Source organism: Leucopleurus acutus (genome assembly GCF_964270905.1).
Source record: "Leucopleurus acutus genome assembly, chromosome: 13".
Lineage (NCBI taxonomy): Eukaryota > Metazoa > Chordata > Mammalia > Artiodactyla > Delphinidae > Leucopleurus > Leucopleurus acutus.
Genome location: NC_139155.1, coordinates 90,100,419 through 90,172,507, shown reverse-complemented (window position 1 = coordinate 90,172,507; position 72,089 = coordinate 90,100,419). Strand labels below are relative to the sequence as shown.

Sequence of the window (72,089 nt, the reverse complement as noted above, 5' to 3'; positions counted from 1 at the left end):
GAGTAGTAGTCTACAGGAGAAGCCAGTATGAATAACCAAGATAACAGTAGAGGGCCAAGGATGACTATATTGCATGTCAGTACAAATCCCAATAAATATTTTAAGCAGGTGAGACCTTGCTGGAAGGTAAAAGAGAGGGTCTACAATTTTTTTTAACCTTGCCTCCAATGGGGCCCTATTTTCACCTTTCTTTTTTTTACCTGAACCTGCCTCTTTGGCTACAGGAAGGACACCCAGTGAAATGCATCCCTGACTTGATTGGATCAGAAAAACAAGAAAAGAAGTATCCAGCTCTCTCAGGCCTATTGTGCAGGCGGATGTCACATTCAGGCTCTCAAGATGGCAGCCATTGACCTATGCCCGATATGGGCTCTGCCTACACAGGACTCTGCCTGTTTCTATGTGAGAAGTACTGAGGGGGAAAGGATAGTGCCTGGATTCCCAGCAACCTGGTTACAGGGACCAGTGTCCTTTGAGGATGTGACTGTGGAGTTCACCCAGGAGGAGTGGGTGATGCTGGACTCTGCTCAGAGAAGTATGTACAGAGATGTAATGTTGGAAAACTATATGAATCTCACCTTAGTGGAATATCAGTTATGCAAGCCTGTGATCTCCCTGTCGGGTCAAGAAGACATAAGAACTGTGAAAAGGAGAATTCCCCAAGGCACATGTCTAGACTGGGAGATTCAACTGAAAACCAAAGAATCAACTTCTAACCAGAATATTTTTGGGGGAAAATCATCTAGTGGCAAGAAAATGATAAGATTCACAACGGATGATTGGTCTCCCACATTAAGAGCAGACTGGGAATGCCGTAAAATCAGAAAACAGCACAAGATCCCAGAGGGGATTTTGAGGCAAGTGACATTTACTCAAAAGAAGGAAGCATCTCAGGAGGGATTGTATGACTATCATGAATTAAAGAAGGACTCTAAACTCAGATCAAAACTTGTTTTTTCAAAGAGAGTTTCCATCAGTAAACATTGCCATAAGTGTTACTTAGATATTGAGTGTTGGAAGCATAATTCAATCCTAAACAGTTATGAACAAAACTCTGTAAGTGAGAGGGTCTGTGAAAGTCATGACTATGACAGAGCTCTGTGGCATCTTGAAAGAACTCAAACAGCACAAAAAGAGTACACATGCTCCGAACATGGCATACACTTTAAACATAATAATATGCTTCCTATATGCAACAATTGTCATATGGGGGAGAATTCCTATGAGTGTAATAAAAACAAAACCTTTTGTCATCATTCATCCCATAAGCAACAGGAGCAAACTCCTACTGAAGAGAATCATGAACATAATCAGCATGGGAAAGCCTTCAAAAGGATTTCTAATCTTATTTTGCACAAGAGAAGTCACATGGGTGAGAAACAATATGAATGTAAAGAATGTAGGAAAGTCTTCAATGATTCCTCAACCCTAAGAAGACATATAAGAACTCACACTGGTGAGAAACCCTATGAATGTAATCAATGTGGAAAAGCTTTCAGTCAAAAAACATCTCTTAAGGTTCATGTGAGAACTCACACTGGAGAGAAACCTTATGAGTGTAATCATTGTGGAAAATCCTTTGGCACAAGTTCTTACCTTATAGTGCACAAGAGAATACACAGTGGGGAGAAACTCTATGAATGCAATGACTGTGGAAAAGCCTTCAACACAAGCTCTCACCTTAAAGTTCACAAGAAAACACACACTGGAGAGAACCTTTATGAATGCACTGACTGTGGGAAGGTTTTTAGTGGTCTCTCATCTCTTAGAATGCATGTGAGAACTCATACTGGGGAGAAACCCTATGAATGTAAGGAATGCAGGAAAACCTTCAGTGTTTCCTCTTCCCTTAGGAGACATGTGAGAACTCACACTGGAGAGAAACCCTATGGCTGTATTCAATGTGGAAAAACCTTCAGTCAGAATTCTTCACTTAATATACACAAGAGAATTCATACTGGGAGAGAAACCTTGTAACTATTAAGAACATGGAGTTGCATTTTTCAGTGTCTTAAGGTGGATTCCAAGCTCATTATTTCAGTCTTTGTTCTCTAAAATAAGCATTTAAGGCTATAAATAGTCCTATAAACACCCTTTAGTTATATAACACATTTGGTGTATGATAATTTATTTTGTTTTAACTCTGTTGTCTAATATTTATTATGACTTTATGACTTCCAGATCCATAGCTGTTTAGAGTTATTTTAAATATGTTTTCAGTTACCTTATGGATTTCTAAGTTAATTGCATTATCTTCAAGGTATCTGGACAATATGATACTACTTTATTGTTATTTTCTTGAGAGTTGCTTTCTGGTCTGGTGTGACAAGTATTGTTAGTAGCCAATCGAACATCCAGTTCATCCCTCCCTGTAGGGAGTGGATGGTATCACTGGGGACAGACCTATCTAGTGTTTTCTCTTTGCCTTTTGCACTTTGTCTTTCTGCCTTCCCCAGTCTTCTCCCTTTGGATTTTGCATTCATGGAGCTGAATGAGCCATCTTGTGACCATGAGGATGACAAGGATGGTGTCAAAGAGATCCTGGTTTCCCAAAGATATCTTCAAATAACTGTACCAGCACTGCGCTGCTTATATCTGTGCATCTTTTTATGTGAGAAAAATAACCTTATTGATTTTTTTAAAACAGTATGTAAATACAGTCAATACAGTAACCTCGTTTTAAAAAAGAAAAAGATCACAAGATATGTAGACTTAAATATTTTACGTTGGGTGTACAAATTTGGATAAGAACATAGAAAAGAGAGGAATGGAAGAGGAATATTGATAGAACTTTTGTGCTTAGGCTAGAGAGGATGGAGCTGAGGTCATTGAAAGCAGGTGTCAGAGAAGCAGGAGGAAAATCCCAACATTTCAGCATGAGAAAACCAAAGAGTCTTCAAGTAGAGGGGAATTACCAATTTTAAATGCTGAATGAAGCCCTTGAGATTTTGCTACTTGGTTTTACAGATACTGATGAGATTAGCTCTAATTTATTAAGAAACAAAATATGGAAGGAAGAAACTATGATGGAAGAAAAAGGCAATAGTCACCGTTTTAGTCCTGTTTATAGAGTTGTGAGATATCTAGATGAACGGGCTGATGTGTAGTTCTGAACCTGAAGAGGTGTCTAGGACAGAGATATAATTTTAGCAACATCAGGAGATAGACTGTACTGGGTTGTGTGGAGGTGAGTAAGATTGTATAGGGAAAATGGATGGTGTGAAAAGAGAATGTCTACCACTGACCATGGAGGCCTCCTATATTTAAAGTAAGTAAAAATGGAGTTTTACTAAACCAAGACAAACTAGTGTTTGAAGAAGGAAGGTAAAACCGGTTGTTTTAAATGCTACTATGAGGTCAAATTAGATGAAGTCTTCAAAAGCAAACGTATGGCAACGTGAAGGTTATTGTTGAACTTAGGTGGAGATAATGGTATGTTGAGGATTGGTGGTAGGTTAGGATGAGTTTCATAATAAAGGACGAGGAAGTAAAGAGTAAATATAGACAAGCTTGAATAGTAGGAGAAAGATGGGGAAGTAGCTGGAGAGAGATTTGGTCAAGGGAAAATATGTTTTAAATAATGAAAAACTAGAAAATGTTTAAATCCTAATGTGATGTATCCAGTATGGAGAGATTAAATGTGCAGGCATAAGAAGAGGGACAGTCAGTACCATAAAGTTCCTGAGAAGGGGATGGAGGTATCTGGAGCACAAATAGAAGGACTGATGTTTGCTGCAAGAAGGAATACTTCCACCATTCTCTCAGAAGGAAAGGAGGACTGTGTGGGTTGGTTTTAATTACCTCTTTATTTACTTATATCTAAGTTACTTGAGCTAAGAGTATCTGAGCTATACAATACTGCTTGTTTGGTATCTCTCTTTTTTTTTAATATAAATTATTTATTTATTTATTTTTGGCTGCGTTGGGTCTTTTGTTGCTGCGCGCGGGCTTTCTCTAGTTGCGGCAAGCAGGGGACACTCTTTGTTGTAGTGTGTGGTCTTCTCATTGCAGTGGCTTCTCTTGTTGCGGAGCACAGGCTCTAGGTGTGCAGGCTTCAGTAGTTGTGGCTCACAGGCTCTAGAGTGCAGGCTCAGTAGTTGTGGTGCACGGGCTTAGCTGCTCCATGGCATGTGGGATCTTCCTGGACCAGGGTTCGAACCCATGTCCCCTGCATTGGCAGGCGGATTCTTAACCACTGCGCCACTAGGGAAGTCCCTGTTTGGTTTCTTAAGAGCAACTTTCTGGCCCAGTGTGGCAGATACTGCTAGTTGCTAACCTAATACATGTTTCCTACTTCTCCTTTACTAATAGTACCTCAGTTTTGCTTAGAGTAGCAGTGTGTCCAGTTACAAAACTCTTTATCCCAGGCAGCCTCCATGGCCAAGATTAGTCATCCCCCCTCTTCTTGGCCAACAGAATATAGACATGAGACTGTAGGTTTCATGCTAAGATTATCTGCCAAGAGTAAGATGGATAAAAGACTGGTCAGAGGTTTTACTGGAGAAGACTCTATGCATGTGAAAGTCCCCCCAGGTTACCGGTAGGGCCTCCTGTGAAGACAGCAAAGCAAATAGCAAAGTCTAAGTGAATAAGAAGGAGAGTCCAGTTGAATATAAGATAGCAACGAAGAAGAGAGTTGGAAAGTCGAAACTAGCTGGTATGAGCCTCAAAGAAAGTCTCTGTTTCTTTTTACAAGGGGCTGCAATTGGTTAGAAATAATATTGGTGAGCAAGGGGGAACTGATCCTACACGCCAACCTATAGATATGGAGTGCATGCGAATAGACAGCCCTTTGATGTGACTGTTGTCGAGTAGGTTTTTTTCCCAGGGGTAGCCAAGTTTAAGTTAGTGCAAAGAAATGATGGGAATTTTTAGGGAAGTTGTTGAAGACATAAAGGAGTTTGTCACTCAGGGAAATCTCAGAGGGCACCATGGAAACAGTTTCCACAAGGGTAGGAATTTGGGGTTTGTGGCTGGGATATGAGGAATACAGAACATTTTTATGATGGCAGTACTGACAGAGAACGTAAGATCAGAGCTGAGGGTGGGCTGACACTAGGCTGTGACCAGTGAAAACAAAATTTAGAGGGAGCCTAGATTAAATCCCAGCAGGTTCTAAGATGATAGATTCCTAGTCTAGTAAGATTCACACGTAGCTTGGAAAGGAGCACCTGCAGTCATGCTATGGCACCAAATATTCCCATTGTTCATTAGGTGTTTGCGGCCCTCCAGGGTACAGCAGTAGCAGGCAGCAGTTAGAGAAGAATCCCAAATGCGTGTGGCGTTTGCGCGAGGAGATCATCTTGAGTGGCATTCAGGAAGGGGGCGTGCTCTGCTTGGTGGGGCGCTGGCATTTATGCACTAGTTTTGGCTCACCAGTGACTTGGCACACCAGCAGCTGTGGGCTCAAGCAGTCTCACCCGGTGTCTCACCTGGATTTTACTGCAGCAGCCTTGTGATGGGTTTCTCTGACCCAGACCTTACTTTCTTCCAGTATGTTTCCTGTGCAGCTAGCCCAGTATCCTTCTATTACTTTTTATTATTTATTACTCTTGGTGTTTTTTTATTATAAAAGTAATACATGCATATGAGAAAAAATGTTAACAACATCAGCCCTACACAAGAGAAAGTCCTCCTTCTTCACAGATCCTCCTGCCTTAGAAATTTAATATTGTGGATGAGTGCACTTTCTGTACATTCCATGTACATACAAATATAGATTTCTTTGTACAGAAATTGAGTCATAACTTTCATTCCATCTTTTTTTTTTTTTTTTTTTTTTTTTTTTTTGCGGTACGCAGGCCTCTTATTGTTGTGTCCTCTCCTGTTGCGGAGCACAGGCTCCAGACGCGCAGGCTCAGCGGCCATGGCCTACGGGCTCAGCCGCTCCACGGCATGTGGGATCTTCCCGGACCGGGGCACGAACCCGTGTCCCCTGCATCGGCAGGCGGACTCCCCACCACTGCCCCACCAGGGAAGCCCTCCATCTTTTTTTAATCATATCTTTCTATGTCAGTATATGTCGTTCTGTTTCATTCTTTCATTGAAATAGTTTAGTATTTGATTATGTGGATGGACTATAATGTACATTTAATCCATTTTCCCCTCCAGATGTTTCATAATAACAACGAACACTGCATGAGCAATATTGTTAATATAGTTTGCTTTCCTTTCATCTGTTCTCCATACTGCTCCCAGGGTGATTCGTCTCAAGTACTAATCAGGTTATATTACATCTCACCTTTAAATCCTCAAGCGGACTTCCCTCCTTTTACCTTAAATGTTCTACAAGACCCTTCATGCTAAACTCTTACCTGTCTTTTCAGGCCACAGCCCTTGCTGCTCCATCTCTTCACTCTCTCTGGACCTTAACCTGGCCTGTTCATCCTTTAGGTATTGTATCCTACATCTGCTTTAACATGCTTTTCACACCTTCACAGTATTGCCTGGTTAATTATGTGTCTTGCCCTCTAAACTTTAAGCTTTGGTAAGGTAGGAACTCTAAATTGTTCATTATCTTATTCCTAGTACTTGTCCCATAATAGGTACTTATTTAAACATGTATGGTTTTTCCCAAACTTTTGTGCCTTTTATTTGTTTACTTAGTATTTCAGTGGAGGCTGAACTTAAAATAAGAATTGGGTTTCAAGTGATTGTATAAGGCAAAAATTGCATAAAATCAAAAATTTTTTCCAAGCACTGGAGTCACACTCAGCATAGCAAGATATTCTAACAATTGACAGGCATGCAGAAACTAAGACTGTTAAGAGAAGTGAGGTTTAATTATTCATATACCCTGCCCTGCCTCTACCACCCTCAAGTTCATATACCTTGTTTGGCCACTGTTCATATGCTGCTACAGTGTGTATTACATTAAAAGGAGTGAAATGACCCAGTACTGGTGAGGGTGCCATGTTCTTTAGGCTACTGATGGAAACATAAATTCACACAATCTTTCTGGGGGACAGGTAAGCAGTATGTGTCCAAAGCGAGACTATGCTAAACCTTTAACCTAGCAATTTTTTCTTAGCTTTTATAAAAGAACCCTTCATTCAAACATGTATAAGTAACAATAGTCATCTGAGTTTCATACTCTAGTGAAGAACTAAAATTCCTAAATTCCCAATAATAGCTAATTGGTTTTTAAAAATTATGTATGACCATAAAATGGAATGTAATGTGGTCATTAAAATGTTATTATGTATTTATTGACAAATGGGGATGTATCTAATATACAGTAAGTCCCCTACATACGAACCTTCAAAGATACGAACCTATGTTCGCATATCCAATCACGTTAGTTCATGTATCTAGTGTACATTGTCACGTGCATGCATCCTCTACAAGTGGTTGTGCTTTTGTTTACTTTACAGTACTGTATAGAATACAGTAACAGTGTCTTTACTTCAAGCCCAGGATGTCCGGAAGCAAGCATAAAAGCAGCGGTGATGTAGCTTGTACTACTGTATTTTTCAAGGTACTGTACTATAATATTAAAAACTTCTACTTTTTTGTGTTTGTTTTTTACGTATTTGTGTGAAAAGTATTACAGTACAGTACTATATAGACAATTTTGTTAGTTGGGTACCGAGGCTAACTTTGTTGGACTTAACGAACAAATTGGACTCAGAATGGAACTCATTTGTATGTAGGGGACTTACTGTACTGTGATTTTTAAATACAATTATAAAATATCAGAGTATAACCATGTTTTTATTAAAATATATATTGTAAATATGTGTGTATGTGTGTGCACTGAAATATCCTGGAAGATTATATACCAAAACGTTATCAGTGGTCATTTCTGAGTCGTAATTTTTTTACTTGTTGCTAAATTTTCTAGTTTACATAGTAAACAGAGCTAAGTTGTCTATTTTTTTAAATAGTAAACAATTCCATCGTGAACTACTTAAATAATTTTCAAAAGCATGATTTTAATATCTTCAAAGTTGTATATAGATTTGCTCAGGCTATTGTTAGATATATAAATTCTAGCCATTTTTAAAACTCAGATAATTTTTTTTTACACTTTTTAAGCCAACTTTTCTATCTACAGCTTTTTAAAGGCACTTTTTGAAAATGTTGCTAAAGGGCCTGGGCTCTTTTTAGACTTCATCTAAATTGACCTCTAGGCAAAATTCAAAATATGAGGGAAACAAATAAGGTGCTATGATTAGAGGAACATATGTTCGATAAGGCAGTCAGGGAGGGCCTCCATGAGAAGGTGACATACAAGCTGAAATCTGAAGGAAAGGAGTCATCCACAGAGGATTGGAGAGGTGGAGGGACACAGAGCTTTGTAAGTACAACAGCAAGAACAAAAGTCCTCATTGAGATCTTGACATGTTTGTTTAAAAAAAAAGTCCTAGGCCAGTGGCTGGAACGTGGGCAGGCAAGGTGGTAAAGAGAAGCATATATGAAACCAGGCTGGAGAGTAGGCCGGATTTAGAAAACACCTTACCAGCTCCAGCACGAGTTTATATTTTATTTGAAGAGCGATCAGAAGCTCTTTAAGAATCTTTCATAAGAGATTATTTTTTGAAAATTACACTGACTATTGTATAGAAAAATCTTGGGAGACCAGTTTAGGAGGCTACTGTAGCAGTTCATATATGAAATTTGGATTACAGAAAACTGTCATTTCCTTAGCATACAGAGTTCTTTTAAGACAACAAATAAAATGAGATATTTACTTAACATGAACAGGAAATTCACAGATTAATAAATGTCACGACATAAACTCACCTGTAATTTAAGGCATAGCAAACAGATAAAATTATATTTTTCACCCATCAGCAAAGTTTCACATTGAATCTGAAATTTCTATTTTCTGATCAATTTCCATTTTTCTACATAATATTGTTCTCTGTGATATTGAGAGTATTGGTGATGCAGAATTTCTTAAAACTTAAAAAAAATACTTTTCTTAAAATTCATTTCTTAAAATTTTTTTTAAAATATCAGATAACTAATTTGTTTACCCTTTTCTTTACTACCTTTTCTCTCTCCCAGGCTTTAAAGGCAGACTTTTTGAAAGTGTTACCTCTTTCTTCCAAGTCATTCACACCCAATCTGCAAGGTTTGCTGCCTCTCTGCTTTGAAATTTCTTCCATCTCTTCAGAAGGATTTAACAGTTTCCTGTCCTGAGACGCATTGTATAATATTCAATAGAAAATTCTTTGGGGTCATTTCTCAGTAACAAAACTTGACCCAGCCTGAACTCTATGTGGGTATCTTATTTTAAGTCCCCTGAAGCACCAGTTGTTGCTTTCTAAGAAAATATAGAATTCTGATTGGTCTTGCAACAACTAATATTTACATCACTAGTACTGAATGTACCTGTTGCTCCATCTCCTTATCCTTCTGCATTTATAGTAACTTCTTGTTTTAATGTTGAAGTGTAATAATCTTTTGGGAAACTTGTAAAAATTTTATTGAAGCATAATACATAGAGAAATGTGTACAGCTTAATGAATTTCCCCAAATAGAATACACCTATTTAGTCGGCCCCTAGATCGAGAAAACGAAATGAGTACTTTCACTGATGCTACTAGAATCTTACACTCAACTCCAATCATCCCCTCCTATCAAGTGTTACTGTCATGCTTCTTTAGTTTCATGTATATTTTAAACTCCAGCTGATATTATAATTGTTGTGTTGACAATATTCATTTGTATTTCTTGCGGAGTCATCTTTTTAACAGCCATTTAAAATGTGAAAACCTTTCTTAGCTTACAGGCCCTGATATAGCCCATGGGCCTTAGTTTCACAATACTTGACTTATATTTACCCCTTGTGTTCTTTACTGCCTGCACTGCAAGGTTTCCATCTAGGACCAGTTCATACTGTCTGAAGAACTCATCTTTAATGTTTCTTTTAGCACAGGCATGCTACACAAGTTCCCTCCATTTTTGTTTATCTGAAACATCTTTATTTCTGCTTTATCTCTAAAGGACTTTTAGCTTGGTATAGACATCTAGATTGGTCGAATATTTTTTTTCCTTGTCAGCACTTTAAAGGTGTTGTTTCATTATCTTCTTCCATCGTTTCATTTAAGATGGAAACTTGCAGTCTTCCTGTTGCTGCTATGAAAGTAGTCTCTCCCCTACTCTGTACCAGCTTCTGATAACCAGGCTTTATCTTTTGTTACAATGTGCATAGTTGTGGTGATGTCCCACTTTAGCCTGCTTGGAACTTGCTGAGCTTCCTGAACCTGAGGGCTGATATCTTGCATCTCTTTGCAAGGTTCTTCACTAACTCCTCAAATATTTCTTCTGTCATCCTCTTCTTAAAAGACTAACAACACACATTAGAACTTTTGAGTTTGTCCTAAATGTCTATGTCTTACACTCATCTTTTTTCCCTTCTCCCTTCTGTTTAGTATGGATAATTAGATAATCATGACAACAGAGTAATAAAAATATTATAACTGTTTCAGAGCTATCATGGTTTCCTTCCTATGTTTCACACAAAGTTTTCACAACTTGAATATGCAAACCTAAGACATTTGTGTGTCTGTAATACAAACTCCTCATAAGTTTGTTATAAGTTTATATTATAAACTCCTAGATCAAAATGTTCAAATTGGATGTTTAGCCCTTCACATGTATTGAGATGGTCACACTATGTATCACCATTATCTCTTTGTCAAACCAATTGGAACTGAAATAATGTATTATACAAGTAATTTAAAGCACATCATATGCTTTATTCTGTTTGCTTTTATACCTTAATGTGTCTGGCTGGCTATTGCTACTGAATTTCATCTTGAAAAACAGGAAGCTTTACTTTTGGTCTTCTGCTACCTCTGAAAAGTGCCACAGCTTATATATGTTAAATACGGAAAGATATAACACAGACTTGTGTGCTGAAATTGACTGAAAGCAACTATGAATCTTGCCAGCACTGACTTGCTATGACAAAGAAAGCATACTGTATAAATGAAAATATCCACAAACTATTCACTTTGTTTTTTCAGTGGCAACAGTGTTTTGACATATCTTTTACTGTATAGCCTAGGAATTAACTGTATTTTGATTTAGTGTATTTAATACATTATCTGTATTTTAATTAAATTAAAAATAATAGCATAGTTATTTTGTGAAATATTTTACCACAAATGAACAAGAGGACTTTTTTGGTGAGTTACATAGTTCAGAATGATGTTGCATGAAGTAAATTTTAGGGGAAATTTCTTATTTTTGATAAAAATGATTCAAGCAACATATTTGGTGAGCCACCTGCAAAGGCACGCCCTTTCCTGAGTGCCCCTCGCTCACCTGATCATAGGCCTCTTCCCACTTTTTTCTCCAGCATACTTCACTCTCCCCTGCTCCATTAAGGAGGTCACATTTGCTTTCAAAATAAAAGTCCTGCTTACTAGGAGAAAATAGATAATTCAAAATATTATGGTTTTCCTAGACCCTAGGGAAGAGACGCTATTACACGAAGAACAAAAACAGAAGAATGCATGCCATTTCCTACTTGGGCGAATTTTAAAACATTCCCTCAAGAACATGGAGTACAAATTCAGCCAGGCAACTTACAGCCCACCCCCTGATACTTCCTATGGAGAAGGCAGATACCTAAATTCAGATTCTGAATTTGGAGGATTGGTAAACTCCTTAGGCCAGAGTCCCATAGTTCTCCATCATTACATTCCTATATAAAAAACTGGGGGCAGGGTCTAATCAGTCCCATTCCTCCTGGGAGAAGTCTATGGCCACACCTTTGAATGTTACACACCTCTGAGATGACAAATACATTCTTGTTCACCAAAGACTGCCACAGGGTGTGAGGGAAATTATTAATACTGGCCACCACTATAGGAAAGAGGGGATTTATACAGTGGAGTTGTTCTGATAGTTTGAGGCTTTGAATGGCTCTAGAAAAGTAAATATTAGGCAACAGCTGTGTGTTTTGTTGTTACATTGAATGGAAAAGAAATATGCCAGCCTCTCACTTTGTAAAAGAACAATTATATATGTGTGAAAAAATATGCTTAAATAAGGCACTCATTCAAGTTCTAAATTACATATTTCATGTACTAAACGCAAGAGAAGTTCTTGAAAGGAGGCAATCAGATGCTTTAAAGGTAAGATAACCTTTACAATGGGAAAATAAAGTTTGGGCAGGTGTATGTGGAGATGAAAACAATCTGATTTATTTGGACAAATATGTGCTTACAGAAGAAATGTTCTTACTGAAAATGGAACAAAAGAGATAAACAACCTTGACATTTTCCTGTGATGTACCTTATTTACATTTATTTCAGACTAAGACATCTAGTCAGATTCAAGGGTAAACATGAGTTAGCATAACCTTAAGTCCAAACTCTGTCTCAAAATTAAAACCATAATATATCTAAAGATGTTTCTATAATGTCTGTATGTTTTTAAAAAAGCATGCTACTCCTCATTGTTGATGTCAATATTGTGATAGTTGCATATTCAGAATCACATATGCTGTAGGAAAAAAATTCAGCCAATACTACATTAATTTACCATGAATCAAGATTTATTCGTAGCTTTTCTGAATTTGCTTTGAAACAAAAAAACAAAACCCAAACAAACATCCCCCTGTAAAAAATCCTCCCACACCGATTCTCTCCAGTATAACTTCTCAGAACTCTTATGACTTTGCCACGCTCATTACAATGGTAGTTTTTCCCCAGGATAATTCTGTTGGTTTGAAATACTGCAGAAAGTCACTCTATGTTAAGTTCATTTATAGCGTTGCTTTTTCTCCTTAGAAGAGTATTTAAGAATTTAATAAATATTGCATGGTACATGAAGGCATTCCCAAATCATTGTTTGTATGATTTTCCTTCATTATGAATTTTCTGATGTCCAGGAAAAAGTATACCCTTACCCATATGTTCTGTCCTGTCCTGAGCTGACAGATGCAGAATGAGACCTAATCTCTAAAAGTTTTCTCACATTTATTGGACATGTATCCTTTCCTGATAGGAATTTACAAATGTAGATTAAGGGAATCCTACCAGATGAAGAGTCTTCTTAGTATTGTTTGATTTCATCTTCTGGTATTACAAAAAGAATGAGCAGCTATTAATGGCTTTCCCATACATTCCTTGGGTTTTTCTCCAGAATACTGAATAAAGCAGAGACCACATTTCATCACAATAAGCACATTCACATAAGGCTTCTTTCCAAGAGTTCTCTGAAGTCAGAGTAAGGCATTAGCTGCTTTTTTTTTTAATCCATACATTCTTAGGTTTTCTCTACAGTGTGAATTCCCTGGTGTTCAGCAAGGAATGAGTGGTAGTTAAATGAATTTTCATATTCATAGGGGTTCGCTAGTGTGTGTGTTCTCTGATGTTTAGTAAGGTTTGAGCTCCAGCTGAAGGATTTATTGCATACCTTACATACATAGGGCTTCTCCCCAGTATGAGTTATCTGATGTAGAATGAGGGAAAAGCTCCGACTGAAGGTTTTGTCACATTCAGTACATGCATAGGGCTTTTCTCCAGTATGAATTCTCATATGTTGTACAAGGGATGCATGCCACGTGAAAACTTTACCACATTCATCACATTCATAGAGCTTTTCTCCAGCATGAATTCTCTGATGTTTAATAAGGAATGAGTGGCAACGGAAGGCTTTACTGCATTCGTTACATTCATAGGGGGTTTTGGAGGTATGGACACTCTGATGCCGGGAAAGGTGTGAAGAACGGCGAAATGCCTTCCCACACTCAATGCATTCATAAGGTTTCTCTCCAGTGTGTGTAATCTGATGGCGAATGAGTTCAGAGCCACTGCTAAAGGCCTTCCCACATCTCCTACATACATACTGTTTCTTTCCTATGTGAATTCTCTGATGTCGAGTGAGGTTTGAGGCACGGCTAAAGGCCTTTCCACATTCGGTACATTCATAGGGTTTCTCCCCAGTATGTGTTCTCTGATGTTCAATGAGGAATGATAGGTAACTGAATGTTTTATTACAGTCTTTACACTCATGGGGTTTCTTTCCCGTATGTATCATCTGATGTTTTACGAGGTTTGAGATCTGGCTAAAGGTTTTCCCACATTCCTTACATACATATGGTTTCTCTCCAGTATGAGTTCTCTGATGTAACACAAGGGAAAAGCGCCGACTGAAAGTTTTTCCACATTCATGGCATCCATAGGGTCTCTCCACAGTACTAACATTCATATGTTGAGACAGGGCTTCTTGATGGGAAACTGTCACTTGCCTGATATATCCCTGATTTCCCTGCAGCATCTCAGTATCACCCTCACATTTCCAGCCTTCTTTAAAATTGGAATACTCAAGGCCTTGGCTTAGAAATCTTTCAAATGAAAGATCTGAAGATCTTATCAAATACTGGGATGAATCATCTTCGTATATGACATTTTTTGGAGAAAACTCTTTGATCTCACCATTTGACTCTGAAGCTGAAAAAAACAAAGCAAATGTTTCTTATTTTCTGTGTTGAGTAAAATAAAAGCCACTCCTCCATTTTTTAATGAGAATTACATTGAAAAAAAAAATCTTAGCACTGCATTGCTTTTACAGTTATCATATATGACTCTGAAATCTGAGCAGTAGATCCAGAAATTCAGAAGACATCAGAGGAGAGCTGTAGGTGAATAAGGAGAAGATTAAAAGTAAGAAACTGAAGGTGAGGGAAAAACAGAACTATCAGGAAGATAAGTAATTGTAAAGGATAGGTGGTTAATCTTCCTCACCTCCAGGTAAACTTTATTTGCTGCCAGAATGACTTGAAAATGACAATTTCATAATGATGCTAATAGACTACAAGCGTTCCTCAGGTCCCACAAAGAAATGAGATTGTGTTCACTTAGTGCCTTTGGAACATCTTACAGTAACTTATTCTGAATGAATGAATAAAAAGGTTTCTCTGAATATCTTCTAGCATCCTCATTCTACCTCTAACTTCTAAACAGACATGTGAAGCTCAATTTAGGGATAACAGTGTCTTTCCATCAGATGCTTTTGACAGATAAACACAGGATTTTCTCCAGGCTAAATTTTAGTAAAGGATTTTATCATTTTGGGAGAACAGAGTTTTATAATATACAAAAGTTTAAAAAACATATCTTTATTCTTAGGAAATATGTGGAGTTAACGGCTATGATGTATACAATTTATTCCCAAATGTTTCAGGAAAAAAAAATCATATACCAAATGACAAAACAAACAGGGCAAAATATTAGCCATGGGTGAATGTGAGTAAAGGGCATATGGGTATTTTTGCACTATTCTTGCAACTTTTCTGGAAGTTTAAAATTATTTCCAACTTGGTATATAAATTCAACAAAATCCCAATCAAAATCCCGGCAAGTTATTTCACAGTTCTCCAACAAACTGATTCTAAAATTTATACAAAACAGCAAATGACCTAGAATACCTAACACAGCACTGAAGGAGAAGAACAGTCAGAGGACTGACACTTGACTTCAAGACTTCTGTAGCACTACAGTAATCAAGACAGTGCAGCACTGGTGAAAGACTAGACAAGTAGATCAGTGGAACAGAGTACAGAGCTCAGAACAGACCTGCATAATTATGGTCAACTCATCTTTGACAAAGGAGCAAGGACATCACAAGGGAGCAAATACAGTCTTCTCAACAAATGGTACTGGAACAACTAGATATCCACGTGCATAAAAGTGAATCTAGATACAGATTTACACTCTTAACAAAAATTAACTCAAAATGGATCACAGACAAAAATGTAAAACACAAAACTATAAAACTCCTAAAAGTTAACAAAGGAGAGAACCTAGATGATGTTAGAGAGTGATGACTTTTTGGGATAACACCAAAGGCACAATCCATGAAAGAGATAATTGATAAGCTGGACTTCATTAAAATTAAAAACCTCTGCTCTGCAAAAGCCAAGGTCAAGGGCTTCCCTGGTGGCACAGTAGTTGAGAATCCGCCTGCCAATGCAGGGCACACAGGTTCAAGCCCTGGTCAGGGAAGATCCCACATGCTGTGGAGCAACTAAGCCTGTGTGCCACAACTACTGAAGCCTGAGTGCCTGGAGCCCATGCTCCGCAACAGGAGAGGCCGCTGCGGCGAGAGGCCCACATACCGCAACGAAGAGTAGCCCCTGCTCGCCACAACTAGAGAAAGCCCACGTGCAGCAACAAAGACCCAACACAACCAAAAATAAATAAAATTCATTCATTAATTAAGTTTTTTTTAAAAAAGCCAATGTCAAGAGAATGAGAAGACAGGATGAGAAGACTGAGAAAAAATAGTTGCAAAATACACATCTGACAAGTTATTACCCAAAATACACAAAGAACTGTTAAAACTCAACAATAAGAAAATGAACAATTCAATTTAAAAACAGGCAAAAGACATGAACAGAAACCTCACCAAAGAAGATTTACAGATCCAAGTAAGAATATGAAAAGACATTCAACATCACGTCATTAGGGAACCGTAAATTAAAATAAGACACCACTTCACACCTATCAAAATGGCCAAACTCCAATTCACCGACAACAACACATGCTGGTGAGGATGTGGAGCAACAGGAACTCTCATCACTGCTGGTGGAGACACAGAATGGTGCAGCCACTTTGGAAGACAGTGTGTCAGTTTCTTATAAAACTGAACATCCTCTTACCATACAATTCAGCAATCACATTCCTTGATATTTACCCAAGTGAATTAAAACTTACATCCACACAAAAACCTGAATGTGGAAGTTTATAGCAGCTTTATTTATAACTGCCAAAACTTAGAAGCAACAAGATGTCCTTCAGTAGGAGAATGGAAAAGTAAACTGTGGTACATCCAGACCATCATGGGCTATTACTCAGCACTAAAAAAAAAAAAAAAGAGTTATCAAGCCATGAAAAGATATAAAGGAGTGATCCTCAAATGCATAATATGAAGTGAAAGAAGCCAATCTGAAAAAGGCAAATATCCTATGAATTCAACTATATGACATTCTGGAAAAGGAAAAACTATGGAAACAGTAAAAAGATCAGTGGTTACCAGGGGTTAGTGGGGAGAGGGGGATGAATAGGCAGAGCACAGAGAATTTTTAGGGCAGTAAAACTATCCTGTATCATACTAACATATGGATACATGTCATTGCACATTTGTCAAAACCCATAGAATGTACGACACTAAGAATGAAACTTAAGGTCAACTATGGACTTTGGGTGATAATGATATGTCAAGGCAGGTTCATCAATTGTGAAAAATGTACCACTGTGGTGTGGGATGTTGACAGTGGGGAAGACTGGGCAGGGGGATATATAGGAACCCTCTGTACTTTCCATTCAATTTTGCTGTGAACCCAAAACTGCTTGAAAGAAAATAAAGTTTATTAATTTAAAAAAATCATTACAGTATTTTCAGGGAAGGTTTAGAGTATTTTAATTGCTACAGTAAAGACTGAGAGATATAAATATACAAATTCACTAGCACCCCTATAGAAAAACAATATAACTTCTTAGAAAAGAAACTGAAGAAAGTTGCTTAAGAATTAATTCAACAACAGGTGTACAGGGATTTTACAAAAAAAATTCAAAGTCTTAAGAAGCTGTGCAGATAACTCCTAAATCCTACTTTAGCTCAGCATCACCTGGGAGCTTGTTAAAATGTAAATTCTTGAGTTCCACCCCAAACCTAATAACTTAGAATTTCTGGAGTGGGGCCTGGGGATATGTATTTTAAAATGATCCAAAGGACTAAACTTTGAGAAGAACTGTGATATCTCTCTTAAGCACCAGAATATGATACTCAATTGCTACTCGACTATCCCAGAGACCCAAAACTCAGTAAGTCACAAATTGATATAATCTTTCCCTCCCCTTCAAACTTGTTCATCTTTCTTTTTTTTTTTAAGGAGCTAATAATACCAGCAAAAAGAGTGGTGTCAACCACAATTCCTCAATCTTCTTAATGTCTTTTATCTAGTCAATCACCAGGTCTTTCTGAGTCCACTTCCTTACGTTGTTACCGTCTGTATACCTTCTTCCATTCCCTGGACACCTCCAAGGTTCAGGTGATGATTACATCTAGCCTAGGTTATGGCAACAACTCTTAAATGGCTGTGCTGTTTCCTAGTCTCACTTCCAATAAATCTGTTTTCCAAACTGCAGCTAGAATGACCTTACTAAAATGCTCGCCTGCCTGCGTAAAATCTTTTGATGACTCCTTATTAGCCTACGGATGAACTCTAAGTTCATTAATAGGACCTATAAAACACCTGCATTATCTGACCAGTGCTTTCCCTAACCATCCTTAATTCCCACCATTTTCCTCCTTACACTTTATACTTTTGCTCAATCTAGACTGAACCTCATACTCTCATTTTATTAGTATGATCTTTATACATGCTGTAACTTTGCGGTTTTGTTTCAGTTATAAAATATGAATGGCTCCAGTCCTGTAAAGATGGAGTAAGTACACTCCAACCTGGCTCTCCCACTGAATACAAGTGAAAACCATGAACAGAATGCATAAAGCAGCTAGCTGAGAACTCTAAAAAGTAAACGGGGAACTTCCCTGGTGGCGCAGTGGTTAAGAATCTGCCTGCCAATGCAGGGACACAAGTTTGAGCCCTGGTCCGGGAAGATCCCACATGCCGCGGAGCAACTAAGCCCATGCACCACAACTACTGAGCCCGCGCACTGCAACTACTGAAGCCAGCGCACTCTAGGGCCCATCTGCCACAACTACTGAGCCCGGGTGCCAAAACTACTGAGCCTGCATGCCTAGAGCCCGTGCTCCGCAACAAAAGCCATTGCAATGAGAAGCCCGCGAACCACTTTGAAGAGTAGCCCCCTCTCGCCACAACTAGAGAAAGCCCATGCACAGCAGTGAAGACTCAATACAGCCAACAATAAATAAATAAAATTTAAAAATTTTAAAAATCTATTTTAAAAAAAGTAAATGGTAGCAAGCTGCTTGCAGAAGGAAGCCAGAACACAAAGTAACACTGAAATGGTGATGAGTTTCTTGGGTTTTTTTCCCCCCCTCCAGTCTCTCCAGGCCTAAACTCAAATGCAGCCTGAAAGCAGGAACTGGGCAGCAGGTGTGAGGAGAAAGAGCTCCATGAGAAGCCTCTATTTCTGTTCTTAGGAATGGGAAAGGGGAGTCCATACTGGTTAGAGAAATCTTATTGTTTGTTCATTTCCGATTCTCTTCTGCCCAAACCTAAAGCATGTTGCAGCAGCTGTGGCCATACAGGCAATTAAACCTCTAAGGCAGGGTAACCGTCCTCCCTCAGCAGAAAGATCAATGGTCCCAAGAGCAGAGAGGTAATACCCCCTCTTTTTTCTTTTTCTCTCCATCCCCTCGCTGCATGGCTGCAGAGGCAGACAAACTTGCAGGAAGTGCAGAGGGGAACCTACAGGCCTGCCTTTCTATCCAGAAGGCCTGAAAGAGGGGGCCCTGGGAGCCAAAAAGGAAAGGGGACATGGTGAAAAAGGGAGTGCAAGAAGATGATCCCATAAAGTTGTGTATGAAATTCTGGGCTCCTCCCTGAGCTGTGCATGCATGGATCTGACCCTAAACAGCACACCTAAATCTGTGAGAACTGAAACAAAGGGGAACCCGCTGCCTAAGGGGAACCCAGTGCCCAACACCACTAGGAGGTGCATATGGGGACAAATAAGAGAGACCTGAGAAGGCTTTGAAATCTGGACTGTCATTGGAACCACATGCACAGAAGACAGGTTAGAACTGTGGCTTCAACTTACGCATATCGACAGCCTGCTTAAAGTTAACATCTCAACAGGATTTAAATAAGACCCAAAGTCTTCATACTTAAAAAAAAAAGTTACAAGTCAAAGTTATAGGACATACAGAGAAACAAGAATTTCATCATCCCACAGGGGAAAGACAATCCAATTATAAAACAAATTTATGGAGTATTTATATATGGACAGTGCATTAAAACGAAATTAAGCAAAACTTATTTTGATGTGAAAATATTTCAGTGATGTAGAAAACATCCCTATACTTTATACATGATAGTGAAGTACTGTGTAGTGAAATATCAAGGTATCTGTAAATTACATTATTCAGCAAAAAAAGGGATGAGGGGAGGCAAATACAGTAAAATGTTATCCATTATTAAACCCATAACTAAGCCTATATAGATTTATGCAAAAATAGAAAAATAGAAAAACAAAAACTAGAGAACCCAGAAACATGCGCAAAAACTGACACTTAACTTATGACAAACCAGTGAAGGAAAGGACAGACATGTCAATAAATGGTGCCTCGAGAACTGGATGTCCATGCAGAAGAGACCAAAACTGACCACTAAGTCACATGACACACAAAAATAAATCCAAAGTTGACCATGGATCTAAATGTGAATGCAAAATGACGTTTTAAAGAGAAAATCTAGGAAAATGTCATCATGACCTCATGGTAGGGAAAGATTTCTTAAACAGATCAAAAAAATATATATATATATTGGGACTTCCCTGGCGGTCCAGTGGTTAAGACTCCGCACTTCCACTGCAGTGGGCAAGGGTCTGATTCCCTGATCAGAGAACCAAGATACCGCATGCTGCACGGCACAGCACAGCCAAAAAAAAAGAATACTAATCATAAAGGAAAAGACTGACAAATCTGACTATACTAGAATTAAGAGTCTCTGTTCATTAAAAGAGGTTTTAAGGAGAAAAGCCAGCCACAGGTAAGAGGAGGTATTTGTAGTGAATATAATTACAATGATTTGTATCCAAAATATACAACTCCTACAAAACAAGAAAAAGATGGAGAATCCAATAGATAAATGAGCAAAAACCTTCAAGAAGCACTTCATAAATGAGGGTATCCAAATACTCAATAAACATATGAAAAAGTGCTCAACCTCATTAGTAACTGGAGAAATGCACGTTTAAACCAGAATAAGCTACCACTGCACACTCTCCTGATGGGTGAAGAGCATGATGCCTGGCAGTACAGGGCATTTGGTAAACATGGGGAGCAGCAAGAGGAACCCCCTTACTGTGTCTGTGGAAGTGTAAGTCAGTAAAAGCACTTTGGAAAACATTCTGTCATCATCTAATGTGTGAAAGAGATACATTATCCTCTGACTCAGCAATTCCAGTTCTAGACATAAACCACAGGAACCCTGTGCCAGGAGGTACCAGGACCCAAGGACAAGAGCAACATTGCTTACAATAGCCCTAAACTGCAAACAACCCAAGAAGCCATCAATAACAGCATGGATACAAACTACTAGATGAGTATACAAAATGCATGAATATTAAAAATAATTTTGAGAGAAGCAAATTACAATATAATATATACATTATGATCTCCTCTATATAATGTTCATAAACATACAAACCTAAACTAGTGACTAGAGACACCAACAGTTGATAAAGCTATAAAGAAAACCAAGGAAGCTACTACCATTAAAGATTACCTTTGCAGGGGGCGAGGTGGGGGCGTGGGTGACTGGGACAAGCACCCGAAGAGCTCTCAGGGACCTGGCAGTGCTGTGTCGACTGACCTGCGTGGTGGTTACATGGGTGCCTTATAATAATTTAAGCTGCACATTTATGTTTTATGCATTGTCTGTGAGCTATTTCCCTTTTCCAAAAAGGTACTGGAAGAAACACACAAAAATTCTAAGAGCTATATTAAAGTAGTAGAATTAGAGGCAATTTTTCCATGTTTCCCCTTTACCTCACTTCCCTTGTACATAGTTTTATGGGTTTTATTACTTTCAAAACATTTAGAAAAGAACATTTTTCTTCAACTCATCCTTTCACGAGGAAGTCTCTGGGCACTTGTCCCACCTCGTGACTTCAGCTCACACAGGGCTCTTTCCACATCCTTCCTCCTGAAGGTCTCGCTCTCACAGCCAGAGCTTGGTTTTCAAGGCATCCTCTGTTCCCTCACTAGTCCTACCATTAGTTGCTTCTCCATAAACATAAGTATTCCCCTGTTATCTCGAGAGGACCACTCCCTAAAGGCCAGTATACTTCCATTAGAGGTTTGCTTCAGAATCAATTATAGAACTTATGGAAATTGTCATAAACACATATAATTTAGGCACCAAAGATCTTCTATGTCAGAATCTTCAAGCACGGTGCATGGCCGTCTTTATTTTTAAAGAGCTTCACCAGCAATTTTATTTCAACCTAAGGTGAAGAAGGCTTTCAGAGCCCTTCTCAATCAACCTCATTGCTTCTGTTTTTCTTTCTTAATATAAGATTCCCACATCTACATCCCTACTTGGAATTTTTTTCTAAGATATATTCCAATGGTTTGTTGCACCTCTTCACTTGGAAATACCATCCTCTATTCACACCATGCATATCTCAAACTAATTCACCACGTTTTGTTTTAAACTGACCCTTTTCCTGTCTTTTATATTTCTATTACTACTATCCCTATCCAAATTACCCAGGTCTATAACACCAACTGGAAATTCCTTTCTTCTCATCGTTGAACTGCAAACTTGAGGACCTCTAACAAAGTTATTTACAGACCCAATTTATCTCACTATGCCATGCCTTCTACTCTCTGAGACATACCACCTAAGAGAAAGTCTTAACAATATTAAAACTTCAATAAATATCATTAAAATAGGGACCTCCCTGGTGATCCAGTGGTAAAGAATCCGCCTTACAATGCAGGGGACGTGAGGTCCGATCCCTGGTCAGGGAACGTGAGGTTCGATCCCTGGTCAGGGAACTAAGATCCCACATGCCGCGGGGCAACTAAGCCTGCGCGCCACAGCTACTGAGCTCACGTGCCTCAACTAGAGCCCACCTGCTGCAAACTACAGAGCCCACGCACTCTGGAACCCGCGCACCACAATGATGAGCCCAGGTGCTGCAACGAAAGATCCCACATGCCTCAACGAAGATCCCGCATGCCGAAACTAAGACCCAACACAGCCAAAAATAAATATATCTTTTTAAAAAATTGTTAAAATAACACATGACTGAAAGAATAAGCCCATCAATTAACCAAAGTGTCATGAATCACTTTTTCAAGAGGGTTAGAACAGCAGTATAAAGAAAAATATATATACCTTTTAACTTAGACAATGGAAACATATAAGTCAATTTTTAAAAAGAAAGGGAAGAGAAACCAAAGAGAAATAAAATTCAGAGTCCAGACAGAGCTAATAATGAAAAGAAGGGACACATCTATCTGTGAGAAAGTGAGGAAAGGATGAGAACTGAAGGCAGACAGGTAAGTGGGTGTGAGTGGTCCCCTTGCTGTGGGCAAGACTTTACAGTCCCTGTATCTCCGGTACCTTTAAAGGAAAACTTTCCATCCAGCATATAACAAAGTACTGCTTTCTCATTGACTGGGTGGGTTGTTATTTTAAAAACTTCCCCACCAGCTTCTAACTCACTCACCTGAAAACAGACCTCTGCTCGCATCTTTCCCCAGCCACGGCTCTTTCCCTTGCTCCAGTAAGGAAACCACATGTGGCTTAGAAATGTTAAGACCTGCTTGCGGAAATGAAATAAATTCACAATTAGTCCCTGAATCCTTACGGAAGAGGGGCTGTTATTAGAAATGCCAGATGTAAGTATGAAAGATTTCTAAAGATTAGGTGAAGTTCTAATTCCCCTCTTAAAAGCTAATAAAGGACTTCCCTGGCTGTCCAGTGGTTAAGACTCTACACTTCCACTGCAGGGGGCTCAGGTTCGATCCCCTTGTCAGGGAAGTTCCCATGCCATGCAGTGCAGCCAAAAAAAAAAAGAAAAGCTAAAACAAACAAACAAACAAAACTTACCTCCCTTGGGAATGTTCAGCCAGGTAATCAAGATTCGCAACAGCCATCCTAAAGGTCAAATTCTGACTGAGGGGAGATGAGAAGAAATACCTACCCAGTGAGACCAGGTGGCCATAGTTCTCCAACATTACATGTCTGTACAAATCTCTTTGAGCAGGCTGGAGCCATTCCCACTCCTCCCGGGAGAAGTCTACGGCCACATCTCTGAATGTCACTGACCCCTGAAATGACACACAGACATCTGCACAACCAGCACCCATGCTCCCAAAGGCTCTGATCAAGGAGTGAAATGAGTCCCACTGTGTATGGTGGACAGTGTATACAAGTAGCGCAATGACAGTTTTCAGGATTCTGACTAATTATTAAGAGTATAAGGAAGAGACTAGCTGTTTTGTTTTACTGTATAATTCGAGAAAAAACGAAAAAATATACATGCTTTGTCCTGAGATAATTTACAATTTTGTGGAAGATAAAGGACTATACATGTGAACAACATGAATTTCTGGCTTTGGTTGCAAAAATTCTTAAGATCTCACCACGCTTTATGAATAATGAAGACAATCCCTTTACGTGTAATAGGGACAGTATATTTTCCTTAATACCAGCCTATTTTAATATGATCTGGCAAGAATTTCTTCGTAGGCACAACTGGCTGTAGCAGAGAGCAGCAGCTCCCGATTAAGGGGTACACATTCAAGTTTACCACAGCTAACCCCGTTTCTGAAGAAATAGCTGTGATACTTAGCAATGTCGCCGAACAAGACGCTGAAGGCTACAGTACAAGGGCCTCCCAGGGTGGAACCTGCAGCTTCTTCCCTTGGGTTCAGGATGAGTAATAAGCCCCTGTTTGCAGCCTGGTTTTGCAGCACCTGAGTGACCCACATAGCTGTTAGGCATGAACAGGGATTTTTAAAAGTCCCAAACTAGTAACAGCCCCAGAGATATGACAGAGTTATATTTTACAGTTTAAAAAAATTTTTAAGTGCCTATAATCTGTTATAGATTACTGACTAATAAAAGAAGCTGTTTCCTAATGTAAACAGTAGGCTCTCCAGAACGGAAGGAAACTGGACTTCCAGCAAAAGTTGAAGAGCCTCTGGCTTTGGAGACAAGTATGACAGAAAGTAGGACAGAGAAGTGACACTAAAACCAGATGGACTAATTTGGAAGGGCTGGTCTTCTTATCCCCGACCTCTGTGAAGCACAATTGCCAGCCACGCATTTAGCCTCCACCAAAACAACAATAATCAGGGTTCCTTGCTAGAGAAACTTCACGTCTTGCCTAAAAAATGAGCTCGGTGAGTTCGGAGATTTTGTTTTGCTCCCCGCTGATCCCCAGGACCTAGGAAGCGCCGTGCAGGAGAATCACGTGGAGGGACTGTTAACGTGCAGACTGCCAACCCGCACACGCACAGGTTCGGGTTCACAAGGCTGGGGTGGGGCTCGAGAATACCCAAGTCCAGCAAGTTACCAGGTGATGCCGACAGAGCTGATCCAGGATCACGCACTGAGACCGCTGATGCAGGCGTGAAAGGAGACGCCCAACGGAAGCAGGAGTCAGCGAATGAACGGCAGCGGGGGCGAGGGGCAGAGAGTGAAGCTCTCCACGTTCCAATTCCGGGGAAAGGAGGCGCAGGACAGCCCGCTCTAAGACCCGGCCGCCCGGTCAGCGCCCGCCCCGCGACCGGCCCCGCCTGCCCTCCCACGTCCTCTTAGGCGCCAGAAGGGCGGCAGGGGGAGGAAAGCCTGTGTTCCCTGTCCGGAAAACACAGTCGCGCTGAGGAAGAAAGGAAACACCAGCTCACCTGAGACATGGCTCACGGCAGGGCCCGCGGAGAACCGAGCGTGGAAGGCGGAGCTGGCGGGGAGAGCGACAAGCTGACGCGCGGGCCGGCGCCCGGGCTCCGCATCCACCGCCCTCGTCACGAGGGTCAGGGACGCCCGCGACAGCTCCCTCCCCGCCGCGGCGGGGGCTCCGAGCCTGGGCCCGACCCGCGCCCCCAGCGCCGCTGCCTTTAACGGAGCCGCAGCTGGGGCGTCTCCTCCGCGCTGCTGGCCGGGCAACCAAGGCTGCCCAAGCTCGGGGCAGGACCACCGCCCCCGGCCCCCCGGGCCCGGCGGGGACAGGCTCGGGCAGGGCGGGCCCTTCCCCTACCTCGGCCCGCGCAAGCAAGGCTCTGCGACGGGGACCCCGAACCAGCGTCCCGCAAACTGCGCCTTCCGGAGCCTCAGAGACCGACCGCGACCAGGCCGCGGGCCTCAGCCAGCTCTCCTTCCCAGGACCCACCGCGGCCTCGGCGCGTCGCGGGCAGAGTGCCCGCCCCACCCCCTACAACTCCCAGGACACCCCGCGCCCGTGACAGGGAGAACGGGGGGTCTCAGACAACTACACTTCCCAGGGTCCACTGCGGCCTCAGCCTGAGGCCTAGCCGTCCACGCTCGGACTACAACTCCCAGAACCGACTGCGGCCCCAGCCGTTCCATTCAGGACCTCCAGCCCTGGCCACGGCAGTAGCAGCCCCCGCAGCCCCGAGGAGTCACTACCCTCAGAACCTGGAGCCCCGCGGGGCGGCCCAGCCATGGCGCCCTGGACGGCGACCGCCCGCACGCTGAGGCCAGACTGGCGACCTGTCCGCATGAGCAGAGGAGGCAGCCGGGCTCCCCTTGCAGCCCTGCCGTGGGAGTCCGCGATTCCTGGGGGCTTCCTTCTCCCTGCGCTGGTGGCTCGGTCCCGAGCACGGGGGAGGTCTGGGGACTAAGCACCTACAGAGCTCCAAGCCCAGGGGATGGGAGGCCGGGTGCAAGCTTTGTATTGAAATGGAAGGGTTAGGAGAGAGACTGGGCCCGCTGAATCATGGAATATTGTTCTAAGTGGAGCCAACAGTTTATGAGTTTATGAAAAAAAGATTAGAGACAACAAAGGAAAATGTGTTATCAAACAAACCTTGTGTCCACTCACCTGTCCGCAGTAAAGCCCATCTACTGACACTGGGTTGTGATGAAGGAAAGTGCAGCGTTTATTGCAGGCGCCAAGAAGGAGTCCAGGGAACTAGTGCTTAAAAGGCCTGAACTCCCAGAAGGCTTTCAGGGAAAGGTTTTTAAAGACGGGATGAGGGAGGGGGGGTTGTGGGGTGTGTGATCGGCTCTTGGACCTTCTGATTGGTTGGTGGGGAGGTCATCAGGAGTCAACATCATTGACCTTCTGGTTCCATCTGTTCTTCGGTCTACGGTGGGCAGCCTACAGTTTACTTCTCCCAGCTGGTAGGGGTTTCAGAGCTGCAAAACAGCTCAAAGGACACGGCTCAGAATAGTATCTACAGCCCTTGAGGAGGAACTAAAGTTCCTTGACTTTGTTGAATAGCTAAACTATTATTATTTTGTCTTGCTTGACTATTTTCCTTTCTTTCTGCATTTTCTCACTTCTCTGATTAAATTTGTTCTTTGGAACTTGGGGAAGGCCTAGGAGGCTAAAGTTTTTCTACAAATAAGAGGCAGGTGGAGAATGAGGCGGGGCGGGGAGAGTCTGTCCTGGGAAGGCCCCATGGGGTCCTGCTTGGTTACAGTCCAGTATAAAAGCTGGAAGAGAAAAAAGGAAGAAAGAAATTCACTGGCCTGGTGAAAAGAGGTCAAAGGAGAGGTGGCTTGAAAAGAAGAGACTGAAAAAGGAAGCATCCTTGTGAAGGAATGTTCATGCTGTGAAGTGACAAGACAATGAAGAGTTTTAAAGAGGCTGTGACGTCTCATGTGCAGTGTGGTGCAGAGTGGTAAGGGTGAACCAACAGGAAGAAGGACTTGAGCCATGAAGGCCACTGAAGGCAGTGCTTCTGTATCCTGGGGCCCGGGAACTGGGGCTACGGAAGACTGATTCAGGAAACAATTTAAAAGAAGAATGTAAAGGACCTGGTAATGAATTGGATACATGGAGGAACTACGTTTCTTGCTTGGGTGAAATGCTTCCAGAAGTACATTCTTTAAAACCGCTTCTACCACTGTTATCCACTCTCATGACTTCAACTTCCACTTATACAACTTGCCCAGATATTTTGGTTAATCATCGTATTTCACTATGACGATAAAGCACAGGATAAGACAAGTTTAGGATAGAAGAAATGGATTCATTCGGGACATGTTGAGATCAGCGTGTCTGTGTTTAATCTTAACTACTAATCTTGTCCAAAATATTATTTCTCACCTGCAATCTTGCTATAACTTCACATCAAATTCCTCCAAATCTTTTCTTTATACAGAAGTCAGCCTCATGTTTATAAAAGCAATTCCAAATATATTCCTCTGCTTAATATAATACGATGGCTTTTGCTTGGTCTGAAGTAAAGGCAAAAGTCCCTAACATGGTCCTCAGTACTCAGTATGATCTTACTCCTGTCTTGTCAAGCTCTTCTTATGGTATTTCCCTCCTCTCTGTGCTAACCTTCTTTCCCTATATACCATACATCGCAGGACCTTTGAGCATGTTAATTTTCTCTAACCCTGAAAAGGTTATCTATCCCTTCATACAATAACATAATTAGTACATTTCAGTTTATCCTTCATATTTCAGCTCAAGCAACTCTTACTCAGAGAAGTGTTCTCTGATCCCAGTGTGATCTCCGAATAAGGTTCCTTTGACTGTAAACTCTCCTTGAATCCTATACTTATTCTCTTTATCATTTACAATAATTTGCAATTGTATTTGTAATTATTTATGTGTATTTATGATTATTTGTTAGTAATTATCTTCCTCACTAGCTTATAAGCACTATGAGATACACCCATAGCTAGCACATTGCTTGCCACAGAGGGCTCAATGAATGACAAATGGACAGCACCAAAATTTAATATTGTTGCATGGTGAGTGAAAATATCTTGCTTTAATGTACTTTTTGCGATAGTAAACAATTCTGTTTATTGACTAGGTCTTATTTATCTTGTGTGAAATACCTGTTCATGTCCTTTGCCTATTTTTCCATTAGGATCCCTGTGTTTTTATTATTGATTTGTAGGAGTTCTTAGTGTGGTGGGATTTTATAACTTTCATATGTATGTTTCAGATACAGCATATTCTCAAAAGTCATTACTTGTATATTCCCTTTGGGGTTGTGTGTGTGTGTGTTTGTGTGTACATGCAGTAATTTGAAATTTTTATGCAGTCAAATCTATCAGTCTTTTCCCTTCTGACTTTTGAATTTCTCTCATTTAGAAAGGGTATCCACATATCAAATTTTAAAATACACCCTATACTCTTCTAATACTAAATCCCCTTATATCTGGGTCTCTTTCCTCTGTTTTGTTCCACTGATCTGTTCTTCTATTCCTGTACATATCATATGGTTTTAATTACTATAGCTTTCTGGGAGGGCATGTACCCTCTTTTTCTCTTTTCTAATTTTTCTAGGTTAGTGTTACGAGTTTGCCTCTCTGGGTAAATTTTAGAATCATCTTGCCTAATTCCCTATGCAAATTCACTAGAAATTCAGTTGTGACTATTCAATCTGAAGACAGAAACAATGCATTCCATATAAGGGGACAACTGAATGACGGTGGATTTCTCATCTGAAACCATGGTGGCCAGAAAGAGATGGCACAACATTTTTCAAATGCTGAAGAAAAAAACAAAACTGTAAACCCCTAATTCTCTATCTAGCAAAAATGCTCTTCAGAAATGAAGGGAAAATATAGACGTCCAGATGATGAAGACTTTCAGATGAAGGAAAGCTAGGAATTTGTCACCAGAAGGCCTAACTGTAAAAGACTGGCTAAAGAGGTTCTACAATTATAAAGGAACTGGTAACAAAAGAAAAAACAACAGTGGAAATAAGGGTAAACATAATGGACTGTCCTTCTCATGAGTTTTCAAAATCACATTTGATGGTTGAAACAAAAAATTATAATACCATCTGATGTGGAACTTAAGACAGTTATATTAATGCATGGGGAGGGTAAAGGGACTTAAATGGAGGTAAGGTTTCTGCACGTCAGTCAAAATGGTAAAATGTCAATACCCGTAGACTGTGTTAAGTAGGGTGTGTATATTGTAATACCTAGTGAAACCACACACACACACACACACACACACACACACTACATAGAGACACACTCAAAAATACTTTGAATGATTAAAAATAGAATTCTAAAAAATGTTCAAGTAACCCAAAGAAAAGCAAGAAAATGCAAGAGGTATGAGAAACAGGAAACAAAAATTGTAAAAAGTCCCAACGTATGTTCATGTACAAAAACAGTACACACACCTATTTAGATGTGATTATACTATATATTTTTTGCTGTTTTTCCTTCTCTTTCACAAACGTACTAAAAATTCTCACTGATTACTCTTTCCTCTGCCTACAGCACTCTATAGGGTCTCCACTCAAATTATCTTCTCACAAAGTCCTTTCAGAACTACTCCATCCAATTGCAGCTTCTCTCACACTCAAGTTATTCTACATCATATTGGCCTGTTTTGTTTTTATCATAGTATTTATCTTTACTAGATATCTTCTTCTTTTAAAAATTTTTAATGATTATTGTCTACCTCCCCTCATTAGAATATAAGCTCCTGAGAACAGAAACCTATTTGGACCTTTACCTCATTGCCTAGAACTGTGGTACATGATAGGTAGCACATGGTATGTATAGGCTCATAAAATATTTTTTGCATAACTGAATATATTCAGTAAGTATCTTTGTAAATGTGCATTCTTGCATTGTATCAATTTATCATAGGTTAGTCAAATAGATAAAAGACTTAAATGTTAAAAATAATATAGGCAAGTAACAAGACAATTTTATAATCTATAACATTAAATTTATGAGGTGAAATCTATGCTTTATAGTTGATCTCAATATATATTTGAAGAATCTTTTTCATCCATGATATTAAAAGTATTCATATAATTGTATATGATGCCTTTATTGTTTCTTATATTGCAATTATAAAATTATCCCTTTTGGAATTTCTATTTTTTAGTGTGATGTAGGGATGCTGTGTTATTGTTTTGTCCAAAATGTTTGGTTGTAGGTCCCCAAAACATGTATTGAATAAAACATCCTGCTCTTAATTTTTAAATCAAATTTCTTCAGTGGCCCAGAGATCACATAGGGACAAACCAGAAGTCTTCTGTTCAAACGGGCTCCCAGACTCTGTCACATGAAGCTAACTTTTGAACATATTTTTTAAGAATAAGAATATAAATATATCCCCCTCAGGTTTCTCCTTTTATTGACTAACTTTTTCCTGTTCTATGGCCATAGTTTCAGCAGCAGGGATCAGAAGCAAGAGACAAACCAAACCTTATGAGCACGGTGTACACGTTTTTATGGACGCATGTTTTCATTTTCCTTGGGCATATACTGCTGAATCCTGTGGTCAGTACACATTAAACTTTTTAAGAAACTGCCCAACTCTTTTCCATAGTGGTTGTACATTGTTTTACATTCCCACCAGTGATGTATGAGCGTTCTGGTTCCTCACATCATTGCCAACACTTTGTACTGGAGTCTTTTATGTCTGGCCATTCTCAGCTTAATTGTTTCTTCTAAAAACATGAGACAATCCAAATGTCCATCAATAGGTGAATGGATGGACAAACTGGCATAACCATACAGTGGACTACTCAGCAATTAAAAAACAGACTACTAATACACACAGCACCATGCACAAATTTCAAAAACATCAGGATGACACAAAGGCTTACTTATTGTATAGTTCCATTCATATGAAATTCTAGAAAAGACAGAAGTAATCTACAGCGTTGGATGAGAGATCAATGGTTGGGGTCAGCGGTGGGAGTGAGATCTGACTGGGAAGAGGCATAAGGGAACGTTTTGAGTGATGGAAATGTTCTACATCTTGGTGGGAGTGGTGGTTATACAGGCACAGATATTTATCAAAATGCATGGAACTTGGGACTTCCCTGGCGGTCAAGTGGTTAGAACTCTGCACTCCCACTGCAAGGGGCCCGGGTTTGATCCCTGGTCGGGGAACTAAGATCCTGCATGCCGCATGGTGCAGCCAAAAAAGAACAAAAAAGCATGGAACTTGAACTCTACATTAAAATAGGTACACTTTATCAATAAAATTTATTTTAAAAATGTGGTTCTGAAGAAAGAATGAAGATGGATACACTAAAATTTGTTAAAGGGACAATCTTTAAAATAGCAGGTCTAACCCCGTAGAAAGCAGCAATTGATCAGAGCCTGGGCCCTGTGGAGGACAGATCTATCGTGTTTTATAAGAGGTAGCAAGTACCCAAGATGCCCTGATAATGCACACATGCCCCAAAAGGTGGGAGGTAAACCCCCCAAAGACTTAGGAGCCTGAAATCAGTGACGTTTTTAGAAGTTTAGTGAACCAGCAATGCTGGGACAGCCCTCTAAAGTAAAGTAAGGGATGAGGTACTAAAACTCACACCCCACACCACAAAGATGTACAACACTTTGAATGTGGAAGGCAGTTGGGGACACGCTTGGAAATTCTATGTGAATAATTTGTGGGTATCTTGGAATGCTTCCAGTTTTGAGCGGAGACCAGAGCAAGAGCTCGGCAGCAAGGCCCAGGGCCTCATCCTCCAGATGAAGCCACATGATGCCGCAGCTCTTGCTGTGTTAGGACCCGAGGCAGATGGGATGCTGTGAGGAGTCTTCTTCAGTCTCCAATAGAGCTACACAGCCCTCGGATTCAGTAGCAAGGCCATGACTTCTGTGGCAGAGAACGACTCTGCATTGGAGAAACAGATTCCGGCATGCCACGCTGGCATGCTCTAATGAGACCAAGCCTCACTGCTGTGCAGTCATTGACCAGTGACGGCCATCCTCAGGTGGATTATCGGGTTCGTGGACTGCTGCTGCAATTCATCGTATTGTGGAAATGATTTATTTGGGACCGGGCCCTGGAAAGTCCAAAAGTAAAAGGTTTAAATGGGGAGTCCAGACCCCTGTGTCCCTCGTGGGGGGCTCCCTATGGCCACTGGCCGAGGAGGAGACAACTCAGGCCTGGCTCACAGATGCATCAGCACCATCTGAAGGGACCACTGATGTGCAGCCCCCATTCTGTGAAGACACTAAAGGACAGTTTTAAGGGAAAACTTCCCAGTGGTCAAAGCTGTGAGCAGGACTCTTGGAACCGTGCTTCATGGAGGAGGAGGGGTGGCTGGGAATGTGGATATGGACCAGTTGCTTGGTAGAAGTAACTGACTCGGCTGGTTGTTAGAATGCCGACAGGAACAAAACTGGGACAGCAGGAACAAGGAAATATGAGGGAAAGGCCATGTGGTTGAGCTTGGCACTTTGCTCGTGGACATCAAGCATGTGGGGTTTTGTGTTTCACACTGATGCCGAGAAGAGGCAGAGAAAGAAAACGGGACAGGGTGACTCATCTTGTGCAGATGCAACGACCCATTTTAAGCAAAGATAGTGTAATAATGGGATGGTGATCACGGGTAAGTCCACCAGTATTAACATTTATCTGCTTACACAGAAACAGTCAGTAAAATGGCCTGTGGACGGTTCCTAAGTTTTACAGTATGTACTTGTGACCCAATGACAGGGTCTATCCTCAAGGATATCCAGCTTCTATACTTTTTATTACAAAGATAAGACCTTCATAAGCTGTCCCTTTATTTTGGACCTTAAGATCCCATGATCAGTTAACCACTTCCAAAGGTCTCTATAGGTCCAGCAATTCTGACTACCATCATGGCCTGAACCCACTGCAGTTATAAGAGGGGCGGGGCGGGGGAGCAGCCATTAGCGAATGACCGTAACGGAGAGACCCTTAGCTCGGGACCGTCAGCCTGGCGGCTCGAGGTCCCACTGGGCCAACAGTCAGACGCGCAGGGGTCATGGGTCAGAGAGTGCGGTGAGAGGTAGATCGCAGCCTTCTCCCCAGGGCTCTCCGGGTCCTCCAGCCTTGGGGCTGGTGGGTGAGCTGAGGGCCAGCTGGGTCCTGGGAGCCTGGCTCCCTCGGTGATGATGGCTGGGCAGGGTCTGGGGACCTGGCCCTGAGGGCACCACCAGCTGAGATCTGCCTCTTCAGCCGGGCCTGGGTACCGGCGGGAGGACCCAGACCGGGTGCTGGACGAGCACGCCAGGGCAGGGTGACCAGCCCGTGCAGGGACCCTTTGCTCACAGGCACGACCTGGGCCTTGGGGGCGAAAGTCAAGCCTTGGGACTTTGAACAAGTAAACGAGGGGTAATGATGTTGCTTTGCTCATGGGATTTGTTAAGGGTTAAAAGCCGCCAGGAGGCTTAGAAACAGAACAGAGACTAGCTAGCTTCTGTTTTGTTAGAAGTTTACAGGAACATCATGACCTGACGGTGACCTGACCTCAAGAACAAAGGATCTGACACCAAGAAGTCTGCAACAGCTACCCAGGCCCCTCCCTCACCTTTCCTGTAAAAGGGCTTTGGGGAGAGCTTTCCAGGAGTTCAGGGTTTTTAAGGCATGAGCCACCCGTCGCCTTGCTTGGCCCTGCAATAAACCTTCCTCTGCTCCAAATTCTGACGTTTTGTTATTGTTTGGCCTCACTGTGCTGTCGGGTACATTGACTTATGTTTGGTGACACAGTAACCATGCCCACCTGGCTTCTCAAAACTAAATTCTGCTACCAGGACTGGTCCCTCGCAGAACCCTACACTCCCCTCTGATAGCAGGGGTCTCACTTCAGCGGGAGCATCTTCCCTCTTCACCCTTAGCCGATAAGCACATTTTCTTTTATAAGATTCAATTTATCAAAAATTCTAGACCTGGCATAACGTTAAAGCAAGCAGATGCGTGGTTAGGGCTGGTATGGGGGCGGCTTGGAAAACAAGCACATTGTTACAGGATGCTGGGACTCCCATCTCCCTGTAGTGTCTCAGTGTCCGGGTAAAAGAAGTGTCTTCTGGTCCCTCTTGGGGGTCAAAATTGGAGGAATTGGTGAGTGAATTACTCGTGATAAATCTAGATCAACAATCATATTTCTTTAAATACTTATGCAAGGAATTTCTGCTGCCTTAGGATTGGCCTCTACCATGTCCAGCTTTCAGCTAATTAACTGAACAGAAACAAAGGTACTGACAGATCAACGACATCAAAATCTTGTTCATTGTAAAAGCTAATAAATAAACTTCTGCCAAGATGGAACAAGAATAAAAGGGAATTCACAAATATTATTAATGAAAAATTCAGGACTTCCCTGGTGGCGCAGTGGTTGAGAATCCGCCTGCCAGTGTAGGGGACACAGGTTCAATCTCTGGTCCAGGAAGATTCCACATGCCGCAGAGCAACTAAGCCCGTGCGCCACAACTACTGAGCCTGTGCTCTAGAGCCCATGAGCCACAACTACTGAGCCCGCGTGCCGCAACTACTGAAGCCCACACGCCTAGAGCCCGTGCTCCGCAACAAAAGAAGCCACCACAGTGAGAACGTCACGCACTGCAATGAACAGTAGCCCCTGCTCACCACAGCTAGAGAAGGTCTGTGTGCAGCAACAAAGACCCAACGCAGCCAAAAAAAAAAAAAAAGAGGAATTTTTCAAAAAGAAAAATCAACATAACTAGATACAAAGATTCCAAAATTAGTAAGAAAATACCTATAACTTGATGTCAATAAATGTGTAAATGACTAGAAAACCAGCCTCCCCAAACTTCCTGAATAATCTATAAAGTAGTGTGTAGCAAAGTGAGTCCTATGCTACCTTTGTGGTAAGTTGCTAACCGTTCACAGGGTGTCGCCCAACCTCTGGGATGCGTGTAGTGCATCAGGTCCCCAGGCTGCTGGCCACCTCATGTGCATCCTGCTTGACTGGAGTGATTTCACTGCCTCAGTGGAGCACGCTGATGTTCTATGCACGTCCAGATAGTCTGGATCTCTTCAGACTATACTATGACAGCCCTGGGATAAAACTGTGAATGTGTAATGCTGTCTGCTCCATGGTAATGCAAACATTTTCTGATCCTTTTTCCTGAGCAGGATAAAAAGAGTGCTCTTGTCAAATCAAAGGCTGCATGCCATGTACCCAAGGGCACGTAAATCTGCTATAGAAACAAGGCCATGTGTGCAAGTTGGACCACGACTTGGCTATGGTCTAGCTTAGTGTTTAGCCTATAGCCATTCTCTAGGATACATCGGGCTTCTACCCGGGCTATGCTACCGAACCAAACAGGGACATGATAGGGACACCCCCCCCCCCCAGGCACCCTTCAGGTCTTTAAGAACAGCACTAATCTCTGCCACCCTCTCTCTCAGCCCCTACCTGGAAGGCAGTAGTGTTTTTTTTAAAAAAAATAATAAATTTATTTATTTTGGCTGAGTTAGGTCTTCGTTGCTGCACGTGGGCTTTCTCTAGTTGCTGTGAGTGGGGGCTACTCTTTGTTGCGGTACACGGGCTTCTCATTGTGGTGGCTTTTCTTGTTGTGGAGCACGGGCTCTAGGCACGTGGGCTTCAGTAGTTGTGGCACGCGTGCTCAGTACTTGTGGCTTGCGGACTCTAGAGCACAGGCTCAGTAGTTGTGGCTCGCGGGCTTTACAGCGCAGGCTCAGTAGTTGTGGAGCACGGGCTTAGTTGCTATACGGCATGTGGGATCTTCCTGGACCAGGGCTCAAACCCATATCCCCTGCGTCTGCAGGAGGATTCTTAACCACTGCACCACCAGGGAAGTCCCAGTATTGTTTTTATTTACTATCTTATCTGGGGAGTAAGTTTCAGAGCCATCCATCTGGCCTTCCCCACCATGGTGGCCCTTAACCAAAGTCCAGGGATCCAATGCAAGGGTTACTCTAATTGCCAAGAATGTCCACCCTGTCCAACAGCACAGAGCCTCTCTCACCATGGCTGATTTGGCCACTACAGAGTGTCTAAAATAAGAGACCAAGACTGAGCCCCAGTACAGCACCATTCCTTGGGGAGACCAACTGGCACTTGACTATGTTGACCCTCAAAAGGCTGGTGTGTTTCTCATAGGAGAGACACATATTCCAGGTATGTGGTTTCTTTCCTGCCCACAGGGCCTCAGCCAGCACCACTATCCAGAGGCTTATGAAATGTCTGATCAGCCAGTATGGGATCCCACATACGCTGCATCAGACCAGAGGACCCACTTTGCAGCCAAAGGGTGTGAAAGACTATGCCCAGCACAAAAGGACCCACTGGGTGCACCTGTAGCTGCTTGTGCAAGAGAGCTTTGGAACAGCCTAGTGAAAGCACAGCTGAGCCCCAGCTCAGAAGCAATATTCTGTCAGGACAGGGTGCCACCATTCAAAGTGCAGCCTATGAACTGGACAAAAGCCCTTTATACGGTGCTGTGTCCTCAAAGTAGAAGAACCCATGGGTCTGGGTGCTGAAGTGAGGGTAGGCCTCACCTACCACTGCTACCAACGACCCTCCAGGGGCCTTTGTGCTTCCAGTACCGTCCACTCCGGGCTCTGCAGAGTTAGAGGTCTTGAACCCCAAAAGGGACACACTTTTCACAGGGACAGAGCATCTTCCACTTAATTATAAGAAGCCCATGACCGACCTGGGAACTGTGTGCCTGTACCCAGGGACCATCAGGTGAGCGAAGCCGTGGTCTCTGCAGGGGTGTCTGACACACCATGGGGAGAACAGGCTGCTGCTACAGCTGGGCCAAGAGGAGTCTGAGTGGACTCAGGTGACCCACCGAGGGGCTTCTTGGGGCTTCCTTGCCCACTTGTGACGGTACCTGGAGAAACTCAGCAGCTGGGATATGAGAAGGGCACGGTGACCAGGTCTCAGATGCCCCTCAGATTCTCGAGGACCTGGCTCATGCTGATGCCAGCATGGGTTGTAGCTGTGTGAGAATCTGGAATGGGTAACAGATGAGAGGAAACAACTGCAACAGGAGAGCTGTAGTTTGTCCTGATCTCCCTTTTGTTCGTCTCTCTTTAGACACGCCCAGCACTGGGAAGGGATGCTCTGTGCAGTCATGGAGATGCACCACCCAGGTCCCTCTTCAGGGAACGACCTTCTGCTCAGCGGCAGGGACGCCTCCTCCCTCGCCAGTGCGTCCAGAGTTGGCCTCAGGGGGAAAAGAGCGGCTTCATCTGAGGTCACTCCCTTCCCAGGGCAGCCTGTCTCTGCTGACTGACCACTCAGGGCTGTAAGGGCCTGAGCATCCTGGCCAAATGTGAGATGCTCTTACAAGTGATGCTTGCTTCAGCACCCCCGCTGGCCTGGCCAAGGTCTCCACAACCTGCAGTGCAGTGTCACTTCTTCCTCTGACCAATCCTTTCCTTTTTATTCTCCCATCACTTCATGTTGATCCTCAATAAACATCTTGCACCCCAAACTTCATCTCAGTATCTGCTTCCAGAAGCCCCAACTTACAACACGGCCTGACCTCGCTGTTAGTTGGGTTGTAACAAACACAACTTGAACCAGCTGAAGCAAACATGGGGATTTATTAGAAGGATGTTTGGGATATCTCACAGGACAATCCAACAACCAAGGCAGGAAAAAGGGCAGAGATGAACCCGGACATCAAGACAAGAACCAGATCCTGGGGCGCAGCCAGGGTGCTCATGACTTTGCTTCCATGGTGGCTTCACTCTTCTCTCTCATTGCAGACTACACTTCCCCATGTGGTAGAAAACACAGCCACTGACACCACCCACATTTATGTACTAAAGCTTCAGTTGCTAAAATTATACAGACAAACAAGATAGCCCCAGCTTTCCAGAAGCTTTCTAATGGAAAAGATAAAACATGCAATGATAATATCACCAGTGACAAATACATGTACAGGTTCACATATGCTGAATAGGCATTAACAAGTAACAAGGGCATTTCACTGGCAGTAGATTTGCAAAAAGCATACGATGAGATTGTAGAAATCTCAAGGAACTGCGAGTAGTTCAAGAAAGCCAAAAAACTACTGTGTAAGAGGAAAGATAAAGTATTCAGAAATGATGGGTAAAAGTCCTCATGTACCACAGGATATTACACCTTCAGTCCACAATTAGCCACACGACACTTCAGCACAGGAGTATATAATCAGAATTGCATCTTAAAATAACTACTATGTATAAGTGTGAAAAATGGACTAAAAAAGAATGAAAGTAAAGGGGCAAAAAATATGCATACAGCTGCAAGGGTCATGGTTGAGTTAGTTTATCAGCATGTAGGCCAGGACTAGGTGCTCAACATCTGAAAACTTGTTGGTACCATGTTTGTAGACTAATAAACTCATTGAAATTGACATCCTGGGCACATATTGCTGGAATAAATGACCAAATGACTGAGGTCTCAAGTGTAGAATCCAAATGTCTATGAATGTATATTCTGCTATGTAATACAGGTATTGGTAGATAAATCTGGTATTCTTTAGGTTCATTTTATTTCGGGGCTCTACAAGTGCTGTTCTTGAAACCAAAATATCAGGAACACATGGACCCATACAGATAACTGTCAGAAGATATCAAAGCCCACAAAGAAAGGCTGAACACAAGGCAGTCCTGAGACAGGTCTCAAAATTCACAGACGGGACCTCCAGAAGATCCACTACTTAGTAAAAGGGATACAACAGAAATTGTGCTCTGCAGGATCGTCCCCAGGCCAGTGGAGGGAACTGGGTGGTGAAAGAGGAAAGGAAAGGAGATGCTCCCCCTCATGTATTCAATCTCACTGTAATTTATTGTGCTTCATGAAACTACAAGTAAATCCAGTCTAACTTTAAAAGTGGCTTTCCTCTTGATGTGGAGTTTGTGGTAGGACTCAATGACAGGAAATGTGGAGACACATTTTTTTGTGGTTTACCAAGGTAATTTTAAAACACGACACTAAGAATCTCCAATTTCAGAATCAGAGCCCTCTTGTGACCCTTCAGAAGAGAGAGCTCCCAGTGAATTCTACACAACACACCTGGGTCTCCACCTCAGGTACTTTGATAAACAAAACCTCTGCTGCCAACATCAGCCCTCCTGATGACTAACAACAGACCCTTAGAAAACACATTTGCTCTTGGGATTCAATCAAGAGGTTAGTGCTGAAGTTCCATCAACTCGTAAAGGAAGTTCTAAGCTTAAGTACTTAGTAGTTAACAGAATAATCTAGAATAGGAGTGAGCAAAATTAGAAAGTTTTTAGACAACAGACTCCTGAGCTCAATCCAAGACCTAACAAATCAACCTCTAGGCTGAGGAAAGAGACCCAGGATAGATGGAAAGGAAAAAATGGAAAAAAAACACAAAGTAAGACACCACAGTGTAACTACTTGTTCCCCCACCTGGTAAAATGACCTTCAGGTATTAGGGAGAAAAGTAGGAAGTCCATAAATTTGAGTATGAATAAAAATTTGGGAAACGGGACTTTTAAAAATTATGATGTGGAAAAAAAGGATAATCTGGCTGTTGAAATTCTGGAACAATGGGTCACAAAATTATTATCATTTATTAAAAGTCCCAATTTTCCAACCATGATGTAAAATTGGTAATTAGAGGGAAAAATACTGCTAGAATCAAAGGTACCATACACCACACTGATAAAACAACTTATGCATGAGAGAAGGCCTGATTTTTACAAGTTTGGAAACAAGGCCAATCCTGGACTTTTCTGAATTTCACCATCACACAAAAAATACAGTTGACTTTGTCAAGCAACATTATAGAGAGATTACTACAAAATTCTAAATAAGCTCAGGAATAGTTCATGCATTTTCAAAAGGAACCACACTTATAGCAATGGTAGCTTTCCCGTGTACATGATGTAACAGGTGAAAGGCCGGTGAAACACAAATATTTCAAATGATGAAATAATAAAAAACCTGTTTCCGAATACTTGTCCACTAATCACAGAAATCTGCAGGAAGGCAAAATAGGCTTCCTTGAATACGTCAAAAATATACTTCTCACCACAAAATTCTCAAATAACTGGTTTCTGCATCTAATTTTTTTACAAGATATTTTACAGAACACAAAAAACATAATAGCAGTACACAGTATCCATGCTATTTCATCACAGTAAGTTAAAATACAAGTTGTACTTGGGTGACATGGCACTTACGATACCAGGGGGCACCGCACTCTGTGAGGAGAGGGTCCCACCGTTTAGGGTGAGCGCAGAGTCCACACACCTCCTCTCCTCTGCTCACAAGTCACTTGTGCTGTTCTGCGGTTCTGCCCTTGAATACTTGTTAACCAGGTTTTTGTATAAACTGCTTCTCAGACTCTGGGGATGCAAAAGACTTTATATAATGTTGGCTTTTGTTACTAAAGAGAAAGGTCAGTAACAATAGACCCTTTTATAAACCAACAAATCATAAGGAAAAGGAAATGTGGTGATACTACCCATGCTACTTACTGAAAAACAAGACATGTATGAGTTACTATTTTTATAGTAACATTAAAATAGAAAAACCAGTGGTATGTGGTGTGTCTTAAAAGACATCAGAGGCACTACAAGGCATGTACATCTCATGTTCCCAATTACATTACCATACACAATTCCTAAATACAAAACACATTATGTGACACAGGAAAATAAGCCACAATTACATACCACTGAGAAATTTCTCATTTAGATATTCCAGTGACTCAATTTAGTCACATATTTTTAAAAACATACTTCTGCCTAAATATCATTTAGAATTGGGTGTTTTTGGTACACATGTCTATAAAGAATGCATGGCTTCCCATTATAGCATTATTTCTAGGGGCACATATTCCTAATGTTTTTAAATTGTTAGGTTTACCCACAGAATACAATATGGTGGGGTTACTTGCTGAAGATTGTCCCATATTTAGTATTTTCATCAATTTTCATTCCTGAGGGCATCTTTTTGTGTACAATGAGCTTCATTTCTTGATGAAAATATTACCTCACTTGCTGTGTTCATGAAGTTTTCCTTAACTCACTGGACTAGGATTCATTCCCAGTGGGGATGTTTCTGACAGCTAATGAGATCTGATCTCTGGAAGCCTTCCTGATATTCACAGCATTCTTTGCTGTTAGTTCTCTGCTGTGTAAGGTTTGAGTATGGTTTGAAAGGTTTTTAAAATCCACTGCATTTCATAGGGTCATTCTCCTCTATGCATTTTAACATGTAATAATAAACACGTTAATCTGCTGAACCTCACTTAGAGTCCTTTCCCTAAACAGGGACTCAGACATGTAACATGATGCGACTATTACCTGGAAGATTTACCATAACTGCATCCTCTGAAGTACAATGCAGTTAAGATCTCTGTCAAAAACTAGTGTCAATGCCATTCCTAGGACTTCTTTACTGTATGAGTTCTCCGATGATTAATGAGCTGTGACTTTTGGGAGAAGGCTTTCCCACATTCACTACATTGATAAGGTTTCTCTCCGGTATGAATTCTCTGATGATTAACAAGCTGTGACTTCTGAGAGAAGGCCTTCCTACATTCACTGCAACCATAGGGTTTCTCTCCTGTGTGGGTTCTCTGATGTGGTATGAGGTGCGACTTCCGAGAGAAGGCTTTGCCACAGTCGCTGCATTCAAAGGGCTTCTCTCCTGTATGTGTCCTCTGATGATTGATGAGACTTGACTTCTCCCTGAAGGCTTTCCTACATTCACTGCACTCATAAGGTTTTTCTCCTGTATGAGTTCTCTGATGTCTAATTAGTTCTGATTTCTCAAAGAAAGCTTTCTGACAAAGACTGCATCCATAAGGCTTCTCTCCCGTGTGAATTCTCTGGTGAGTGTTGAGCTGTGACTTCTGGGAGAAGGCTTTTTCACAATCCCTGCATTCATAAGGTTTTTCTCCTGTGTGTGTTCTCTGATGAGTTGCCAGACTTGACTTCTCGCCAAAGGCTCTCCCACACTCACTGCATTCATAGGGTTTCTCTCCTGTGTGAGTCCTCTGATGTGAAATGAGATGTGACTTCTGACAAAAGGCTTTCCCACACTCACTGCACACATAGGGTTTCTCTCCTGTATGAATTCTCTGATGATTAGTGAGGCTTAATTTTTCACTGAAAGCCTTCCCACATTCACTGCATTCATAGGGTTTTTCACCTGTGTGAGTTCTCTGATGTCTGACAAGCTGGGATTTCCTACTGAAGGCCTTCCCACATTTAGTGCATACAAAGGGTTTCTCTCCGGTGTGTGTCATCTGATGTGATAAGAGGTGTGACTTCTGGGAGAAGGCTTTCCCACACTGGACACACCCATGAGGCTTCTCTCCTGTATGTGTTCTCTGATGGTTAATGAGACTGGACCTCTCTCTGAAGGCTTTCTGACACTCACTGCATTCATAGGGTTTCTCTCCAGTATGAATTGTCTGATGTCTAATGAGCTCTGATTTCTCAAAGAAGGCTTTTCTACAATTGCTACATCCATAGGGTTTTGTTCCTGTGTGGGTCCTGTGATGTGTGACGAGCTGTGATTTCCTGCTGAAGGCTTTCCCACATTCTCTGCATTCAAAAGGTTTCTCTCCTGTGTGAGTCCTCTGATGATTGATGAGATTTGACTTTTCACTAAAGGCTCTCCCACATTCAGTGCATCCATAGGGCTTCTCTCCTGTGTGTGTCCTCCAGTGTGATATGAGGTGTGACTTCCGGGAGAAGGCTTTCCCACACTCACCACATTCATACGGTTTCTCTCCTGTATGTGTCCTCTGATGGGATGTCAGCTGTGACTTCTGGGAGAAGGCTTTCCCACACTGGCTGCAACTGTAAGGTTTCTCTCCTGTGTGCGTTCTGTGATGTGTAATGAACTGTGACTTCTGGGGAAAGGTTCTGCCACATTTACCACAGCCATAGGCTATTTCTCTTATGTGTCTGCTCTGATGTTTAATGAGACTTGATTTCTTACTGAAGCGTTTCCTACATTCACTGCATTCATAGAGCTTCTCCCCTAAGTGGGTTCTGTGATATATGATAATCTGTGACTTCTTACAGCTAGCTTTATCATACTTATCACATTCATAGTATTTTAACCAAGTATCAGTTTCCTCAGTCTTGGTATGGAGAAACAATTTATCAAATACATTTAAGTCAGCTGGTTCTGTTTTTCCATAATCTGCTTTTGGAATAAGTAAATCTATATGATGTTTTAAAATTAATCCACCTATATCACCTTCACTGTTTGATTTCCTTAAAGGAACAAAGTTCATGCTCAGATTGCAATTTTTTCCAAGTGCATCACATTCTTGATCTTGTTTCATATTTTTAAGCTTCTCTTGGTTATCCTTGTGCCAAGTGATGTGACCATTTACTTGCAAGACTTGTTCTAGGAAAAAAAAAACCCTGTGAACCCTTCTATAGTTGTGCTTACTGAATAAAACCTAGAAATGCTATCTGAGGGAATGAATGCCTTTTAAAGCTTAGTTTCCCAGTCTGAATACAATGTCTATCCTCTAGGTACTGAAAAAAATTTAAATGCTGTAAACAAGAACAGAAAGCAGACAGTAGATTGAATGGAGTCAACCACCAACTTTGGGGGAAGGAGGAAACAGATGAACAGGCCACATGGGCTCACTCCGTGGGTCCTCAGCCTCACCTACTCCCTCAGCTACACTCAGAGGACACTGCAGCTCGGGCTGACTGTGGGGCCCGCCCCAGGTGCCCACATCTCTCCACCAAGACCTTCTGTGGGCTGCAAGTGCACGTCTGGGCCGTGTGCAGGCATGCTAAACACTCTGGAGCCCTAATGTTCCCTGCAGCAGTGCTCAGTCACTGAGAGACAGGAGGGTTACAGTGATACCAGCTTCCTGGTCCCTCAGAGGGTTCCCAGCAGCACACCCTTTGTGCATTCCTCCCCCGCCCCATCACACTTCCCCTTCTCCCACTAACACTGTGGGGTCACAGCCCCACTAAGTTCTTGCACTCAGATAAGTATCTCAGGGTCTGTTTTTGAGGGACCTTGAAGTAAGTCAATATCACAGCAGGGAAAGAGGAGGGAGGTACAGCTGTTCAGAGCACTGCTGGATGCTTGGTGGTGCCACATAAGACAACTTGCAAAAGGAGATGAGAACCTGGATCTATCTAGCAATTTGGGAAGTTCAAGATTAGGCCCAGTTTTAAGTGGGAATAGAGAAGTCTTTAAAAAGATATTTTCCAAAGGGCAAAAAACTTAAATAATAAGAAAACATGTTAGGAAGAGATAATTCCAGGTACTCCATGGTGTCTAAGCCACAGAAAAAGCACACTGGAACCTAATTTAAAAAGGGAAGATGGGACTTCCCTGGTGGCACAGTGGTTAAGAATCTGCCTGCCAGTGCACGGGACACGGGTTTGAGCCCTGGTCTGGGAAGATCCCACATGCCATGGGATCAACTAAGCAACTAAGTCTGTGTGCCACAACTCCTGAGCCTTCGAGCCACAACTACTGAGCCCACATGTCACAACTACTGAAGCCTGCGCACCTAGAGCCCGTGCTCCGTAACAAGAGAAGCCACCACAATGAGAAGCCTGCGCACTGCAACAAAGAGAAGCCCTCGCTCTCCACAACTAGAGAAAGCCCACGTGCAGCAATGAAGACCCAACGCAGCCAAAAATAAACAAATAAATAAAGTTGTTAAAAAATTTTTAAAAATAAAAAAAATGATTGTGCTACATTACTTTAAAAAAAAAGGGGGGGAAGAAATGGACCAATGGTTTGGGAGGAACGAAAATCCATTTTCTGACATAATGAGACTGAACAGAGAGCGCTTCATGCCAGAGATGCCCAAAGTGAGGGAAAATAAAGCCCTGATGGACAAGCACAGGTGTCTCTGATCACAGAAGGAGGGAGGACAGAAGAAGCTTAACCACATCAGGGGACAGAACACCTAACGAGAAGTCAAAGTCCCAGATATGACAGACAGGGAGTAACATCATGGCCCAGACCAGCTGGAAATATTTCACTTCAAGCTATGAGCAAAGAAGCCACATGTAAATGTGCTTTACCTGAGTAGCTCACATCAACTGTTCTGAATCACCATCAAAGGTTGGAGATTTTGAGACGAGCTCTCTAAGGCACATTTCAAAGATACCGACCTGTACCCAGCTGAGACTGAACTTCCACCTTCTCCCCTCGGTCTGGTCCTCAAACACTCACCTGAAGAGTCTGAACCTGGAATTTCTCCATCTCCTGTCCACGGCTCTTCTCCGTGCTCTAACTTGAGGATGACACCAGGTTTTATAACTTCATACCCTGTTCAGGGGAAATCACAAAGTCCTTGGCCCCCACTGCTTGACCTCTGGGGCCTCTGAAGAATGAGCAAGGTTTAGCATTAGTTGACCCAGTGAAGCCACCCATCTGAATACCAACAGAGTAAGTAATTCTCAGAGGAAAGGTAATGGTCTTCCCAGTGGCTAATAAGGTCTAAGAATCTTTGACTTCTATCATTCAAGTCCAAAACCATACACCGTTCAGAGACTCTGTAGCCGGTCTGCCTGGGTTCAAATCCGGGCTCTTTCATTTACTAGCTGTCAGTCCTTGCAAAAGTTACTTAACCTCCTTTGCCTCAATTTCCTCATTAGAATAAAAGAAAGAAAACAAGGAAAGTAACACACCTGCCACATAGGATTGCTCTTATGATTAAGTGAGCCAATATATGCACGATATGTGAAATACAGTTAATTACATGCTTCAGGAGCTACCACTACCACTGTTACTATTAGCTTCAGAGGCTGCACAATGAAATTAAGACTTCTTTATTGGAAGGTGAGATCCAAATACTTTCCCTGGAGTCACAGTACAAGAATTTTGATCTCCTAAATTTAGGTCCAAAATCATTAAAAAATTTGGAGGTCCCAGAGCTCTCAGCAACTAAAAAAGAACAAGCAGGTACTAGACACAATATGAAGTCCTCTGGGCAAGTTTCCTTTTTTTTTCCATTTTTTGGCCACACTCACGGCTTGCAGGATCTTAGTTCCTCAAACAGGGATCAAACTTTTGCACCCTGCAGTCAAAGCACAGAGTCCTAACTGCTGGACTGCCAGGGAATTCCTAGGCAGCTTCTCTTACCTAGTGACACGAGGCTGCTATAGTTCTCCAACATGACATCCTTGTATAAGTCCTTCTGACAGGGGGCCAGTAGTTGCCATTCCTTCTGGGTGAAGTCCACAGATAAATCTTCAAATGAGAACGACCCCTGTAAGAGCACAATCCCAGTGAATCAGAAGCAGGTATCACTAGGTGATGTGGGAAAGAAGTACCAGAGCTTGAGCACATCATTCTCACCAAGGCAAGTTACAGAATGTCTACTGGGTCCTTACTTTTGCACTCTTATTTTGTGAGATAAAATGCCATTATGCATTCTTTCATCCTTCCACTTACATGAGAACTGAAATACACGACTTTAAATCTTCCAAACCACCAACAAAATATTTACTGAACCTCAAATCTGGCACCAGAAGAGATGGCAGTGAAAGACAGATAATAAAATAGTATCCTAAGAAACTGCTCAGTTTGTAGACAGCTGCAAACATAAATAAAAGAAACTGCTTTAAGAGCTGAGACAGAAAGGGAGGGCATGACATGGGTCAGGAGCAGGGAGCATGGCACTCCACCTGTGGTCACATCAGCCTCTATTGAAGAGGTGAAGCTTGAAACGAGTTTTAGGAAATTAGTAGTGCTTTCTGCAGAAGAGGGGATGCAAAAGCATTCTGAGAGACAGCAACTCCAATATGGGGCCCCGCACTGCTGGGGCTGAGGTGATACAAACAGTTCAGTCAGGCAAGGTCACAGGGTGTGGGGTAGTGACTGGACTGCAGGCCACAGTGGAGGCAGGGCAGACATGGTGACCACACCACCTTCTTGCTGCCGACAGTTAGCCACTAGAGCTTTTACAGGATGGAAGTGATACAACCAAATTTAACTTTTAGAAAGGTATCTGGATTTTAGATCAAGATGGAGTTCTGTCCCAAAGTCTCCTAAGACGACAAGAAAGCACAAACACTCTTTTAAAAAATCCAGAATACTATCAGAAAATAAGAAACAGCACACCACAGACTTTGAGAGTAGCAAGGGAATCTGAAAGACAGTCCATAGAAAGTATCCATTTTGAGCAACCAAGAGAGAAAAACTTGAGAATGGACAGAGCTCAGGTCACTGCAAGACAAAGCAAATGCACGTCATGGGAGTCCCAGAAAGAGAAAAGAAAGAGCATGGTGAAAAAAAAAGTTTCAAGAAATGGGCTAAACGAGGCTAAATCCTCCCCCAAATTTGGCAAAAGATATAAGCCTGCAAATCCAACAAGCTCAGTGAACTCCCCAACTGGATAAACAAAGAAATCCATGACCAATCACATCACAACCAAACTGCTACAAGATGAAGACAAAATCACATCACTTATAGGGAACAGTGATTCAAATGACTGCAAATGTCTTATTAAATAGCAAAGAGGCCAGAAGGAAGTGCTGAAAGGAAAGACCTGCTAAGCCACTATTCTGTAGCCAGCTTAAATATTCATCAGGAATAGTATGACAGGGACTTCCCTGGTGGTGCAGGGGTTAAGAATCCACCAGCCAATGCAAGGGATGTGGGTTCAATCCCTGGTCTAGGAAGATCCCACATGCCGTGTAGCAACTAAGCCCATGCGCCACAACTACTGAGCCTGAGCTCTAGAGCCTGCAAGCCACAACTACTGAGCCCATGTGCCACAAATACTGAGCCCGTGTGCCTCAACTACTGAAGCCTGAGCACCTAGAGCCCGTGCTCCACAACAAGAGAAGCCACCACAATGAGAAGCCTGCGCTCCACAATGAAGAGAAGCCCCCGCTTACCACAACTAGAGAAAGCCTGTGTGCAGCAACGAAGACCCAATGCAGCCAAAAATAAATAACTAAAGTAAAATAAATAAATTTATATGAAGAAAAAGGAATAGTGTGATAAAACTTTCTTATGAAGAAAAACTAAGAGAATTCAAGGGTAGCAGACTTGCTCTAAAAGATTTACTAATGGAAAATCTTCAGATGGACATGATACCAGAAGGCAACTTAAAAAAATCGAGAATGAAGAAAGAACAGAAATGGCAAATATATGAGCAAATAAAATACACTATTCTCCTTTTCAGTTCTTTAAATACGTTTCATAGTTGACAGCAAAAATCGTAATGTTTTCTGATGGAGTTTTCAGTGTATGCAGGTGTAACTGTGTAACACAGTTATGATATAAAGGAAAGAGGGTGAGGGGCCTAGACAGTGGTGAGGTTTCTACATTCCTATTGAAGTGGCAAAATAAAATTTAAAACTTTGCACTTCAACCAACGTAATTGAAAAATGAAATGACAAGCCACAGACTGAAAAAAATTATTTGTAAATCCTATTTCTGATAAAGAACTTGACCCAAGAGCTTATTTTAAAAACTCAATAATAAAAGATAAGTAACCCAATTAAAAAACAGGCAGAATATTTGAATACATTTTAATACAGAAGATATAGAAATGGCTAATATGCACATGAAATGATGACCAACATCATTACTTATTAAGGAAATGCATATTAAAACCACAATGAGACACCAGTTCATGTTCACTAGAATGACTATAATCAAAAAGACACAATAACAAGTGTTCAAAAAGTTGTGGAGAAACTGGAACTTCATACTGGGAGAAATATAAAATGTTCAGACACTGGAACTGTGGCAACTTCTTTAGAAGTTAAATATAATTTTACCATACAACCCAGCAATTACACTCTTAGGTATATACCCAAGACAAATAGATACATGCTCATACAAAAACTTGTACATGATCCCAGAGGAGAAGAGAGAGAGGACCTGAGAAAATATTTGAAAAGATAACAGCTGAAAATGTCCCTAACCTGGGAAAAGAAACAGTCACCTAAACCAAGAAGCGCAGAGAGTCCCATACAGGATTAACCCAAAAAGGGACACACCAAGACACACTGTAATCAAACTGACAAAAAAATAAAGATGAAGAGAGAATATTAAAAGCATTAAGGGAAAAGCAACAAATAACATACAAGGGAACTCCCATAAGACTATGAGCTGATTTTTCAGCAGGCCAGATTTTTCAGCAGGCCATATATGGCATGATATATTTAAAGTGATGAAAGGGAAAAACCTACAAACAAGAATACTCTACCCAGCAACACTCTTGTTCAGATTTGATGGAGAAATCAAAAGCTTCACAAACAAAAGCTAAAAGAATTCAGCCCCACCAAACCAGCTTTACAAAAAATGTAAAAGGAACATTTTTAGGTGAAAAAGAAATGGTTACAACTAGAAGCAAGAAAATTGTCAAACAAAAAAGCTCACCAGTAAAGGCAAACACACAGTAAAGGGAGGAAATCATCTACACACAAAGCTAGTAGGAAGGTTAAAATACAAAAGTAGTAAAATCATTTATATCCACAACAAGCAGTTAAGGGACACATAAAACAATTAGATGTAAAATATGATATCAACAACAGTAATCGTGAGGGGAGGAGAATACAAATGCAGGGTGGTTTTCTTTTTTGCGGTACACGGGCCTCTCACTGTTGTGGCCTCTCCCGTTGTGGAGCACAGGCTCCGGACACGCAAGCTCGGCGGCCATGGCTCACTGGACCAGCCGCTCCGCGGCATGTGGGATCCTCCCGGACCGGAGCACGAACCCATGTCCCCTGCATCGGCAGGTGGACTCTCAACCACTGCGCCACCAGGGAAGCCCCCAAATGCAGAGTTTTTAAAATGCATTGGAAATTAAAAGATCAGCAACTTAAAATAATCACATATATATACAGTCTGATATACAAAAACCTCATGGTAACTGCAAGCCAAAAATCTATAATAGATACACACACAAAAAAGAAAAAGGAATCCAAGCATAACACTAAAGACAGTCATCAAATCACAGGAGACGAGAACAAAAGAAGGGGAAAAAAAGACCTACAAAAACAAATCCAAAATAATTAACAAAATGGCAATAAGAGCAAACATACTGATAACTACCTTAAGTGTAAATGGACTAAATGCTCCAATCAAAAGGCACAGAGTGGCTGAATGGATTAAAAAAACAAGACCCATATACATACTGTCTACAAGAGACCCACTTCAGATCTAGGGACACACACAGACTGAAAGTGAGGGGATGAAAAAAGGTATTCCACACAAATGGAAATCAAAAGAAAGCCAGAGTAGTAATACTTATATCAGACAAAATAGACTTTAAAATAAAGACTGTTACAAGAGACAAAAAAGGACACTACATCATGATCAAGGGACCAATCCAAAAAGAAGATATAACAATTGTAAATACATATGCACCTAACGTAGGAGCACCTCAATATATAATGCAAATATTAACAGACATAAAAGGAGAAATCGACAGTAACACAACAATAGTAGGGGACTTTAACAGCCCACTTACATCGATGGACAGATCATCTAGACTAAAAAAATCAATAAGGAAACACTGGCCCTAAAGAACACATAAGACCAAATGGATTTAATTGATATATACAGAGCATTCTGTTCAAAAGCAGCAGAATATACAATCTTTTCAAAAGCACATGGAACATTCTCCAGGCTACATGCTAGACCACAAAACAAGCTGGGTAAATTTAAGAAAACTGAAGTCATATCAAGCATCTTTTCCAACCACAATGTTGTTGAGACTAGAAATCAACTACAAGAAAAAAACGGCAAAAAAACACAAGCACGTAGAGGCTAAACAACATGCCACTAAACAATCAACGGATTACTGAACAATTCAAAGAGGAAATGAAAAAATACATAAAGACAAATGAAAATAAAAACACAACAACCCAAAACCTGTGGAATGCAGCAAAAGCAGTTCTAAGAGGGAAGTTTATAATTATACAAGCTTACTTCAGGAAACAAGAAAAATCTCAAATAAACAACCCAATCTTACACCTGAAGTAACTAGAGGAAGAAAAACAAAACCCAAAGTTAGTAGAAGGGAAGAAATCATACAGATTAGAGCAGAAATAAAACAGAGACTAAAAAAAAAAAAAGAAAAGATCAACGAAACTAAAAATTGGTTCTTTGAAAAGATAAAATTACTCATCAGGAAAAAACGGGAGAGAGCCCAAATCAATAAAATGAGAAATGAAAAAGAAGTTACAACCAACACCATAGAAATACAAAGGATCAAAAGAGACTACTACATGCCACTATATACCAATAAAATGGACAACATAGAAGAAATGGACAAATTCTTAGAAAGGTACAATCTCCCAAGACTGAACGAGGAAGAAATAGAAAATATGAACCAACTACAAGTAATGAAATTGAATCAGTAATTTAAAAACTCTCAATAAATAAAAGTCCAGGACCAGATGGCTTCACAGGTGAGTTCTATCAAACATTTAGAGAAGAGTTAATACCCATCCTTCTGAAACTATTCCAAAAAACTTCAGAGGAAGGAACACTTCCAAACTCATTCTATGAGACCATGATCACCCAGGTACCCAAACCAGACAAAGATGTCACCAGAAAAAGAGAATTACAGGCCGATATCACTGATGAACATAGACACAAAAATCCTCAACAAAATACTAGCAAACCAAATCCAACAAAACAGTAAAAGGATCATACAACATGATCAAGGGGGATTTATCCCAGGGATACAAGAATTTTTCAATATCCACAAATCAATGTGATATACCACGTTAACAAATGGAAGAATAAAAACAATATGATCATCTCAACAGACACAGAAAAAACTTTTGATAAAATTCAACATTCACTTTGATAAAAACTCTTCAAAAAGTGGGCATAGGGGGAACATACCTCAACATAATAAAGGCCATATATGACAAAAATCACAGCTAACATCATACTCCATGGTGAAAAGATGAAAGTATCCCCTCTAAGATCAGGAAAAAGACAAGGATGCCCACTCTCACCACTTTTAGTCAACATAGTTTTGGAAGCCTTAGCCACGGCAATCAGAGAAGAAAAAGAAATAAAAGGAATCCAAACTGGAAAAGAAGTAAATCTGTCACTGTTTGTAGAAGACATGATACTATACATAGAAAGTCCTAAAGATGCCTCCAGAAAACTACTAGAACTCATCTATGAATGCAGTAAAGTTGCAGGATACAAAATTAGTACACAGAATTCTCTTGCATTTCTATATGCTAACAACAAAATATCAGAAAGAGAAATTAAGGAAACAATCCCATTTACCACCGCATCACAAAGAATAAAATACCTAGAAATAAACCTACCTAAGGAGGTCAAAGACCTGTAATCTGAAAACTATAAGATGCTGATGAAAGAAATTGAAGGTGACATTAACAGATGGAAATATATACCGTGTTCTTGCATTGGAGAAGTCAATGTTGTTAAAATGACCATACTACCCAAGACAATCTACAGATTCAATGCAACCCCTATCAAATTAACAGTGGCATTTTTCACAGAAGTAAAACAAATTAGTATTAAAATTTGTATGGAAACACAAAAGGCCCCAAATAGCCAGTAAAGAATCTTTAACAGAGCTGGACAAATCATGCTCCCTGACTTCAGACTATACTACAAAGCCACAGTAATCAAAAAAGTATGGTACTGGCACAGAAACAGACATATAGATCAATGGAACAAGATAGAAAGCCCAGAAATATACCCACACACTTATGGTCAATTAATCTACAACAAAGGAGGCAAGAATATACAATGGAGAAAAGACAGTCTCTTCAATAAGTGGTGCTAAGAAAACTGGACAATTACATGTAAAGGAATGAAATTAGGTTCTCTAACCATATACAAAAATAAACTCAAAATGTATTAAAGACCTAAATGTGAGACCAGATACTATAACATTCCTAGAGGAAAACATAGGCAGAACACTATTTGACATAAATCGCAGCAATATTTTTTTGGATCTGCCTCCTAAAGTAATGGAAATAAAAGCAAAAATAAACAAATTGGACCTAATTAAACGTAAAAGATTTTGCAGAGCAAAGGAAACCAGAAACAAAATTAAAAACAACCCACTGGGACTTCCCTGGTGGCGCAGTGGTTAAGAATCCTCCTGCCAATGCAGGGGATACGGGTTCAAGCCCTGGTCTGGGAAGATACCACATGCCACAGAGTAACTAAGCCCGTGTGCCACAACTACTGAGCCTGCTCTCTACAGCCCACGAGCCACAACTACTGAGCCTGTGTGCCACAACTACTGAAGCCCACGCACCTAGAGCCAGTGCTCCACAACAAGAGAAGCCACTGCAATGAGAAGCCCATGCACTGCAATGAAGAGTAGCCCCCGCTCACTGCAACTACAGAAAGGCTGCACGCAGCAACGAAGACCCAACACAGCCAAAAATTAATTAATTAATTAATTAATTAAAAAGAAAAAGACAACCTACAGAATGGGAGAAAATATTTGCAATCAATGTGACTGACAAGGGCTTAATTTCCAAAATATACAAACAGCTCATACAGCTCAACATCTGAAAAAAAACAAACACCCCAATCAAAAGATGGGCAGATGACATAAATAGACATTTCTCTAAAGAAGACATACAGCTGGTCAAAAAGCACATGAAAAGATGCTCAAAAAGGCTAATTATTAGAGAAATGCAAAACAAAACTACAGTGAGGTATCACCTCACATCAGTCAGAATGGCCATCATCAGAAAGTCTGCAAAGAGTAAATGATAGAGAGGGTATGGAGAAAAGGGAACCCTCTTGCACTGTTGGTGGGAATGTAAATTGGTGCAGCCACTATGGAGAACAGTATGGAGGTTCCTCAAAAAACAGGGTTACCATACGATCCAGCAATCCCACTCCTGGGCATATATCTAGAAAAGATGAAAACTCTAATTTGAAAAGATACATGCACCTCTATGTTCATAGCAGCACTATTTACAACAGCTAAGACATGGAAGGAACCTAAATGTTCATCGACAGATGAATGGATAAAGAAGATGTGGTACATATACACACAGTGGCACACTATTCAGCCATAAAAAAGAATGAAATACTGCCATTTGCAGCAGCATGGATGGACCTAGAGATTATCATGCTGAGTGAAGTCAGTAAGACAGAGAAGGACAAATATATGATATCACTTATATGTGAATCTAAAAAAAGTAATACAAGTGAACTTATTTACAAAACAGAAATAGACTCACCAACATAGAAAACTTATGGTTACCAAAGGGGAAAGGAGGGGAGGAATAAGTTCAGAGTTTGAGATTAACAGATACACCCTACTATATATAAAATGGATAACTAACAAGAATCTACTGTATTACACAGGGAAATATATTCAATATCCTGTAATAACCTATAATGAAAAAGATTCTGAAAAAGAATATATATACACAAATACGTATAAATGAATTACTTTGCTGTAACCTGAAAGACGACATTGTAAATCAACTATATTTCAATTTAAAAAAAACCAACAAAATGTGTAAATATTCCAAATCCATCAAGTGGTGAATGGATAAATAAAAGTGGTATATCCTTACAATGGGATACTATTCAACAATAAAAAGAATGAATTCCTGACATATGCTAAAGCATAGATGGACCTCAAAAGTACTATGCTTATTGAAAGAGGCTAGACACAAAACGATTACACATTTATATAAATCCATTATATGATATGCCCAAAAGGAAAACCTATATAGAAAGTAAGCAAATTAGTGGCTGCCTCAGGCTGGTGATGGGAAGACGAACTGACGCAAATGTCACAAAGATCCTCTTGGGGTGATGGAACCCTTCTAAAACTGGATTGTGATGATGGTTACACAACATAAAGTTACTTAAAAAAAAATCACTGAATTGTACACTTAAAATAGGTGGATCCTACTGACATCATAGTACAATAAAGCCGTTAAAAAGATAATATAATATTAATAAATTTATGCCAACATATTTGACAACTTAGATGAAACAGATATATTTCTTGAAAAATAATCTACTCAGAAGTGACACAAGAGGGCTTCCCTGGTGGCACAGTGGTTGAGAGTCCGCCTGCCAATGCAGGGGACGCGGGTTCGTGCCCCAGTCCGGGAGGATCCCACATGCCACGGAGCGGCTGGGCCCGTGAGCTGTGACCGTTGGGCCTGCGCATCTGGGGCCTGTGCTCCGCAGCGGGAAGGGCCACAACAGTGAGAGGCCTGCGTACGCAAAAAAAAAAAAAAAAAAAAAAAAAAAAAGTGACACAAGAAAAAAGGTCTGAATTAGTCTGTAACTGTTAAAGGAATTAACCCTCACATTTTAAAACCTTCCTTCAAAGAAAACTCAACGTCTAGATAGCTTCAAAGGTGAATTCTTTCCAACATTTAAGGAACAAATAAAATGATCTCACATAAAAGAAAAGAGTGCAAACTTCTCAACTCATTTTATAAGGCCAGGAGACCTCTAATCCCAAATCAGATAGGAACACAACAAGAAAAGAACATCACAAGCAAATAACTCATAGAATCAAAATTCCTAACAAAATATTAACAAACTGAATCTAGCCATGCATAAAAAGTATAACATAGCCTGACCAAATGAGGGTTCCTTCAGCTGTGCAAGATACCGATTCAGAAATCCCTGTCATATTAACAGAATAAAGGAGAAAAGCCATTATCACCTCAAAATGAAGAAAAGGTATACGGTGAAAATCTGTTCAGTGTAAAATACTATCAACAAACTAAGAATAGAAAATAATTTAATCTGATAATCATAATCTACAAAATACGTACAGGTAGCATCATACTTTATGGTAAAGCACTGAGTACTTGCTCTCTGAGGTCCAGAACAGCACCGTCCAGCAGAATTTCTTGTGACTACTAAAATGCTCTATATCTGCACCATCCAATACGGTAGCCACTAGGCACCAGTGTCTACTGAACACTTCAAAGGTGACTAAGCACTGACTTTTCTATTTTATTTAATTTTAATTAATTTAAATGTAAAGAGCATGTGTAGCTAATGGCTACCTGTTGGATAATAAAGACTGTCTGGTCTTTGTCCCAGGTTCCTGCGATGGAGCTTCCTTTGTAATTCGTGGTGGGCCCCTCCTGAGTTTACGGAACAGGTAACTCATGGTGGGCTCCTGGAGTCTCCAGGTGGGCACTGCCCATGCTGGAAGTTCCAACCATTTGCTTGGAGGGTTGGGGCTTTGAGGCAGACGCTATCAGCCCAACCTCCAGGCTGGAGGCTGAGTTCAGTCACATGGCTGTGATTTTATCAATCACACCTACAAAATGAATACCCAGTAAAAACTCCGGATACTGCTGCCTCATGTTAGCTTCTTGGGTGGTAAACAGACATGGGCCAAGAGGGTGATGTGCCCTGATTCCATGGGGAGAGGGCGCAGAAGCTCCATGTTTGGGACCCTGCCAGACCTCACCCTGTGTGTCTCTTCATTTGGCTGATCCCAACTTGTGTCCTTTATAATAAAACTGCAGGGGCTTCCCTGGTGGCGCAGTGGTTGAGAGTCCGCCTGCCGATGCAGGGGACACGGGTTCGTGCCCCGGTCCGGGAAGATCCCACATGCCGCGGAGCGGCTGGGCCCGTGAGCCACGGCCGCTGAGACTGCGCGTCCGGAGCCTGTGCTCTGCAACGGGAGAGGCCACAACAGCGAGAGGCCCGCGTACAGGAAAAAAAAAAAAAATGCAGTTTTAAGTATAGCACTTTCCTAAGTTCTGTGAACAATTCCAGTGAACCTGAGGGGGTCATAGGAACCCCTCAAATTTGCAGCCTATTGGTCAGAAGTGCAGGTGACCTGGGGACCCCGAAACTTACAGTTGGCAACTTAAGTGAAAGCACTCTTGTTGGGGATGGTGCCCTCACCCTGCAGAGTCTGCACTAACTCCAGGTGACTGGTGTCAGAGGTGAGCAGTTGTGATATGCTATGTAGTGGACAGTGCAGGCCTAGGGCGAGGCAAGGGTGTTCCCAACGCCACCTCTAGTCCACAAGGTACTGCAGGTACAGTACTGGCCAGGAGGTCAGTACAATATAATGCAAGGAAAGAGTATAAATATTGAAAGGAAGATGTAAAACTGTCATAGATGGTATGACTGCATAAAGAAAATCCAAAAGACCTTAAAACAATTAGAATTAGTTAATTGTGGATATTCTTCTTTCATAAACATCAAAACTAATCAACTGGTCTCACAAAGATAAGCTACAATGTATAACCTTCAACTATATCAATGAACTTCTCACACTGTTACATTAAAATATATTGTTTTATCTTCCTCCTTAAATGGATCATTTACCCACTAATGATTTTATAAATCATGCATTGGTCATGTGGAAAACGCTGGTTCCCTGAGTTTACATCTTCTCATAAAAAAATGGCTTTACCAGTTAATTCTGTAAACATTTAATGCAGAAATAATTCCAATTTTACTAAACTCTTATAGAATATGGAAGCAACTTTTGATAAACTTTTTGATACTAACATGACCTTGATAACAAAATCCAATAAGGGTATTGCAAGAAGGGAAAAGCAAAGGCCTACTTACACATGAACACTGATGTGAAAATCCTAAACAATGTTACCAAACTACTATATTAAGCAAAACATAAAGAAGAAAATATATCAAGACCAAGCTGGAGTTTATCCCAAAAATTCAAGGTTGATTTAACATTTTTTTAAAAAGTCACAGATATTTACTACTTTAACAGATTAAGAAAAAACATAGTATCACCTCGATAGATGCAGATAAAGCATATCTGTAAATGGAAGAATGTATATAACAAGAACGACAGATAACAGAAAAATCCAACAGAGTTAGATTAAAAAGCACGTTTACAGTTTTCAAAAAGGACTAGATTTCATAAGAATATAAAAGTATGAAAAAGAACAAACAGATGAAACAAAGAACAAATGAACACACCAAAAATTGAAAAATAATCAACAATTATTTGTTATAGAAAGTCTCATCAAACTAGGAAGTCAGTGGAATTTCTTTTTACTAAAAAAAAAGTATTGCTGATATTTTTATAAACATGGAAAATCTAAACAAATCTAAAGAAGAATTATTAGAATTAGTAAATGGGCTTACAAAGTTCTTGAATACCAAGTCAATATGCAAAAATCTAGTATATTTCCATGTTTTGGCAACAAACACTTTTAAAACTAATGACTAAATTTTAAGATACTAATTGCAGTTCTGGGGCAGAAAATGTACAAACTGATCCTTGATATATCTTGGCATGCTAGAAAGCTGCATTCTAGTTAATAAAGAAATGTTACAAGGAGGGTGTTACCATTTTGCAGCCCCTAATGAAATAATCCATCTGGGCAACAACCATTTAAAGCCATCAACAAGGGACTTCCCTGGTGGTCCAGTGGTAAAGAACTGCCTTCCAATGCAGTGGACGCCGGCTAGATCCCTGGTCGAGGAACTAAGATCCCACGTGCCACGGAGAAACTAAGCCCGCCACAACTACTGAGCTCATGCGCCTCAATGAGAGAGCCCTCATGTTGCAAACTACAGAGCCCACGCACCGTGGAGCCTGCCCAGCACAACCAGACAGAAACCCGATCAGACCGAGCGCCCTAACAAAACGATCCCACATGCCTCAACAAAGAGCCCATGTGCCACAACTAAGACCCAAGACAACCAAAAAAAAATAAGGAGAATAAAGCCATCAGCAAGACAAAGAGAGACAAGTGGGCTTTATGCACCTCCTGAAAGAAGTACCACCACAACCTCTGAAGCACTCTTGCCAAAAAGTCACACTTAAATCTGATCAAGCCTCAAAGTGGAACCTCCTGTGGTGATGGAAATTTTCTTTACCTGTGCCACCTAATTTGTGGCTGTCCAGTCTGTGGCTACGGAGCACTTGAAACGTGGCAACTGTGACAAAGGGATTTCATTGAATTAACTTAAGTTCAAACAGTCATATGTGGCCGGTGGCTTCGGGACTGGAAAGCGCAGCTCTGAATCTACCAATTCACAGGAAACACAGATGGCAGAACACACCAACAACACTGGGGGGTTTAATCAGTCAAACGAGGACATTATCCACCACGCCACTTAGTCAAAGCCTTCAGACCGTGGGAAACTACAGATAAACGGCCTGCTTCCTCAACAGATAGTTTGGACAGAAAAAAATAGGCAGAGCCAAGATTCAGAGGCAGATCAATCAACTGCACTGTATGAACTTTTAGATTCTGATTCAAACAGAGGACAATTTATGAGACAACTGGAAATTTGATAATGGCTGGATTTGGTGATATTGAGAAGCTACCTTAATTGGAGAGAAGGCTGCAATTGCTAACTGACAGAAGCAAAACACAAATGAGTATACACAACAGCAGACAAAATCAAATGGCAGTGTTTAAGGATAAACACTTAGGAGTAAAATTATACAGAAAAGCAAGGAAATCGTTACAAAAGATGGAGTCCTGGCTCCGTCTGTCAGGAGGGAGAAGTTGTGATTGGGAAGGGGGCACAGGAAGGGCCTCATTTGGGCTGGGAATGCTCTATTTCTTGAAATGAAATGGTGGCTTCATGGGTATTCATTTGATAATACATTAAGCTGTACTTTTACATTTTATGAACTTTTCTCCATGTGAATTCTGCTTCACAACTAAAGAGGTAAATAAATAATTTAAATAATTACGGGGACTAAATTCTGCTTTGGCATTTTCCCCGTGGGTCATACTCTGTGGAAAACTATGAAAAATGGCTATAATACCATGTATTTATTACAATCTTTCTCCTAAGGACATTACCCACTATATCATTTATTCAAAGGCTTCACCAAGGAATGACCAAGAAACATTTACTTTCTATGAAAAATCAGTTTGCTTTTTCCTTTGGATAATGCAATTCATATAAACATACTCATTACACCTGTCAAAAATTTGAGAACCAAGTTTACAGCTCAAATTCAATAATTATGTAGGACAGTAAGGCTTATAAAAATTGAAACTTTAAGAATTTCTCGGGCTATCCTGGTGGCGCGGTGGTTGAGAGTCTGCCTGCCGATGCAGGGGACACGGGTTCATGCCCCGGTCCGGGAAGATCCCACATGCTGCGGAGTGGCTGGGCCCGTGAGCCATGGCCTCTGAGCCTGCGCGTCCGGAGCCTGTGCTCGGCAACAGGAGAGGCCACAACAGTGAGAGGCCCGCGTACCGCAAAAAAAAAAAAAAAAAAAAAAGAATTTCTTGAGGCCCTATAGTTAACATATCGCCGCTTCAATTTTGTCCCAACTTGGATCTTCCATTCTGAGGGTATTTTCCCTTGATTTCTTAACCATTTATTCTTTCCTTTTTCACTAGTGGTCTTACACACCTCTTTTAATTCCCTGGAAAAATAATGAGAAATAAACATGAACTCACCTGTAACATGGTCATTTCTGCTGCAAGATGAGTAGCAAGTCTGAGATTTGTTCTGTCCTGCAGCCTCTGCTTCTGCCCTGAAGCTCTGGTGTGAGGTCTTTTACACTAGGAATGACTTTCTGCTTCTGGGAACGCGTTTCTTATCTCACACGAGCAGCCTTATTTGTGTGGAACCAGGATCTGTGGACTTGGGGACAGACGAACTTCAACTGGTATATTCACGCTGCACCAAAAATCCTTTCCTCTCTTGCTAGGAACTAGGAATTCATGATCATCTAAGGCCAGAGTGTGTTTCCTATATAACTGAAACAGGACTACCAGGGACAGAAACAGAATGTAACGTAAAAGAACAGCAAAAGTCTCTGCACACAAATAAAGAAGGACCAGAAGTAAGTAATTCTGAGATACAGTCAGTGTGCACTGAGGACAGTGCGGAACAGGTGCTGTGAAGGACATGACAGCTCTGTGTTAGGCAGATGGAATTTTGGAAAGCTTATGTGATTTGTATTATAACAGATCTGAGTTTCAATCAACCCTTTCCCTTTGCTGGCTTTGTGACTTTGGGGAAAAACGAATAGGAAACTAAGGCTCATTTTTCTGAGCCTTAGTTTCCTATTAAAATTTTCTATAACTTTCCTAATTTATGTCTGCCAATCCTATCATTTTCTGAAGGAAGTGTGTTAAACTCTCCCAATATGATTACAGATTGGTCAGTTTTTCCTTGCAATTCTGTTGATTGTATGCTTAAAGCTATGTTGTTTGATGCACAGAGGTTATATACTTCTGGAGGATTATTCTTTAATCATTATGTAATGCCACAGGGATTCTGAGGAATAAATAAGATATTAAAAGCAAAGTGACTAGTTCCTTGTAATAATAACAGGTAACATCTGAGTGCTTTCTATATATAAGACAAAATACTAAGCACTTTACAATTTAACCCTCACAGACAACCCAAAAGGCATTTAACAAAATCTCCATCTTATAGAAAGAAAACTGAGACTTAGAATGTGCCCATAATTGCACAATTATTAAACATCAGAAATGGAATGTTATTTCTCTTTCTTGCTACCTCTTGTTCAAGGTATTTAGTACCAAAATCATGTCAGTTGTGTGTATTCATGTACACATATGTACACACACACACACACACACACACACACCATATATCCTGGAATTAGCTCTTATTTCCATGCAGACATTCAGTCCCCTTAGTTCCATAGAAATACAAATGAAGAACAGCCTGCTCATCCCTCCGACTAAAAAGCAGCACTTAAAACACCAAGCTCTTCCCTTTCATGTCTTCCTGTGATTCAACCTTCAGTGCCAACTCAGAAACATATATTGAAGTTCCTCCTGGTTACATAAGAAATGATTCCTTTATATATCTTAAATTGTGAAAATATACTCATCTTAGAACTGGAGCTGGTGCACATCAGCACTAAACAAATATAAACCATAATTATTATTACAAAAGTAAAACATGATGGCAAAACTTAGAAATGTATGTAAGCTAAATAAGAAACAACTATAACCTATGACCACACATAACCACTCTTAAGAGGTATATGGTCACATTTAAAAACTGTTTTTGTTTTCTTCCCGCTATGCAAAGCATCTTTCCAGATCAACAGACATAGTTCTGTTAATATCAACAACTTTCTTATTTAAACAAATAAAAAGGTAGAAAGTCAAATCTACGCATAACAGAAAAAAATACATAAAACATGCAGAGATATACTTGACAAGAAATATGTAAGGTTCATAGGAAACAAACTAAAAACACCAATGAGGACTGTAAGAAGAGACTTCGTACACGCACAATTTGGTCTTGTCCTGGGATAGAAAGATTTCATACACTAAAAAGAAGTCAGCCCCGAATGATTTATATCTTTAGTCAACTCCAATCACAATTTCAAAAAGCTTTTCTTTAACAAGCAATTCTAAAGTTCACCTGGAAAAAAAAAGGTTCAGGAACAGCTTTGGACACTTTTGGAAATACAAAATAATGAGTGTAAACAGGCCCATGTAATATTAACATATATTATAAAATTATATTATCAAAAAAGTATTTCACACTGCCTCCAGAAAAGATATATAGATAAATAAAGCATAATGGTCCAAATATGTCAGGATTTACATGCAATAAATGTGGCATTTCACACGCAAAGTAAAACTGGATTACTTAATGAACAGAAGTGATTAACACTTGAGAGAAAATAAAGCTAGTTATCTATCTCATACATTACAACAAACTACAGTTGACCCTTAACAACTTGGGGGTTAGGGGCACCGACCCACCCGCTCATTCGAAAATCCTCATATAATTAATTTTATAGTTGGCCCTCTGTATCAGAGGTTCCATATCTGCAGATTCAACCAACCTCTGATCGTATAGTACTGTAGTATTTATTGAAAAAAATCTGCATATAGGTGGACCCATGCAGTTCAAACCCGTATTGTTCAAGGGTCAACTGTACTTCCAGATGGATCAGAATTTAAAATAATGGAAACCATGATAGTACCTAAAGAAAACACAAGTGAATATTTGTATAATTTGGGGGCAAATGTCTCCCCAACACATGATACAAAGGCAAAAGCCATACAATTTTATTTAAAAAGTCAATAAATTTAACCATTAAAAAACGTAATAAACTCTGAGTGGTTCAAGAAAAATCAATCATAACCACACACACACACACACACACACACACACACACACACACACACACACACACACCCCAGACAAGGAAAATATACCTACAGTGAATATGTCATTTCCTTTGCATTATGCTTTCACGTCATCTCATGTAATAAAAACTCCGGCATTCTGACAAATAAAACTACGTTTACATTCAAACTATTTCCTTAAGCAGACAGCCAAATTCACAGTGTGATTTTTAAATTTCCTTTGTAGCTTTGTCAAAAACTATTTGGTAAAGTTTAGCTGGATTTCAGCAAAAACTTAGGAAGAGTAGAGACACTTATGTCAAAATGAGGCAGATTTTGCGGAGAACACAGAGTTGAGAATGTGAGGTGGACAGAGTGTGACACACCATCAGTGTGGTAGTTTTAAAATATTTCTGATATGTTACTTGCTCAGCACAGTACAGATTGGACCTTATTTTCCTTTAATTTAAACAAATGTTTTTGCAAGTTGGCCCTGGAGGGAGAAGTTCTCCCTGAATGCTCTTACACTTGACTCTTATGTGTCCCTTCAGCAAATGGAAGCCTATGCCCGCCCTTCGTTGTACAATTTGGCCCCTTTTAACTTCACGGGTGTGACTTTACCTCGGCAGTTTCCTGCAGAGCACTGCAGCTCTCCCTGCCACGCACTCACATTTACCTGCAGGGGGAAGGGGCACCTTCATCATCATCCTGTAGCTCCCACTCAGCGTCAAATTCTGTGGAATTGTAAAGGAAAGGGAAAGAATAATGAAAAAAATAACGTTAACTTACACCTACTATGTGCCAGATGTTCTACACACCGTACTGTCTTTTTTGATGCATTCAGTTCTCATCACAGAAGAAGCAATAAGGCACAGAAGTTCAATAACATGCCCAAAACAGATGACATACACAGGAAGTGGTCCCATGCAGCCCACTCCAGAGCCTGTGATCACAGGCCCTCAACAACTGTATTGGGAGGGGTGGGCAAAGGCCTTGGGAGTCCCTGTTTATAGTCCCAGTACATGCATGACACAGTCCCCTGTCCAGAAATGACGGCACCAGGGCAGACTAAGGAGAATAACAAGAGAAAGATAAGTTCTCAGGGGCAAGTTGAAAAAAACTCCCCTGGTAAGTTTAAACTCCCCACTTGGGACAAAATATTTCAACTTAACATATCTGTGATATACTCTAAGGGCTTTAAGCAGGATTTGCAGCATATTCCCAATTTTGTTTTTTTTTTAAGGGAACACGTAAGGTGTATTCAAAACATACACACGTTTCTTGACTAAAATAAATGCACAAAATGTTAGCAGTGACTGTTTCCTGTTGATGGGATCATGAATGATTTTCATTTGAATCTGTTTATCAAGATACTCTAAATTAACTACAGTGAACATATTTTAAAGTCCTTAACCCAAGAAAACAGGCAAACAGAGCAGTTTCAGTCCAGCACCACGTGGTTGAAACAAAGTAAACAGTAAATAATAAATAAAATAAACTAATGTACGTTTTGATGACAGCAAAATCCACCGGACTAGGGCAGAAAAGGTCAATTCTTTCCATTCCCTCATTTTCAGATGAAAAGCCTGAGACCCAGAAATCGTGAGTGGGCTGTTGTTCCAAGGAGCAGACGTGGGTCCAGGTCAGAGACAAGGCCTTGAGCCAACGCGGTGCCCACCCCGCCAGCTACTGTCGAAGTTGTTTGGGGGTTCTCGTTAGTGGAGGAGCCTCGGAAAAACCCTCCTGATAAAGGCAGAGGCGAGCTGAGTCGAGCCAGGGTGGAGGGGCGACACAGGCCTTGCAACCGGGTCACGCCGCGGACACTCTCCGGACGCTCCCCGACCCGCCGTGGGTCCCGATGCTCCGACCGCGCCCGCCCAGGGCTCGCGGCCGGGGACGCGCAGGGACGCGCGTGGGAAGGCACCGCCTTTCCAAGCCGGCCTGGCAGGAGAGGCCCCGGCGCGACAAGCACCAGCCGCGGCGGACGAAGGGCCTCCCCTCGACCCCGGGGGCCACCGGTGCCCACCGCACCCCAGCCGCGGAGACCCCGGCCCAAGCGCTGACGCCCACTGGCGGCCCTGGCACGACCCCCAGCCCCTCCCCCGCGGGCTCCCTCAGCCCCAGCCGCCCGCCCCACAGGAATCCAGCCCCGGAACCTGCAAAAAAGGCCTCGGAACCACGGACGCGCGGGACCGGGACCCACGTGACCGCCCCGCCCCCAGCCTTTGCGCGACCCGGGCGGACCCGCGGGATCCCAACGGCCCGGAGCTGGGCTGGAGGACCGCGCGCGCGCACGAGCACGCGGACACGCGCCCACTGGCCTCTCACGTGGCGGTGGACAAAGAGAAGGGCCAAACCTGCTGCGTGCGCTGCGCGTGCGCGAAGGGGAGGAGCCTCCGAACTACACTTCCCAGGAGGCTCCGCGGCACGCGGCGTGCGGCGTCGTAGGAGCGCTGGTCGCCTAGAGACCCGGGCGGCCGCAGCCACAGCGAGCTGTGGGAATGCGCGTTCGGGGGAAACGTAAAGATTTTTAAAAGACCGGGATTTTTAAAAGACCGGGAATCCAAATCAGGTAGATTGATAAGAGATAGGTAGGTATGTAGACAGATGTGATAGAGAATTGGCTTAATAATTCAATTGAAGAAAACAAAAAAAAGCAGATAGTAAAGAAGAAAAAAAGGGACGTTAATTTATAATTCAAGGGTTGTGGGGGGGTGTTATTATAAGTCACTCTAATTTTTTTAAAAAGAGAGTGAAGGGTAGGATGAAAAAAGAGGAACAATCACAGATACATAGGAGATTGAATGAAAATCCGATTTGTGTTAATAAATTCGAAATTCTCTGTGACACAAATGATTCTTAAAGGGTAGATGTGTCAAATTCGACCCAAGAAACAAAAAAACCCAAACGTGAATGGAAATGAAGACAATGTCAGAGATTCTCCGCCGAAAAGCATCGTTCGCTGAGTTTCCAGTGAATTCTTTCAAACATCCAGTGATCAGAGAACTCGTATTTAAATAGTTACAGAGGAATTAGAAGGGAAATTTTCTATTTATGTAATAGCATAAAGGCACCAAAATGGACAGATGTATAATTTGAAAAAGAAGCGCAGAAAAAACTTGATTATTGCTGGCCATGCAAAAATACTGAGAAATTATCAACAGATAATTTTTGTCGACTATTTGGCAATATTTTGTAGAAATAGAAATATTTTTGTAGAATAGAAACCAAGTGGATTCTATTCTAGAAATATGAGGGTGATCAGGATATACGTTAATATAAATAAATAAGGGGAAATAGAATTACCTCAATAAAATGAAAAAAATTTTTAACTGAAAAAATACATTCTAGACTTTAAAAAATAAATCAGAAAAAGTTGTTTCCTAATTTAGCCTTATGAAAGATACAGACTTCAGCCATGAAGCCAGTATGCTGCTTAAGTGTGGAATATAAGGAGGAGTTAGGAACAAGGTACTAATACCAAGGATTAAGATTTTTAAAACTGGACTAACGCTGGGACTTCCCTGGCGGTCCAGTGGTTAGGACTCCACACTCCCACTGCAGGGGCACATGTTCAATTCTGGTCGGGGTACTAAGATCCCAGGGCCATGCAGCACAGCCAAAACAAAAACAAAAACACACAAATAAAATGGACTAATACTTAAAATGCAAAACACAAGTGTTACCGAGTCCAAGCTCATGCCAGTCACCACACGACAGGCCAGTAAATCCAGAGGTGATTTGCTGGGGCAATGAATAGCAACTTTATTTGGAAGGTCAGCAGACGGAGAAGATGGTGGACTAGTGTCCCAAAGAACCATCTTCCCCGAGTTAGAATTCAGGCTTCTTTTATACTAAAAGGGGAGGAGTGTGGTTGGTTGCTGCAAACTTCTTGGTGCCCGAATCCTTTGTTCTTGCAGCTGTCCACCTAGGTCCAGTCACAATGTTCCTTTAAACCCCCAACAAGACAAATGTTATTCTCTGTTCTGCAACTTTTTATCTCTATATGAATGGAACAGTGTTACACTCTTAATAAGTATAGCAATGTTATACTCTTAATTCTCAGAACCTTGAGAATGGGTTATCCTGTAAATTTCAGGCTATAGGCCACACTCTTAACTTGTATTATGGCAAAAGCAATAGAATACAAAGCTTAAAGTAAAAGAAACAGATCAAATATGGAGTCAGATTTGTTCTTTCCTATGATACAAGGATGTGTGTCAATGATCACTGCTGAAGTAAACACATTTTTACACCATTTGGGGGTTTTATTCCATAAATTGTCAATTATCTTTGCCATTTTTCTATTGTATTATCTATTCATGGAGATGAATGTATATTGTTTACTAATCCTCAGTATGCAATATATATTTTAATTTTTTTCTGTCTATTCCTGGTCTTTGAACTTTGTTTATAAAATTGTTGATCCCATAGGCTTTATTTTTGACATAAATTTTATCTAGCTTTTCCTTTATGGTTTCATTTGTGGTTTACTTATGTGTCTTGTTAAGAAATCTTTCTACATCCTGGTATCACAAAAGATTTCCACGTATTATCTTCTAATAGTTTCAGCATTTTGCTTTCATATTTAAGTTGGAATCTGTCTGAAGTTGTCTGCGTGCATGTAGTGCAGATATTGATATAATTTCATTTTTAAAAAATTATTTATTTATTTATTTATTTGGTTGCACCAGGTCTTAGTTGCGGCTCATGGGATCTTCACTGCCGCGTGTAGGATCTTCATTGCAGCATGCAGGATCTTTAGCTGCAGCATACAAACCCTTAGTTGCGGCATCTGGGATCTAGTTCCCTGACCAGGGATTGAACCCGGGCCCGCTGCATTGGGAGCTCGGAGTCTTAGCCACTGGACCACCAGGTAAGTCCCTGTAATTTCATTTTCTTTCCACATGGGAAGCCAATTTCCTCATCCCAAGTGCATTCAATTGCTAGAACTGCCATAACAAAATATCACAGACTGGGTGGGGTAAACACCAGAAACGTATTTTGTCACAATTCTGGAGACTAGAAGTCTGATTGCACGGTGTTGGCAGGTTTGATTTCTTCGAAGGTCTCTCTCCTTGGCTTGCAGGTGGCCGTCTTTTCCCTGTGTCTTCACATGGTCCTCCCTCTGTGCGTGTCTGCGTCCTAATCTCTTCTTCTTTTTTTCCTCCAGTTTTATTGAGGTATAATGGACATACAGCACAGTATAAATTTAAGGTGTACAGCATAATAATTTGACTTACTTAACCCCTGGAATGATGACCACAATAAATTCAGTGAATATCCATCATCTCATATAGATACAAATTTAACGAAATAGAAGAAATTTGTTCTCGTTGTGATGGGATCTCTTAGGCTTTACTCTCTTAGCGACTTGGAGCAGTATTCACAACACACAGTGGTGCTGATTCTGTTTACCGCTTCACACATTCCATCCCTAGTACCTATTTGTCTTATAACTGGAAGTTATAAGTTAGTTTCTGTTACACAACACAGTGATTCTGTTACTGACTTCAGTCCTTGGACACTTTAATAAACAGAAATTGGTAAGTGGCCAGAGGAGGAATTCGGGCAAGGCTTTACTGGGACTCACAAACAAGAACAAGAACAACTCACAAACAAGGCTTTACTGGGACTCTGCAAAACAAGAAACAGGTGCCCTTGCTTGCTTTCTGAGGTGGGGCAAGCTTGTCCCCTAAATAGGGTGAAGGTAGGGGCAGATCAGTGGGTCGGGCCAGAGGAGTGGCATAGGTGGTCTGCCCACCCCCTTGGTGCAGGGATCATGCACAGTACCCTGCTTTTGCTCACTGCACCTCAGAAGCATCAGGTGGTTTTTAGCCTTTTAGTATCTTATTCATAATTTGCCCCAATTGTGCATGCATGCAGTTATTTTTAGTTCCTTATGGTTTCTTTGTATCTGTTGCTCAAGGAAATGTTTGTCCAGGTGCCAGCACTGCAGCAAAGGGTCCCAGATCCCAGGTGCCAGCCTGTCTCAATTCTATATTTCTATACATTTCAAAATGATCACCACAATAAGTTTAGCTACCATCTGTCACCATACAGCACATTATATAATTATTGATTATATTCCACACATGGTATATTTCATAACCATGACTGATTTATCTTGTAACTGGAAGTTTGTACCTCTTAATCTCCCTCACCTATTTCTAGCCTCCCCCACCTCCCTTGCCATTTTGAAGGAAAAAAAAAGAAAACTATTAGAACTAATAAATGAATTCAGAAGAGTGGCAGGACAAGATTAATATACAGAAAATCTGATGCTTTTATATGCACTAATAATTAACTATTGGAAAGAAAAACAAGAAAACAGTCCTGTTTAAAATTATATCAAAGGAGCTTCCCTGGTGGCACAGTGGTTAAGAATACGCCTGCCAATGTAGGGGGCACAGGTTCGAGCCCTGGTTTGGGAAGATCCCACATGCTGCAGAGCAACTAAGTCTGTGTGCCACAACTACTGAGCCTGTGCTCTAGAGCCCAAGAGCCACAACTTCTGAGCCCACGTGCCACAACTACTGAAGCCAGCACACTTAGAGCCCGTGCTCCGCAACACGAGAAGTCACTGCAATGAGAAGCCTGTGCACTGCAACAAGGAGTAGCCCCTGCTCGCCGCAACTAGAGAAAGCCCACGTGCAGCAACAAAGACCCAACGCAGCCAAAAATAAATAAATAAATAAATAAATAGATTTTAAAATAAAATAAAATTATATCAAGAGACTTCCATGGTAGCCCGGTGGTAAAGAAACCACCTTCCAATGCAGGGAACGCAGGTTCGATCCCTGGTCAGGGAACTATGTTCCCACATGCTGCAGGGCAGCTACACCTGCACACCACAACTACAGAGCTCATGCGCCTCAACTAGAGGGCCCATGTGCCACAAACTACAGAGCCCATGTGCCCTGGAGCCTGCATGCCACAACCAGAGAAGAGAAAACCTACGCCAGAGCTAGAGAGAAGACTGCGCGCCCCAATGAAAGTTCCCACATGCCTCAACGGAGATCCCGCGTGCCACAAATAAGACCTGACTCAGCCCAAAAAAATAAATAAATAAAATTATATCAAAAAGAGTAGGGCTTCCCTAGTGGTGCAGTGCTTGAGAATCCGCCTGCTGATGCAGGGGACACAGGTTCATGCCCTGCTCTGGGAATATCCCACATGCCGCGGAGTGGCTGGGCCCGTGAGCCATGGCCGCTGAGCCTGTGCGTCCAGAGCCTGTGCTCCACAACGGGAGAGGCCACAACAGTGAGAGGCCCACGTACCGCAAAAAAAAAAAAAAAAAAAAAGAGAGTAAAATACCTAAGAATAAACTTTACCAAGGATGTGAAAGACCTATACGCTGAAAACTATAAAAGACTGATGAAGGAAATTGAAGAGGATGCAAAAAAATGAAAAGATATCCTGTGTTCATGGATTGGAAGAATTAATACTGTTAACATTACACAGTGCAGATTTAATGCAATCCCTATCAAGATATCCATGACATTTTCCACAGAACTAGAACAAATAATCCTAAAATGTATATGGAAACACAGAAGACCCCAAATAGCCAAAACAATCTTGAGAAAGAACAATGGAGCTAGAGGAATCACGCTCCCTGACTTCAGACCATACTACAAAGCTACAGTAATCAAAACAATATGGTAGGGCTTCCCTGGTGGTGCAGTGGTTAAGAATCCGCCTGCCAATGCAGGGGATATGGGTTCAAGCCCTGGTCCAGGAAGATCCCACATGCTGCAGAGCAACTAAGCCCATGCACCACAACTACTGAGCCTGCGCCCTAGAGTCCATGAGCCACAACTACTGAGCCCACGTGCCACAACTCCTGAAGCCTGTGTGCCTAGAGCCTGTGCTCCTCAACAAGGGAAACCACTGCAATGAGAAGCCCACACACCACAACAAAGAGTAGCCCCCGCTTACCACAACTAGAGAAAACCCGTGTGCAGAAATAAAGACCCAATGCAGCAAAAAATAAATTAATTAATTTAATTTAAAAAAAACACAATATGGTAGGGTATTCCCTAGTAGTCAACTGGTTAGGACTCCACACTTTCACTGTTGAGGGCCCAGCTCAATCCCTGGTCAAGGCTACTCAGCGTAGCTCCCACCACCCCTCAAAAAATAAAAACAAAAACACCAGTACAAAAACATGGTACTGGGACAAAAATAGACATATAGATCAACGGAATAGGATACAAAGCCCAGAAATAAACCCACACACTTATGGTCAAATAATCTATGACAAAAGAGGCAAGAATATACAATGGGGAAAAGACTGTCTTTTTCATAAGTGGTGCTGGGAAAAATGGACAGCTATATATAAAAGAAAGTAGAATATTTTCTCATGCCATATGCAAAAATAAATTCAAAATGGATTAAAGACCTAACTGTGAGACCAGAAACCATAAAACTCCTAGAAGAAAACATAGGCAGAACACTCTTTTGCGTAAATCATAGCATATTCTTTTGGATCTGTCTCCTAAGGCAAAGGAAACAAAAGCA

At 41.3% G+C, this 72,089-nt stretch overlaps 2 protein-coding genes across 6 annotated transcripts; both read right to left on the bottom strand.

Moving 5' to 3' along the window:
* Positions 1–12,469: 12,469 nt before the first annotated feature.
* On the bottom strand, positions 12,470–26,047 carry ZNF140 (zinc finger protein 140). Of its 3 annotated transcripts, none has more exons than XM_082853324.1 (5): positions 25,899–26,047; positions 25,549–25,601; positions 23,838–24,612; positions 23,361–23,456; positions 12,470–14,417 (listed from the first exon to the last, which is right to left on the bottom strand). In XM_082853324.1, the coding sequence occupies exons 3-5, from the start codon at positions 24,001–24,003 to the stop codon at positions 13,231–13,233; spliced, it is 1,449 nt and encodes a 482-aa protein (XP_082709450.1). In that variant the 5' UTR covers positions 24,004–24,612; positions 25,549–25,601; positions 25,899–26,047; the 3' UTR covers positions 12,470–13,230. The 3 variants fall into 3 exon arrangements, with proteins under 3 accessions (XP_082709450.1, XP_082709451.1, XP_082709452.1); XM_082853325.1 differs by having other exon boundaries at positions 23,361–23,453; XM_082853326.1 differs by having other exon boundaries at positions 23,838–23,964.
* Positions 26,048–31,492: 5,445 nt separating this feature from the next.
* Positions 31,493–65,609, bottom strand: LOC309970670 (zinc finger protein 84-like). 3 transcript variants are annotated; one of them, XM_082853142.1, is made up of 6 exons: positions 65,077–65,609; positions 64,246–64,303; positions 60,900–61,086; positions 46,648–46,774; positions 45,736–45,831; positions 31,493–32,628 (listed from the first exon to the last, which is right to left on the bottom strand). In XM_082853142.1, the coding sequence occupies exons 3-6, from the start codon at positions 60,912–60,914 to the stop codon at positions 32,612–32,614; spliced, it is 255 nt and encodes an 84-aa protein (XP_082709268.1). In that variant the 5' UTR covers positions 60,915–61,086; positions 64,246–64,303; positions 65,077–65,609; the 3' UTR covers positions 31,493–32,611. The 3 variants fall into 3 exon arrangements, 2 of the variants coding, with proteins under 2 accessions (XP_082709268.1, XP_082709267.1); XR_014326697.1 differs by lacking the exon at positions 31,493–32,628 and adding an exon at positions 38,135–43,926 and having other exon boundaries at positions 65,077–65,604; XM_082853141.1 differs by lacking the exon at positions 31,493–32,628 and adding an exon at positions 38,135–40,898.
* Positions 65,610–72,089: the final 6,480 nt, after the last annotated feature.

Bases quoted from the DNA above. Each gene is read 5' to 3' on its own strand.
- ZNF140 (XM_082853324.1), bottom strand. From the start codon at position 24,003: ATGGGTGCTGGTTGTGCAGATGTCTGTGTGTCATTTCAGGGGTCAGTG. The intron at 23,457-23,837 runs GTAGGTATTTCT...CATTTCCGCAAG, and splicing joins TGGCCACCTGGTCTCACTGG to CAGGTCTTAACATTTCTAAG. The intron at 14,418-23,360 runs GTGAGTGAGTTA...TGTTTTTTTCAG, and splicing joins GAGCAGAGGTCTGTTTTCAG to CTTCAGAGTCAAATGGTGAG.
- LOC309970670 (XM_082853141.1), bottom strand. The intron at 45,832-46,647 runs GTAAGAGAAGCT...TCCCCTGAACAG, and splicing joins TAGCAGCCTCGTGTCACTAG to GGTATGAAGTTATAAAACCT. The intron at 40,899-45,735 runs GTGAGTGTTTGA...TTGCATCCCCAG, and splicing joins TCCAGGTTCAGACTCTTCAG to AGTCTGAGAAGCAGTTTATA.